The following is a 71,129-nucleotide window of genomic DNA, read 5'->3' as shown; positions in this document are numbered from 1 at the left end:
CAACCAGATCAGTCAAAACCTCAAGGGAAACCGATTGAGGGGGAAACTGATGACGTTGGTATTGGGGTTGAAGATTTTATAGCAGCAAGAAAGAGAAAGAGAAATGTTCAGAAACCAACTAGGTTTGCAGGATGTGTCAATACATGTGACATGAATTCTGTGGCTTATGCACTGGTGGTTGGTGATGATCTTGGCTCTGATGAGCCAAAGACATATAAAGAAGCTGTGGCAAGTAAAGATGCAGAAACCTGGATTATGGCAATGAATGAAGAGATGCAGTCTCTTAAAAAGAACAAGACTTGGGATCTTGTTGCACTACCAAAATGGGTGAAGCTAGTGGGATGCAAGTGGGTCTTTAAAAGAAATTAGGGAATTTCTAGTGTTGAACCTGCTAGGTTCAAGGCGAGACTGGTGACAAAAAGGTTTTCACAGAAGGAAGGAATCGATTACCATCAAGTCTTTTCTCCTGTGGTGAAACACAAAACCATTCAGGTTCGTTTGGCAATTGTGGGTGCTTTTGATCTGGAACTGGAGCAGCTTGATGTAAAAACAGCATTCCTTCATGGTAATCTAGAAGAACATATTTACATGTCTCAACCGGACGGGTTTTACAGTTCTAAAAGGGACCAGGTATGCTTGTTAAAGAAATCTTTGTATGGCTTGAAGTAGTCTCCGAGGCAATGGTACAAGAGACTTGACTCATTCATGGTGTCTAATGGTTATACTCGTAATCAGTTTGATAACTGTGTTTACTCGAAGAAAGTTTCTATTGATTCCTTTGTGTATCTGGTGTTGTATGTGGATGATATGTTAATTGCAGCTAAAAATATGGCTGTAATTAATGACTTGAAGGCTCTGAGTTTGAGATGAAGGATTTGGGTGCGGCAAAGAAAATACTTGGTATGGACATCTGGCGTGATAGAGAAACAAGACGGCTATGGGTTTCTCAAAAAAAGTATATTGAGAATGTTTTGCAGGCATTCTCGGTTGATCAGTCCAAACCGGTAAGTACCCATTTGGCGGCACACTTTAAACTTGATCGAAGCACTATACCGGCTAAAGATGAAGAGGTTAGTTACATGAAGACGGTTCCATATTCAAGTGCAGTTGGAAGTCTTATGTATGTCATAGTATGTACGAGACCAGATCTCGCTTATGCGGTTAGTGTGGTGAGCAGGTTTATGGCTAATCCGGGTAAAGCTCACTGGGGAGCTGTAAAGTGGATCTTGCGATATTTGAAAGAAGCGTTTGATATTTGTCTTGTATATTATGATAAAGGCCATGGTGATGGTCTTGCTGGCTATGCAAACTCTGATTACGGGGTTGACTTGGTGAAACGAAGATCACTGACTTGTTTTATCTTCACTCTGTTTGGATGTGCAGTCAGTCGGAAGTCTACTTTACAACCTACGGTTGCACTGTCGACGATTGAGGCGGAATACATGTCAATGACTGAAGGTATTAAGGAGGGTATTTGGTTACATGGTCTGGTGCAGAGTTTGGGTCTGAAGGTGGAGAAACCGGTGTTATTCTGTGATAGTCAAAGTGCTTTGAGTTTGGCTAAAAACCCAGTGTATCATGAGAGAACCAAACATATTGATGTAACGTTGAATTTTATCCGTGATGTTCTGGAGGAAGATAAGTTTTCTATTCAGAAAATAGCTAAATAACACAATCCAACTGATATGTTGACAAAGGCGCTACCGACGGAGAAGTTTGAGCATTGCTTGAACTTGGTGAATATTCGCAGGAGGTAAAGCCCTCTCGGGGCATCTGGCAGAAAGGGGACGACTGAGAGATACTGACGAACCTTTGGTAGTTGGAGAAACTCCAAGTCAAGGTGGAGATTGTTGAAACGTGACTTGGATTTAGCCGTCTACCCGACCCTAAACCAAAGCAAAATGGTTGTTTCAATTGACAGGGTTCCTTTTGGGCTTATCCTAATTAATAAAAAATAGGCTTATGGTTTAGGGTGTTTTGGAGTGCTTATAAAATAGACAACTATGGCTCTTAGTCAGATGACATATTGTAAATTGAATTAGTATAATAAAATCTCTCCGATTCCTGCCCGTGGACGTAAGTTGACACACCGTCACCGAACCACGTAAAACCTATGTGTTCTTTATTTGCTCTTTCTCGTTTTCACGTAATATATATATATATATAATTGTTTAAATATATAAATTATAATTGGTTTTATGTTATATACACATTGAATTTTTTATTATACAAAACAGAAGAACCAATTTACATTTTTCCAAACTAATTATCTTCTTTTTTACAATTTTATTTTTTATTATTATATTTTTACAATTCTATTATTTGTATAAAATACATCATAAGAGTTTCGTGAGATTTTTTTTTTTTTTAAGTATATAAACTTTCGATGTCTTCTAGTCTTATTTGTTCTATATAGTTCGTTTAATGTTACTTGTCTATAATCAAATTTACTCCTAGTAAGTGATTTATTTAAGATACAAGTATGATTACTTTTATTTTTACTAATATATCATTCGGATTGTCTCGTATAAATCTCAATGTAAAAAAACAATTTTTACATCTAAATGTTTAAGTTACTAATCAAAATAAGCAATTAAAATTTTCATGGAAATCTACCTTTTTTTATATATATTTTAAAATATGTTTATTTTGTAAGATAATTTTAAAAAGTAATTTTTTATATAAAATATGAAAATTTGTAAAAATATAGAAATAATAAATATATATAATATATTAATATTTTAAAAAAATATATGAAAAAAAATAATTAAAAGAACACACCCTTAATCTTTCGTGTCATATAAAACCACGTAAGACTATTGTTTAAATAATAAATAAATTTGAAAATTAATAATAATAAATAATAAAACATTTTCCAACAAATAGTCAATGGTACCCTTTAATTATTTATCAAGACAAGTATTTAAAATAATCTCCAATACTAACTATAGAAATTAAACTAGAGAGAAAGATTAAGGTCCAACTCTTCATCTCCGCCCTTCTCCCCATCGCTTCCCCTCTTTCCTCCTTCCGCCGCCGCTGGTTTCTCCACAGTTTTTTCCGGCGGATCCGCAAAATCTTCCGGCTTGAACGTCGGATTCCAGACCGCCGCCGCCGGCGGCTTATTTTCGGAGGCCTTCTCCTTAATTCCAAAATTCATTCGTTCTCGCAATTCTCGAGTACTTTTAACTAAGGCGAAGAATCGCTCCATCTTCTCCTCGTCGGAATCTTCTTCGGTGATTTTCCGCTTCCTCCGATCTCCGTCGTCCATGGCGCCGCCGCCGGCAAACTGCGACGAATTGAAGGCTTTATAGAAGGAAGAGTAAAGGCGAAGTTACGTAGGATTGTTTGCTTGGCTACGCGTTGTTTTGCGTAATCGAAAACGTTTGTTGCATAAATAATTCTAATTAATTATTTGCTGTTATAAGTATTCAATTTCGGCTTTTTTTTTTTTTTTTTTTTGTTTATTTAATTGACTCAACTAACTGTTGTCAGAGTCGCTGAACATTATCGGAACATGTGCCAATTTATTATTATTATTTTTTTTTTATTTTTTATTTTTATTTTTTTGTTGATAACGGTGGCCTGCAAAGTACAATTGAAGATATTAATTGTGGGTTTAAAAGTACAATTTTAAATCAATTCGACTTGAGATATGTACTCAACTCCATTCATATTGAAGGTTTTTTAATAATTTTATAATTTTTAAAATATAGTAAAAATGATGGGTTTGTTGTTGCTAAAGCCGGCTGACATGACAATTAGGTACAAATTTGATACTCTCTTTTCCATCGTCCATATTTATTATTTTTGTTAGTCTCACATAATTTATTTTTTTTATTGTGAAAAAGTGATTATGCATTTTAATCATGTTTAAAAAGATACTATCTTAAAAAAAATTAATTTTAATTAAACTATTTAGTTATTTTAATCTTAATCTATAATTATTTTTAATACTCCTATATAATAATTATTTTTCTTAATACACTTCTTAATTTCTTACTAATTATATTTTACCTAACTTCTTGTATTTACGGTAATAGGCTTATATTATCTATGATGGAGGGAGTACAAAATAATTGTGTTTGAATGAAAATTTTAATCTAATTGTTTATACGAATATGATACGATGAGGCAAGGTAAATCCAAAGGGTTTGAAGTCATAACATCATGGTCAAAAGTTCACTCCCATCACCAACATATTATATTTTACGGTTGTTTTTTTTTTTATTTTTAAAAATATGATTTTACACTTTAATTACATTCTTAATTTTATAATTTTAACTAAATTATTTAATTATATTAATTTATAATTATTTGTATTATATAATAATTATATTTACTAATACATTTTTTAATTATACGTACTAATTAATTATACTCACTTGAATTTTTATATTTACAGTAATCTAAATCCTTTAGTTAGAACCAAAAAATATATAATTATTGTATTGTAAGTATTTTACTAGAATTTTTATTAGTTATTAATTAAGTATATATTTTTTAAACTTTTGTATCTATATTGTACCTGTTATTTGGGCAAAGAACGTATTCCCTCTATCTCATATCTATATATTTATTTGTTTTTTGCACGGAATTTTAGAAATATTAATATTATATTAAAATAAAATAGAAATAAAAATACAAAGATTAAATTAACCCTATTAGTATTGTATGATATAAAGGTAATGAAATAAAATAGATATTTTGTTATGAAACAGAGCAAAATAGATTAAGGGACAAATAGAATACTATTTTTGTATTATAATTTATATAATATTATTTGTCTTTTTCTGCAATGGTATAAAAATAATATCACATATATTATATTAATATAATATAAATATATATCATCTCTAATAACATACTATATACTTTCATTTAACACATGATATAAAAAGACAAATAAACACAAAACAGAAACCAGATTAATTATGTTAGTATTAAAATAAAAATGTAATACATTAATTGACAACATTTGACGGTAATCGAAGGATATCTTACAATTGCTTTCAAGGCAAAATATATAAATACAATATACATATATGCTTTTATTTAACAAAGTATTTATTTCGTCAATATATTATTTTTATTTTTTAATAAATTAAATAATAATAATATTTTATTAAGTAATAAAAATAATTTTGATATTTTTTATTTGAAATTACAAATAAATAAATTCTTATATAGTAGTATTTTACTATCTAAATATAACTATTTTTGTTATAATTAAAAATAATATTATTAAGTTAGACGAAAAAAATAATAAAAATAGTATCTTAAATTATAACTGATGAAGTATATATATACTATTTGGAATATATGTACATGATAAATGATACTCTTTCCTTCTTTAATAAAATATTCATACTATAGTAAATACAAAAATTTTAAAAAATATAATTAATAAAAATAATATTGTATAATATAAATAATTATAAATATAATTTAAAATATAATTAAAATAAATAATTATTTTAAAAGTAAATAAATAAATTATTGGAGACAGCGGAGAAAAAAATATAAAATTTATTTTATATGAAACAGGACAATTGCAATTTAAACACCGTAACACATCGCGAATTCGTTGTGAATAGTAACAAATTAAATAAGGAATCTGATGTCGTCACGGATGAGGCAATCCGAAACATATAAACAGCGGCCACAGACGTCACGTGATGACATGTGATTTTTGACGTCTTGTCCTCAGGACCTCAGCCCTGTTCTAGAAATATGCCTGGCAATGACTGTTTTTCTTCTTCCAAATTTGACCGACAACAATAAATAGGGTTTTTTTCTTATTTATATATAAAATTGGAAAAAAAAAATTATTTGAATTTAATATTAAATTAATATTATAAAATAGTACTCACTCCGTCTAATTTTTATTTATTTTTTAATATATTTATATGATTTTTTATGTAATTATTTTTTTTGTTATGAATAGACAAATTTATTTAAGTGTATGATAGAGATTAAAAGTAATAAATAAATTAAGGGTAAAAATATAAAAATTGTATTTAAAAAAAAATATATGGTAATAATTGTTAAACGTTTCAAATAGAAAAATAGAATATTATTTTGTGAACAGAGCCAATATTTTATAAGAAAAAGAATATACTTTTTAAAAAGTAAAAAATTCAAGTAGTAAAAATTGTAATTTTAGAGGCAAAATAAACAAACTGTAAATACTAAAGATGAACTAAAGAATATTAATAATTAATTGTATATTTAAATTATTACATTAATATTTTAATTGTAATGAATAATTAAGAATAATGTAAAAAATAATTGTAATGATAAAATAAAGATATTTATAAAAATAAAATAAAATAATTTTAAAATAATTATTATGTATGTAATTAAACAAAGTAAAATAAAAATATACAGTATATTTTATTAGTAGACAGAAAAGTGTATCAAATATATATTCAATTTAAAATTTAAATCTAAAAAACAAACACACTTTATAAATAACAATCTTAACTATTACTCTCTCTTTCGCTTAAAAATATAATAAAATGTTTTAGCAGGAGGTTTTAATATGAGATGTACTTTTTATTATTTTATGTATAACTTTTTATTGAAAGTAATAAAAATATTTTTAAATGACAGACAAAAAATAAAATAAATACAAATTTAAGTTAGAGAAAATATATTTTAAAGAAAAATAAAAGATTGAATATTTTAAAATTGTATCTGAAAGTACATTGGAACAAATACATAATTTTGTATTTGGTTAACGATTGTGTTTTAAGTTGAAAGTTGGTTAAAAGTAATTTATATAATTAATATTTCCATCGTTCCGGGTTAGATGACTTTTTACTTAGGGATACGGTATTAGTATAGATTAATAAGTTATGATATTATTTTTTTATACGAATAGTATTGTTGATATTTTAAATATTTTTAGCATTAAATTTTAATAAAATATATATATTATTTTATAGAAAATAAATTATATAATACAAATAAAAAATTATTTATTTATAAGAAAATTAATATTTTTTATTAAGAATTCGAATACTCTTTCGTCCCAAAATCAAAGGGCTTTTAGGATTTTGTAAAAAATTAAAAAATAATACTAGTATTTTATTAATTAGTGATAGTGTGTAAGAATTTTTGATATTTTCGTTATTTGACTTTATATATATGAAGTAATTATATGTGTAATAATATATTTATAATTTAAGTAAAAATTAAAGATATAGTTATATTAATATATGTATATTTTTTTAAAATAAATAATGAATATTTTGAACATAAATAGACGAAAATAGTAAAAAATAAAAATTCCTTGGAACAGCAAAAATACTAAATTAAAAATTACATTTTAATTTTAATACATATCTATAATATTTTTAAATTTAAAATTCATTCGATTAATAGTGTCAGCCCATGCTCCACCTGATTTGCACATCCTAGGGCATGACCCGAATATTCAAATTAGCTGAAAAAAAATAAAATCACAATGCATAATATAAATCACTGGTATATTATTGATTTTATTTAACTACATAATTATTTTTCAAGTAACGCTCATATATTCTTTTAACTTTTAAATTTATAAATTATGAATTAAATTTATTTTTAACATTTTACTGAGAATATTAAAATTATATTAAAAATATATATAATAAATATACTTAGAAATATACTCCCTCCGTCCACAAAATAATGTTCTATTTTTCTATTTGGGACGCCGAACAACTATTGTCCTTTTTTTTTTAAACACAAATTTTACATTTAAAAAAAAAAAAATCACATAGAGAGTATATTTTTATTTTTATTCAAATTAATTTTTAAAATACCAAAATTTGATCATTTTTATATATTTTTTATTAATTACAAAATTTTAGCTTTAAAATATTAAATCAAAACAATATTTAAATTGAAACTCCAATTTTAACACTAAACCAAACAAATCCATTATGCTTATCGATTATAAAATATAATTATTACTTAACGTGCAGACATGAATTATGAATATCATTATTTATAATTATTTTTATTTGATTGACGAGAAATTGACTATTGGGCCGAAGTATGCTCCGCCCAAAAAGGACAGGAAAATAATTAAAAGGCCCACCTCTAAATGGGCCCCACCAAAACTTACATAGCCGGAAACCGAATGGACTTATATAACAATAATATTTTCTTAAAGAAATAAAATATATACATTTACAATAATAAAAGTTTGTATATATAACTATTATAATTTCTTATTATTGTTATTGTTATTATTTTTTTTTTTTATTTTTTTTTTTAGCTATAACAGAATTTTACTAAATATCACATTTTTTAATTTTTTTTTTGGGTGTTTTAATTACTGTTGTTTCTGCATTCGAGTTACTGTAAAAAGTACATTTTCATTAAGGGTGTGTTTGTTTGGGAATTAGATTAGATTTCCACTATTCATCCCATTTTTTTCATTCCAAAAATATCAAATCAAATACCTATTTTTCATTTTTTATATTATAATAAAAGTCAATTTTACATTCAAAACATCACATCAACATCTATTTATATCACATCATACAACTATTCAAATTCAAAATTTTTACTATTCAAAATCCAAACTCCCAGACAAACACACCCTAAATTTACGCTAGCAGACCTAAATCAATTATTCAAGCAATATCTCCAAATAACTTAAGCAATTTGTTAAGACTAAAGGGGCTTGTATTTATTTAAGATTTTATATGATTTTATTGAATTTTAAAAAGTTTATGAATTTATGTAAATTTTTTAAATCCATCGAATTTAGTGAATTTTAATAATTAATTTAAATGAATTTTTATTGATTATTTATGCATTTATATGAATTTGATAGGATTGTAAATTTTTTTTATTAATTTATATAATTATATAAATTTATATAAAACATACTTGTAGATATTTTTTTTCAAATTATTAAAATAAAAATAAAAATAAATATTAATTTTAAAAAATACATTATTATTATTATTATTATTATTATTATTTTTATCATTTTCATTTCTATTATATTACGATGTCATTTTTCACGTAACATTAAGAATATTTATTTTTCATGGATTAGCTTTCTTTATTTTGTGAATTTTCATCTTCCTTGTTGAAATGTGAAAAATCTTAAACTTCATATTTGATTAAAAATTCATTTGATATTATTTAATAAATATTTTTTTATAATTATTAATGACGTAAAAATATTTTAACATGATACTATTCTTTTATATTAATATTTTTTATTTTATAATTAGTATATCAAATTATTTTTATTTATATTTGTTATTATGATTTATATAATTTTTACATAAAATAAACACATATATATAATCAAGATCCAAATTTATGATTTTTGCAAAAAAATATTTGTAATTAAAAAATTAAAATTAAAAAAAAGTAAATAAATTTAACGATTCAACAAAGAAAATATAAATATTTAGTTTATTTTCACCAGAATGACACAATAATAATGTATTTAATAATTGAAAATAGATGATAATTGTAATACATATTTATTATGATAAAATATTAGTAATTTAAATATTATATTTATAATATAAAAACACATATTTTAAAAAAAATTGATAATAATTTGCTAGTATATTTTAATTTTAATTATTTGTTTTTTATTAAAATATTTCAACAATATTAATATTATTATTATATTTATTACTCATACACTACTACTACTACTACTACTAATAATAATAATAATAATAATAATAATAATAATAATAATATATTTTCAAAAATCCATCAAAATCTCTACTTATAAGCAGAGATTTTGTACAATACAAATTCTTTAAAACATCTCATTAAAATCAAATAAAATCCATAAATTTTAAAAATCTATGCATCGTTGAATATCTTAATATTTTAAAAGATTTTTAAAAATTTAGATTGAATATCTCCGCATTTTAAAATACTAGATTAAATACCTCAAGATTTTGAAACACTTTAAAAATTTGGATTAAATACACCCAAATTTTAAAAGTTCGTCAAAATCCTATAAAATCTATATTGAATACACCCTCTTATAAATGTATATTTTTTAATATATATTAAAAACTAACAAAGGAAAATATATACTCTAATAATCTACCTACGACCAAATTTACGTCATTATCAATTATATAAAATTAAAGCAATTAATAGATATAGGAGGATGTGTTTTCACGTGTTTTATATAAAGATATTTTTAGTTTGATTTTCATAAAATAAATGAATAAATAAATAAAATAAAAAAGAGTATCGAATACTTTAATTCTCTTTGAAAAGAAAAGATAAAGTAATAAAAATTGGGATTAAAACAAAAGAAAAAATATATATATATGAGTTATATTTTATTTAATTAACATCATATTTAAATATTTTAAGACCATTCATTTTTATTCAATTTTTATGTTGTTACTAAAATAACAATATATACATATATTGAAGTATTCTCCAAACATTATTCTGAAAAATAGTACTCCCTCCGTCCCATATAATATTGGGTGTATTACCGTAGACATAGGAATTTAGATAAAGTATAATTACTAAGTAATTAAGAAGTGTATTAGTAACAATAATTATTATTTAGTAAAAATAATTATAGATTAAGATTAAAATAAGTAAATAGTTTAATTAAAATTAAAAAAATTATAAAATTTAAAATTTAAAATGCGATTAAAATGCATAATTATATTTTCAAAAATAGAAAGAACAAGTTATGTGGCACAGACGAAAATAAAAAATAAGGACAAATTATGTGGGACGGAGGAGTAATATTCCTTTTGTTTACGTGAGGTTGCTTGGGTACCATTATGGAAAATTAATTATATTATAATATTTTTGTTTTCAACTGAAAGTATGTTTTTTATTATTTTATTGTTTAATTCAAAAATATTATTTTTTATTATAATAAACCTAATCACACATGAATATGAAAATATAATTTAATTTTTACATAAATTATAAATATAAAATTAGATATATAATTAATTTATACATAAATTAAAAAATATATAAAAATTATCTTATGTACTTCTACTCATCAATATATTGTTATTTTTTAATCAATTATAAAATTCCAAAGTACTTCATTGGGTTGAGACGAATTATGAGTATAAATGTAAATTAGGTAAAAAAATTAAAGTGGACTATTATAAAAATGATATATTAACAAATTGATTGAAGACAATTTGATATTATAAATGATAATTATTTGTTATAAGAAAGACAATAAAATTGTAAGTGAATAAATATTTTATTAAAATAACTAAGTTTAACAGACCCCCTAAAAACAAAATTTATATAATTTTGAGAAGGACGAAAATAATAATAATAATAATAATAATAATAATATAGTTTTTGGTCATCATACATAATATATGCGACAAACACACGAGGTATAAACCGAAAAGTCTTGTTATAGATTTGGAGATATTTAAGTAATCTTAAAATTTATTTTTATTTTTTCTTCCATTCATAAAGTATATAATTAATTATTATATTAAAATATAATATAAATAAAGAGAAAAAGATAATATTTTTGTCAGTATCTTGTAATACAAATATAGTGATAATTATATAATAAATTATACAAATATAAATAATATTTTTAATATTAAGTACAATACACAAAAATAATTCTATATTTCTTTGTTTGACGGATGGAGCATTATTTATATGTGTATTTAAAAATTACATAAAAATATATCTTATAATTAATGCATATATATAATCTTCGTCTAATCTCATTTAAAATATAAATAAAAATTGATCTTATCCATTTAACAATTTATGCTGACATTGTAGATATAGATAGAATATTGACACAATCAATATAAACATAATGACTGTTTTTTTTCTTTGTAAATCAACATATCAATAAACTATACTACAAATATATATATTTAATATAATTATTACTCTTTTTATCGTTCAATTGTATGCTCATTTGATTATAAATAAAATTTTGAAAAAATAAGTAAAAATAAAAATTTTGGTTTGAGTTAAAAGAAAAAAAAATTATATTTTTTCACTAAAGAAAATGAGATTAAACTTATAAAGATGAAATAAAAAAATACATAATACTAAATGTAAATGATAGAGAAAGTATTATACTCCCTCCGTCCTATAACTATGTATCCATTTATTTTTTGCACGAAATTTTAGAAATATTAGTATTATATTAGGATGTAGTAGGAATAAAGTAGAATTGACTAAAATAACCTTATTAGTATTGTGGGATATAAATGTAATGACATTTGTGTAATATATTGTAAGTTGTAAGGGTATTTGTAATGTTAGATATATAGTACAATTACTAGAAAAAGAATTTGATACTTTGTGACGAGACATACTAAAATGAAAAAATGAATACTTTGTTATTGGACGAAGTGAGTATTATAATTAAACATGGCTGTATTTGTTATTGTCAGATGAATCATCCACAGCTAATTTACAAAATATGTCCGTAGTACTTACTAAATATGGGCATTTTTCATCAAATTTAAGCTATGTTTACACACTACATTTTTACTCACCTGACATTATTCATTTTTCAAGGAACATCACATCAAATACATTTGATCTTTCACAAAACATCAAATCAAATACTAACTTTTTTACTTTTTCTAAACTTTCAAATTTCCAAAAATCTTCAAAAAATCCTATCTAAACAAACCCTAAAGTCTTTGTTATTTATTTATTTTATCTTTTTAGATATGTTTTTATTTTATTTTTTTATTTTTTTATCAGAATCTTTTTTGACATGTTTGCACAAGTCTTAGGTGCTTGAATGTTGATATTTAGTGGATATATGATAAAAATGTATGTAATAATTGATCTTAGTACAAGACTTGTATATTAGCATAAAATAAATATTGACAATGCATATTAAAAATTCATATAAAATATGACAGTGTTAATATCATGACATGACTTATGTTAATATAGCATAATAATACATAATATGAAGTGAAATACATTCTCAAAATCCATACAATATATGCTATCTAGCCTTAATGACTCCCTTGACCATCCCCAATTTTAATTTTTATTTTTACCAAATATTATTGAAATTGTAAAATAAGAAATATTTTGGTCTTACAACGAAACCAACAAATACTTTTTACCTAAAACTAAACACCCTATAAAATTGAAACAAAAAGCATTTAATAAACGACTTTTTCTATATATATATAAAAAAAAATAGATGTTGTGTTCACACAAATAATTTTTTTAAATAATACGATTCTTAATATATATTCCCTCCGTCTAAGCTAAAAGTATACAATTACTTTTGACGCGGAGATTAAGAAATAATAGTATTTTAATTATAGTGGGTAGGTAAAAGTAGTAAAATGACATTTTTGCCCTTAATTTTTTTGGTATAAAAGTAAGGATGTGATATAAAGCAGGGGTATTTGTGGAAAAAATAGGGTATTTAATGAAATGGTTACTTTGTAGTTGGACGTCCTAAAATAGAAATATGTATATTTTTTAACTGGACGGAGGGAGTATAATATTTATATTTTATTTTTTACAAAAATGATTAGACCATATAAACTATAAATATTTTTTCTTGAATAAAAGGATATATTACTCGATCTATTTCTGTATCACTCATTATATATATCATAACTTAGGCATCTATTTCAAACTCATATTCCGTTTTTGTGCAGCAAAGTTATGAAAATTCACGAAAAATAACTGAGCGCACTGTATGTACAAATTGTCATTTAGCTAATAAGCCCATAAATATTGAGATTTTATGTAAAAACATATCAAAAATTTTATATAAAAATACCATATCCAACAATCATATCACTCAAAACATAAAATACAAATATCGTAAAAATTGACCTGGTGGTATAAGAGTAAACTTGTAATTGTAAAGTCATGAATTTAAACCACTGACCCCCTTGCTTAGTTTTTAATAAAATATTTTTTCAATGAGTGTATAATGTAAAGATATTATTAAAATATTTTATAAAATAAAATAATATTATATTTTTATTAAAGTTCGTACCAATTAAATAGAATCTCCTTCACTTTGCATCCCGATTCAGATTAACTTTAAATTGAAATATTTCTTTCGTCCTATTTTTTTTTGTATATTATTATTATTATTTTTTGTCTCACTTTATTTGTCATTTTTTAAATATAATTATAAATTTTGATTACATTTTAATTTTTTAATCTTAATTATATTATTTAATTATTTTAATTTTAATTTATAATTAATTTTATTTAAAATAATTATTTTTATTAATATATTTTTTAATTATTTATTAATAATAATTTAACTAAATTTTCGTATCTACATTGAATAATAATCTCAAACTAGGAATGTAGGATCTTCTGATGCCACCCACGTAGGTAACCAAAAATTACAGATTCCGTCCCGATTCATTCCGGCGAGTGGAGTATTAATATTTAGTAATGTACCTGACCAAAATGGACTGTTATATTCATAATAAATTTGGAAATAATATATTTTAAAAATAATTAAAACCATACACCATCCGTTCTTACCTTTAAAATTATATTTATATTTTGCATTATTATATTTTTATATTTATATAATTTTTTTATATAAATATTATTCTATTTATATTATAAAATACTAATTAAATATTTTTATTTCTTTTTTCATTTTTACTACGGATATAATAATTAATATTACGGATAAAAAAAATAAATGTAACATTTAAGCCTGAGTAAAATAGTGTCAGATTTACACATCACAACTTTGAATGTATTCTTTTATAATTTTTTCCAATTATTTTATTTTATTTATTAAATAAATAAATCAAGACAGTTTATATAAAATACTAGTTGGAATGATTTTTTATTAAAAAAAAAATACATAAAAATACTCCCTCAATTTCATCTAAGTCTATGTATACTATTTTTATCCAACTTAAATTGTCTCATTTTATTTAAACAAAGTGTTTAGGTATAATTTAATTAGTAAGTAATTAATAAATATATTAATAAAAATAATTATAAATTAATTATAATAAAAAAACTTAAAATATTTAAAATATATATTTTAATTTTTTTAATAATATATATTAATTTTTATTTAAAATATATCGACACCCCTAAGTCCACTACTCAATACAAAATAAATATATGAATATTAAAATTAACTCGTGCCACAAATTAAAAGACATAATAAATAAGACTAATTTTATTTTTGTCTGTCACATAACAAATACAACATTTATAATTTGGTATATTTTACTAATTTAATATATGTTTAACAAATATAGATAAATTTAATTAACATTATAACGTATAACGTCATACTAAAAATAATGTACGACTACTCAAAATTCATTTATTTTTATATTTATCTCAATAAACAAATATTTTTATATATTTTTTAAAACATCTAACTTTTATAAAATAGATTTATATTAATTATATATTTATTTACATTATATAAAATTTTCTTTTTTACAAAATAATATTTATATTACATATATTTTATTAAGATATAATTTTAAAAAAATTAATTTTAAATTTATTTATTTATATATATTATTTATTATTTGAAAATTATTAAATTAGTTTTTACATAAATAAAACATAAAAAATAATATTATAATATATTATTAATTAATTAATTAAATATTATTATTTTGAAAATCATGTCCACAATCGCAAGTATCAATTCAAAATGAAAGAGAGTAGACTAGGAAAAATAACTCTTTGTATGAAATATCACGTGGTTACCATAAAAATCTTACCATTCTTTAAATAAAAAACAAGAAAAGAATAATCAATAAGGTGACGTGTACACACGTCTTTTCGTAAGTAATAATTTTCATTTTTTTTTTTAAATTTTCAAATATTTTATTTCTTTTATTTGATTAAAATTTTTTGGGTACATTCAATACCATAAAAAATTGCACAAAATACCTTATATTTTATTTATTATGTGAAATTTTTCTATGTTAATATAAATTTGCACGAAATACCCTCATTGTTCAAAATTGATATTTAATTCTAAACAAAAATTTAAATTAAACAATTTTTATACAAATAAAAAAAACAAAATATTTTAAATAATTTTTTTAATAAATAAATAAATAGTTGATTAATCCTTCCTTTTATAATTTTTGAAAACAAATTATTATATAATTTTTATAAAAATTACAAAAATAAATGATTAATCAATTATTTATTTATTTATTTTATTCAAAACAGTTATTTAAAATATTTTACTTTTTTATTTGTAACACACTTGCTTATTAATTTAAATTTTTATTTAGAATTCAACATAAAAAATGATATTTCAAGCAAATTTTATATTAATATAGAGAGTTTATATTTTATATATTTTTATTAAAATACAAAGGAGTGTGTTATATAATTTACACTCATTTTTTTTACTGTTGTAATAATTAACTGTCAAAAATTGGTGATACTCCTAAGTCTCACCGACTACGATCAATCTAGACCGTCCATTTAACTCGGTGACCACTCATCAACGGTTCAAGAGTCGCCATAGTAACCCACCCGAAGGTCCCAACTACCTACCTACTCAACCTTTCGCCCCCACCGACGGGAAAATACTCCACTCTATCCGTGTGTGATTCCGCAGTTTCACGACAACCCATCTATAAATACGGCCCCTCAATCGGTGGCCAACACTTGCGAGCTTTTGGCATACCCTAAGGACCTAAACTATCGGCGGAAAAGGGGAGAGGGAAATCTTTCTTGTCGGCAGTTGGGTTCTTCTCTGAAGGTGCGTATTCTCTTCAGCACATCTCTGCACTTTATATATATACATATATATATTTTGTGTTGTTGGTGGTTCTGCTTCTATCTGAAAAGATTTGGAGTTTTCTGTAGTTAGATTTCCTTTTGCGGTATGTCGGCAGAGAGCTGATCTATTGTTTTTGGTTTAATTTGTTGTACGCCGTAGTGTAATTAGTTGATGATTGTTCGATTTGTTTGGGTTGAATCGTCACTTACGTAATGGGGAATCCGTGGTGGTGATGTTAAATCGTTGGTATTACGTCGGTTCTGACGGTATTCTGGTAGCAAAAATGGCGAGCGGATGTTTTCTAGACGTTGGTAGTGAGAAATTGTTTCAGATCTGAAGTTGTGTTGCTTCTAGGTTTCAGTAGTTCGTCCCCAATAGTTCAGATCTATTCCTATTTGTGCTTAAGCTAGGGTTTAAGAGTAGTTTTACTCGATGTAAAGTGTGGTTTGATGCAATTGTTTCTCAACGCTTCTTCGAATTCGTATTCCTTAATCAGAAACTGTGATTTGCGATCAGCTGTTGATGTATTCAGGACGATCTGTGAATTCGATTTCTGATCTGCAGGTTTAGGAAATGGATACCTTCTTGTTTACCTCTGAATCTGTGAACGAAGGGCACCCTGACAAGCTCTGCGACCAGATTTCCGATGCCGTCCTCGACGCCTGCCTCGAGCAAGATCCAGACAGCAAAGTCGCCTGCGAGACTTGCACCAAGACCAACATGGTTATGGTGTTCGGAGAGATCACGACCAAGGCGAATGTGGACTATGAGAAGATCGTCCGGGACACCTGCCGTAACATCGGATTTACATCTGACGATGTTGGTCTCGACGCCGACAAGTGCAAGGTTCTCGTTAACATCGAGCAGCAGAGTCCGGACATCGCGCAGGGCGTGCACGGGCATCTCACAAAGCGTCCGGAGGAGATCGGTGCCGGCGATCAAGGGCACATGTTTGGTTATGCGACCGACGAGACTCCTGAGTACATGCCGCTCAGCCATGTGCTCGCTACCAAATTGGGTGCTCGTTTGACCGAGGTTCGCAAGAACGGGACGTGCCCGTGGTTGAGGCCCGACGGAAAGACCCAAGTCACCGTCGAGTACTGCAACGACAATGGCGCGATGGTTCCAATCAGAGTCCACACTGTTCTCATCTCGACCCAGCATGACGAGACGGTTACAAACGATGAGATCGCCAAGGATCTTAAGGAGCACGTCATCAAGCCTGTCATCCCGGAGAAGTACCTAGACGAGAAAACCATCTTCCACCTCAATCCTTCTGGCCGATTCGTTATTGGTGGTCCGCACGGCGACGCGGGTCTCACCGGCCGCAAGATCATCATCGACACCTATGGCGGTTGGGGCGCGCACGGTGGCGGAGCTTTCTCTGGGAAGGACCCGACTAAGGTCGACAGGAGCGGTGCCTACATTGTCCGACAGGCTGCCAAGAGCATCGTCGCCAATGGCCTCGCTCGCAGGTGCATAGTCCAAGTGTCGTACGCAATCGGTGTTCCTGAACCGCTTTCGGTCTTTGTTGACACCTACGGAACTGGGAAGATCTCTGACAAGGAGATCTTGCAGCTGGTGAAGGAGAACTTCGATTTCAGGCCGGGAATGATCTCGATCAACTTGGACTTGAAGAGGGGCAACAATGGGAGGTTCTTGAAGACGGCTGCGTACGGGCACTTTGGAAGAGACGACGCCGATTTCACTTGGGAAGTTGTGAAGCCGCTGAAATGGGAGAAGCCACAGAGCTAAGCATCATCTTCGGTATGGATTGGTTCGTTGGTAATGGTACCTATGCTTTTCTTGGTTTTGTTTTTTATGTTTAATTTGGGGTTTGTTGGTTTTCTTTATTTGTCTTAAAAACTTTTGTGTCGACTTGTTGGTAAGAAGACAGTCTTTGGAGGATAGGTGAAAAAACATGGATGGAAATTCCGTGATGGTGTCTGTCTATTGTCTCTGTCTTGTTTTGTTTTGACTTGTGTTATCAATATGACAAACTACTGCTTTCTTTTACTACATTGAGGTTTGTCATGTCTTTGAATAGGTATATATTTTAAATTTGATGATGATTGCTAAGTTGTTGATCTGATAAGAAATCAAGGGGTGCTTTGCAGCCAGCAGTTGTAACAAAATGCATTCTTACAAAAACATTAGCCAATTAAATATATATATATATCTAACAATACATCCTTCCTTTTACTAAAGGCATAATTTCTTGCATATTCTCTGAATTATTCTTAAAGATTTTATTACACCCTCTTTGCTTACGCTCCAATCTCTACCTTCCCTTCCCTTCATGGATAGTTGCAATCACCATATGCTGCATCAACACAAAATATATATTGTCAGTTATACAAATTAAATCGTTCGTTTGCGCGCATGTATATATATATAGAGAGAGAATACATGGATCGTTTGGGGTTCGAATGCCGACGGTCTTATCACACTCCGCAAACTTTTTGTAGTATAAATTGAGAGCATAGTTCGCGTGGCTAAATACAGTATCGGGAGTGAAGCATGCGCCGCCGGCCTGAATGGGCGCGCAATCAATTTTACCGCAAGCAAAGTCTAGAAAAGCTTGCAGTTTATTAGTCGAAGCGGCCCGTTGTGCTACGCACCAAAACAAACCCTGTATGTATCGAAAAAAATTTATTAAACGGTAAAAAATCGATATAAATAATTTTTAACTTTAAGGGAGTAAGTGACCTGTTTTTGATGATCTTGGTGAAGGGAGTTTGCAACCCCTAGAAGACAGCAAAGAAGCAACAAACAAACACTGTATTTCTTCATTGTATTTCAATAATTTGACAAATATATTGCTTATTGAGTAAATTTGTGTGTATACAGATATATACATACATACATATATATATATATATTGGAGTATTTGCTGATCAACAAAAATGGCCTACAAAATTAATGCTGAATTACTTCCCCAATCACTGGGTAATGAATGATGGAAAAAATAACTTAGTGATAAAATTTTCTATTTTTTTTAATTGTCTAATCGATTTGCAAGGATTGTTGTAAATATTGAATTCCATTTTCACTATAATTTTGAAGCACTTTTCCAATAAATAATTGGAGGCCTGGTTTCTTATTTATTTTTTTATTTTCTAGTCAATGAATTAAATTTTTGGACTAGAGTTGTCATTTGTCAACCATACAATTTTAAATTTTATATAGTGAATATAAATATAATAATATTATTTATACAAAAATTCAACCATAATATATATTTAATCAATGTAGTGATTAACCTTAATGGGCATTTTATTTCATAAAATTACTATTATTCATTTAATAAGTTAATTATATTAAATGATCGGTCACACGTTCATTGAAAACGGGTAACGATGAGGCAGAGGCTGGCAATCAATACGGCGTCGTATTTGCATCCTCCCCCGACGACCGACGCGTTTGCCCAATTCCATTTCTCAACTGTCCGTCGGAGAAGAAAGTTAAAATGGAAACCAATACGGGGAACGAGGATGGTTGGGTTTGGAATTCTGGGTCATGTTTCCACCAAGATTGAATCACAATAATTCATATTAACAGGATCGATTATTTCTGTGATCCTTTCAGGTTTGTTTCTCTTTGTTTGATTGAATTATTGTATAGGTTTTATGCTCAAAATACCAATGTTTCTGTTTATGTTTTTGCCATATGCTTCTCGTTAATTCAACGATAAAATGCGACCTCAATTTTTATGTTGGTTGCATCTTCTGGTTTATGTATTTCAGGATTTAATTGTATTCTCGGAACATTTGTAATGTACGTTGTTGTTTTCATGTAATTGATTAATGTTGAATGCTTTCGATTGATTCTGTTTCCGTGGAGCAGCATGCTGTTGATACATTTTCGATTAATTCGTTTTGGCTGTGTATTTGACCTGTTGTGTTTCTTGTGGATTTTGGCTGTGTATTTGACCTGTTGTGTTTCTTGTGGACTAAAAAACCTTGTTGAAGAAATTGGAAGTCTTTTTTTATATATTCTGGTGCTGAGGGGTTTCATTCTTTTGTGATGTTGTAGGATGGAAACCAAAACAACGGAAGAGAATGAGGAAAGGCCTGCAGCATTGCCGAAAGTTGATCGATTTGGATTTGTGAAGATGGACAATAACTATCTTGATCGATTTGCAAGCAGCATGTCTGCCTCAGAATTTGAGAGGTGTGGTACTCTACGAAAAGTATAGTTTTTTCTAATTAAACTTACAATTGCATCCTCCTCAGTTTAACTGTAGTTTCTTTGTCAATATTTTGTGTTCATTAAAGACCTATTTACTTTATTTGATTGAAATGGAAATTTGAATGCTTATTATTCTGTAGCTTCTGAGTCGGAGTACTTCATGGTTCTAAATTAATGGTTAGTTGGATTTACCCTAATCAGCTGAGTGCACAGCTAAGTCTGGAAAGTTATGCAAAATTGTAGTTCATTTAGAAGCTTGAGAATGACTCATGTTCATACCAAATTTTATTGTAAATTATCTTGGCATCTGATCGAGGATAGATTTAATGGTGGTATGCTTAGGAAGAAGTTTTTTACACTTCAAAAAGAGTATTTGGCAACACATTTTGAATTCGGAGAACCTTCTCCTTTGTGCTCTTGCCAGAATAAATGGTTGGTTTCCATATAACATGCTTTTTGAAATTCACATCACTTTTTTGGCCATCCAATTTTTAGGGACGAAAGAAGAATTAGAAAATGGAGAAGGATGATAGGGGTTGGGGGAAGTAATTGGATGCATTATGTTAGGAGAAAACCTCATGTTGTGAAAAGGAGAATAAGGAAAGGAATTCCAGATTGTCTACGAGGATTGGTTTGGCAACTACTTTCTGGCAGTAGGGACCTCCTTCTCTTGAATCCAGGTGTTTATGAGGTAAATAAGGGTTACCACTTTCTATGACAGACTCACCACCATGGCACCATTTACATATTTGACCCACAATTCATCTTGCCAGAAGTAAATGTCTATTGCACACGAAAACATACTTGGCCTTTCTCTGGAGTCAGTTATTTCTTGACTGATTATACTTTATGAAGAATAATATATGATTACTTGTTTTCAGTTGGTTCTTCCCCTCCAAGTCTTACAGAACTTGATGATGTAGATTTTGATTGAGCAAATACGCCCAGTACTGGTGGTTTTTCCATGACTCCATTGAAAGACATAAAAAATTATAAGAGATGTTGCTTCTTCGAATTGAGAATGTGTCCCGGGAATAGTTATAGAACTACAATTTGTTTTTATTTCATTTTTCTAGTGAGTGGTGTAGCTCTGCTTATAAGAATAAGAAAGAAATTTTGTTTGTTGATAGTTCAACTAAAATGATACATTGCCAATCTGACACTCTCAAGTGCAATACATGTTAGCTTTTGTGCATCTGAACTTTAATTATATCATATTTTAACATCTTTTAGTCTTGACATACCACTTCCCGTGGTATCATCCTCTAGTTGGAGTGTATCCTCTGCGTTTTAGTATCCACACAGCTACAAATTTCTATTTTCTATCTAAATGTGGTAAAGATGCTATCATGCTGTGAAGTGAAACTTGTACATTTCACCTAGAACTCTAATCCGAGCACTGAACAATTTGTGTACTATAGTTTTTATTCTATATTGTGTGCCTATGGTTATTTTTTATTGTGTGGAAGAGAAGCATAATTGTGACCTAACTGCCAAATCAAGTGTGAGTTTTGATGTGACTGCTAGCATACTGTACATCTTTTGACGAGATACAAAGCCCCGTGATAGAAGCCTTATATAACAATTTAAAACTATATATAATATGTATCTGGTTTAATTTATAGAGAAATATAATTTAAGTCCTTGTATATGATGAGCTTGAATTACTTATAGTTTAATGTTTTTGCCTTTTCCTTAATCCTCATATGCTCCATGAAATGCAAAATCCATGGGATTAATTCAAAGGAATTCAATTTAACCGTCACATTCTACTCTTATGTATGGTTTTTGCATCTGTCGAATATTAATCAAAGTCATTATCTTGTTTGGCAGCAATTAGTCATGTATGAGACGTCTGCTTCTGAGCTGGACATTATTCGAGATATTTCTCGTACATTTCCTTCACATATTTTCTTCCAGCAGAGACATGGCCAAGGTCAAACGTCCCTCTACAATGTTCTGAAAGCCTACTCAGTTTTTGACAGAAATGTCGGATATGTGCAGGTTTATATGCTATCAGAGTTGTCAATCATCTACTCAGCTCTAGTTTTCTCAACCGTTTGTTCACATCGAGATAATTTTGGTTGCAGGGTATGGGATTTGTTGCTGGTCTATTGCTTCTTTATATGAGTGAGGAGGATGCATTTTGGTTATTGGTAGCACTGATGAAAGGAGCTGTCCATACCCCTATGGAAGGGCTTTACCTGGTACAAGTTTATCTATGGCTTCTCCCATAAGGATGAATGTGGGGCGACGTGTTAAAATCAAATAACCATCTCTAGCTTTTTAAAGGTTTCTCTAATATTTAGTTTAGAGCACAATGATGTTTAGACAATCGTTTATAGCGTCTAAAAGGCTACTACCTGTATAATAATTCTGTAGATTTTGCAATTTGACATGCTCCTGTTAATAATAACAATTTGTTATCTTTAGATCATAATATGAGCATGCCCCATTTGCTAGCACTGTTTTGTTCAAAGTTTATTTTATCTTGAGATGAACATGGTCATTCAGTACAATAGCATGTATGCAATTCAGGCAATGCAATAAATGTTACTATGTTCGAATGCCATTGCCCCTTACCTTAGCTCTTATGTTCTTTCCGTATTAATCTTAAGGCAATAGAAAATTCGTGCTTTTGGTGCAGGCAGAGTTGCCCCTTGTTCAACAATATCTTTTCCAGTTAGACCATTTGGTTAAAGATTACATGCCGAAGTTGGGAGAGCAATTTACTCAAGAAATGATAAACCCGAGCATGTACGCTAGCCAGTGGTTCATAACAGTTTTTTCTTACTCAGTCCCGTTCAATTTAGCCCTCAGGATCTGGGACGTCTTTCTTTTTCAGGTTGAAATTCATTGTTCTTTAAGAATTTACGAGTAAACTAATTTTTAGATCATTCCACGTTTCTGAACCATTGTAGGTTCTTTCTTACAGGGCGTTAAAATCATATTTAAAGTTGGTTTAGCTCTACTGAAGTATTGCCATGATGATCTGGTAAAATTATAAGAACACTCATAGTGATCGATCAATCTCTTATTTCCTTCCATCGCATTCTAATCTCATACTTTTTACATTTATAGGTAAAGCTACCTTTCGAGAAACTTATTTATGCATTGTGTAACTTTCCTAAGGATGCCATGAATCCCGATGTGCTACTACCAATAGCTCACTCAATTAAGGTTTGATCTTCTTGCGTGCACAGCTTGCGATCTGAATGTTATATATGTACCTGCTTTCTGAATTTTCCCATCGATGGACATCTTTCAGGTGTCGAAACGGCTGAAGGAGTTGAAGGAGATTTACGAGAAACAGAATGGAAAGTTGTCCGAGAGAATTCATGCTCAGAGGCGACAACAACTAACTCAAACGACGCCTTGCCTGTGAAAAACTATCGGATTCGGATTCTTTTATTTGTTGCTGCCCTTCATCAGACAACACCTCGATTTTCTTGAGGAGATATTTTTTAGATGCATTGTCCAGATCCGGCGAAAGATGATGGTCGCTCCGGAGAAAGAACTTCCACGTCGACGCGATGCGCGAAAAAAACACAGGGAGTGTGAACATATATACTTGTAATAGAAATGCAACAGTATATATATCTATACAAATGCACCCTATTTGTCTTACGTTGTTCACAGCAGACCACATTTTTCATTACACAACGATCCATCTATATAAAACCATCATACAAGAATCACGAAAACAAGAAAGGTGAAGAGTCGCGAGAAATCGTTTTAGTAAAAAAAATCATTTCAAAAATAGTGACACATCGATACCATGCGCAGTCGTTACTCCTACATAGCGCGACGAATTTGAGATCACACGGCGTATTCGATTATTCTCGGTTTTTCCTGATGCTTTCCGACCTTGGATCTTGGTTGTCGCTTTTATCAGTGTCGTAGTTGTCTGGATGGGACTGTGCTTCGACGCCACTCGCTCGGGTCTTTCTGTTCCTTCGATCCTAGTACAAGAAAACCAAATTCATCGATCAGATCGGATATCGGTTAATAGTAGAGTTTGCATAGTCGGATGGATATGGAAAACCGAAAGCAACCTCTCTTGGTATGGGGTACTCCTCTGATTCCAGCATTCGAACAACCTGGCTCATCCTCGGCCTCTTGTCAGAATCCGGATCGACACATCTCAAGGCAGTCAAGAGAGCCCTTTTGAGCGCTCTTGTCGATGGCTTTGTGTCGATGTTTGGATCCACAACCTCCTCCGATCGCCTACTTCCGACCATCATTTTCAGCCAATCTACGAGATTAACCTGAAACACAACAAAGTTGTCGTCAATGTTGTTGTTACAATATTGAATATAAACATTCAGCATAGAAAAATCGATAATATTACTTACCTCTGCCGGAGGGCGTCCATAGTCCACCGGATCCCTTCCGGTGATCGCTTCTAGTAGTAAAACCCCGAAGCTGTAAACGTCGCTTTTTTCGTTTAAAAGACCGGTGTTGGCGTATTCAGGAGCTACGTACCTACAAAAAACATACGGCAAGTGAACAAATTGTAAAAAAAATAAAAAATGCCGCGGCGCGCCATTAATCAGAGCATCCGAAAGAAGCCCCCAAAAGTTGCTAGACATAAACTAACCCGAACGTTCCCATGACCCGGGTCGCTATGCAACTTTTCCCCGCGCCGAGCATCTTCGCGAGACCAAAATCAGAGACCTTAGCGTTGAAGTCATTGTCGATGAGAATGTTACTCGACTTTATGTCCCGATGCACCACTTTCGGTTCAATTGCTTCGTGCAGGTAGGCAAGACTACAAAACCGGGAATTCGATTAACGCTACAATCAAGAATTAACGAACAAGAGAAAAAAAAAAAAAAAAAAAAAAAAAACTTACGCTTTAGCCGTGCTGAGAAGAACTTTCATCCTGGCCTCCCATGTAAGAAAACCGTGGTGTCGCATCGCCCCGTGAAGCCACTGTTCTAAATTACCGTTGTTAACATACTCGTAGACCAACATCCTGAAACATTATCGAACGATCGCAATAACTCAAAAAACTCGAGCATTTTATTACCAAATCACAAGGCGTTAAAGTACCTATGAGTTCCTTCGACGCAATACCCCAAAAGCCGAACCAAATTTTTATGACGAACGTGTCCAATGGCGTCAACCTCCACTCTAAACTCCTTCTCCGCTTGACCTCTACGACGCAAAAAAACAAAACAACACAACAAATTAAACTAAACTAAAGCTACAAAATGCAATTCCATCGACATTAAAAAGAACCAAAGTCGCGGCCGTAAATTTCAAACTCACAAGTTATTGAGGAGCTTTTTAACAGCCACGGGAGTGCCGTTAATAAGCTGTCCTCGATACACAACTCCATATCCACCCTCTCCAAGAACATTATCCTTCGAGAATCTTTTTGTTGCAAGCTCGAGGTCTCTTAAGGTAAACCAATGTCCCCAACCCAACTGTGAAAACTCCGGCAGCCCACACAATGGCGAAGGGTGAGTAATCGGATGCGACGAAGATGGAACAAACGTCCCGGAGCTTCCCTCATCTCCCGACTGCGATCCACAATAGTCTTTTTCGATAATTCGATTGAATGAATCCGATTGGCTGCCGGCATTGTCGCCATTTTTCACATTGTCTGATTCTTTCTCATCATGAATGCCGCCAGTAAGATTCTTATCGTCAAACCGGCCGCCGGCGGCGGCGGAGACATGATCTATGCTTACTTCCTTAATTTCTTTGGAAATTGCTGGGATTTGTGTTAGGGGAAGCTTTCTTTCTTGAGCCCTTTTCCTCAATTTCTTTTGTGAAATGAGATAAAATGTCAAGACAAAGAGGATAACCACAATCAATAATCCCACAAAAATTCCGACAAGTTCCCACACTTTGAGCCCCAATCCTACGTTCTTACTGAGCTGGGCGTTAAGATCAGAAGCCATGGAATTAACTAACACTATGTCGAGAAATCTGCAGAAATCGTTTCAATATAAGACCTCAATTTTGGGCAACAATGGAAAACAACTCGACAGTCCAACTCCAAACTCAATTGGCCTAATCGAAGCAGAAATGTATAATTAGAGCATCAAGACAAGGGAAAGTGGAAGTCAATAACAACAGAATGTAAGATCCAGACAAACAACAAAAGCATATTTAGAAATGCCTTAGATAAAGGTCATACCTTTTCTTTTTTTTTTTTTGTTCTAACAGAAGGAGCCTTTCAAAACCCAGATCATGAATGCCCACTTTCCATACACCATTTTCATCAGCAGATCTCTCTCTCTCTCTCTCCCTCAAAATCAAAACCAAAACCCTAAATCTGATAAGATTTTTTTCGAAACAGTTCCCCAGAAAACAACAAGAAAAGGAGTGTGGTTGCAGAGACAATACAGGTACATAAGAATGCTGGGAATTGGCGGTGCCGGCGACGATGAATCAGGACAAATTTTGCAATTCTGGTGATGAATAATAATAATATTAATCACAATAATAGGATTGACAATTGGAAATAATTATAGAGAGAGAAAGGGAGAGAGAAGGAAAAGTGGAGGCATCCGTGTTAGGTAATGAGAAGAGGGAATGGGTTAATAAGAAGAGCTGCTTTCTGCGAAGAAGACATTCTAACAACAAATTAAGAAAACACCTTTTTCTTTAATTAATTAAACTCCATTAACTATTAATCATTAAAATCAACTCAACTCCACTGTCAAATCTAAACCCAGGATTTTCCTGATCGAAAAATAGCCGTTGCGTGCCGCTGCTAATAACTTGTGGGATTTTTGTTGTTGTTTTCTTTGGATACGTACGTTGAGATTTTAAGTGGGAAAGTTTTATTTTTTCATTTTTGGCATAAATACAAATTTGCAGTAAAGAATTGAAATAATAAATAAATGGGTAATAATATTGCAAAACGATAAGAGTGAAGAGTCTGCTGTCGATTACCTAAACAATTAATTACTTCATCTTTAGCAAACAAACGCGTCTCCGCGGCAGAAAACAACTTATGTAATAAAATATTGGTCTAGGATATCTATTTTAGTAAAATAATAATAATAATAAAAAAATAAAATTATTATTAATTTTCAAATAAACCGACTCAAAGTATTGCTGCTCACTATGCTATAAAATTAATTTATTTGAATAGTAAAATCGATATAATTATCGGAACACAAATAAAATAATTATATTTTTTTAAAAAATATATCATATCAAAATACTATTTAAATTAAATTTTTAAATCAAAATTTCAAATTCAAACCCATCATCCCGAATAAACTAGCCCAGTCTAGAAATTTTCTCGCAAAAAATAAAATAAAACAGTGGTTGTAAATATAGGAGGCAGTTGTAATTCATTATTTAATTAATCTATTTAGTACCCATTATAAATCGATTTTCTACAAATGATTATTTTTGTTTCTACTACTTAATTTTTAAAAATTAAATATTTCACCAAAATGAGAATTGCCGTAATCAACTACATAAGTGAACATCCCATGCAAATGAATACAACCAGGACAGAACTACACTAGGGTTTGAGGTAAATTGACTCCCCAAGCCAAATTTTTTATGATTTTTTTTATATTAAAAATATTAATTTTTATGTATTTATATACAATTTGCACACTCCAAAACTATCTAAATTTATATACTCGTCCGTCCCAAAAAGAAGTATCCATTTGTTTTTTCACGTAATTTTAGAAATATTAGTATTATATTGAGATATAGTAGAAATAAAATAGAAATGACTAAAATAACCTTGTTAGTATGTGTGATATAAAGGTAATGACATTTGTGTAATATATTGTAAGTTGTAAGGGTATTTGTAATGTTAGGTAGATAATACAATTACTAATAAAGGAAATGGATACTTGGGACGGACTAAAATAGAAAAATGGATATTTTGTTACGAGACAGAGGGAGTATAATTCTATCATTATTATTTATTTAAATTTATTAGTTAAATATTGAATAAATTATAATATTTTACCCCCCGAAATTTAGATGCTAGTTTCGTCACTCAATACAACCACATGTTTTTTTTTTTAAATAAAGAGTAATTTAGGGTTAAACCTTTCATCTAGAACATATATATTGAAATAATGTTGAAAATACGGAGTTTAAGTGTTGAGTTGTCTTTACAACATAATAGAAGTATTTCTTTTCTTTTTTTATTAATTTGTGTTACGTTTTAATACAATAATTAATATTAAAAAATCAGCGCACAAAAAATAAATCGGACCCTTATAGCCGAATAAAGATAGTAATTTTTTATAAATATTATTAAAAGTATATTATTGTTGATGTAATTTTTCAACAAAAATAAAGTAAAATTCAAAGATATGAAAAATATCCTTAAACTTGATTAATTAGTGCCTGAGATTAGGAATCTCTAAACACTGTAACGTACAGAAAATAAACTGGAAAATAAAAGACTGAAATTTAAAGTGGTGATCCCCAAATCTGACTTTGCTTTGTTGAAGTTGATTGAAGATATCTTGCCAAATGATGATCCAAACCTTTAAATATTCTCTGGGGAACCGTACTTAAAACCGTCACCCGAACGGTTACAACGTCTCCTTTCCAACCGTCTTCCAACCCTTTTCATGCTGACACGTGTCCTCAGCAGACCAACATTATCCTTATATTTCACTCTTTGAGCCGACCTCAGACCTTCCGCTCTTTTGGCCCGACTTCGTCCTTCACCCGACCTGCTTCTTCGCCCGACCTCACTTGGGCCGAACTCCGCATCAGCCGCCCTCCGTCTTTGATCGAAGACCTCTGCATCTGGCCGTACCTCTTCCTTGCCCGACCTTCCTCTTAACAGACCTCTGCGTCTGCCCGACTTCGGTCTGGATTTGGATCAATTCTTGAGATCTTACCTTTCTTCCTTTTCCCGACCTGAAAGCCTCCCGACCTGCGGACTTCCCGTCCTGATGACTTTCCGTCTTGAGGCCCTACCGACCTGAAGACCTTCCGTCCTGATGACTTTCCGTCTTGAGGACCTCCCGACCTGAAGACCTTCCGACCTGAGGTCTTTCCATCTTGAGGACCTCCCGACCTGAAAACCTTCCGACTTGAGGTCTTTCCGTCTTGAGGACCTACCGACCTGAGATCCTTCCGACCTGATGACTTTCCGTCTTGAGGACCCCCCGACCTGAAAACCTTCCGACCTGAGGTCTTTCCATCTTGAGGACCTCCCGACCTGAAGACCTTCCGACCTGAGGTCTTTCCATCTTGAGGACCTCCCGACCTGAAGACCTTCCGACTTGAGGTCTTTCCGTCTTGAGGACCTACCGACCTGAGATCCTTCCGACCTGAGGACCTTCCGTCTTGAGGACCTTCCGTCTTGAGGACCTTCCGCCTTGTATTTTCCTTAGAAATAAATCTATTTTCCTTGATTTCCTCACGGTGTCCTTCAGCCAGTTCAATCAACCCCATTGTTAGGCCCATTCTTCTTTTTACCTTGGGCTTTTAACCTAATTCTAAATTTCGTACGTAACAACTTGCCCGCCGCCAAGGGACTTTCAAACGCCATTTAGCAATCAATGTTTGGAAGTTCATAAATCACCACCCTCGTGAAAAACTCCTTTAGCAACTGCACCAGTTACTGCAACACTCCTGATTAACTTCCTTCTCCGCACTACAAGCTTTTGCGAATCACAATCCCAAAACACTCTAACCATGGCGAATCAATACATTCCTGCCCTTCCCTTCGACGGAACCCTCCCGGAGGGCCCATTTTCAGCCTCGAAAGTACTGACTCCGACGATCCGTCCATATTGCACTACTCCTGAAGATTCAAATCGGATGAGGGAAATCTTGGAATCCCGAAATTCCTTGGCTATCAACAGCCCTAACTACCAAGCAGTTCGCATCCGAGACAGCATCAAAACCCATCTCACAGACCCAAAAGATCCTTACCGCGCTTGGTATCGACGGGTAGCAGAACACTTCCAGACCCAATGGCGTTCCCAAAAGATCGACCAAGCAATATTACTGTCCACCATGCCTATCAACCTGCATGAGAAGGTGTTGTTGGCCATGTCTGCCTTCTGGAATGCGGAAAATGGGACTTTCCTCTTCCCATCAGGCCCCTTTGGCCCAACTCTTATGGACGTTGCAATGATTGCGCATCTCCCAGTCGTGGGTGAAGACCCTGTAATGGGAACCCTAGATGGGCAGGAGCCATCAGAAGACCATCCAGGGTGGTCTTTACAAGGTGTGAAGGAATGGGGTTGGACAAAGTTCGCAACCGACCAGCAAGGGGCTCCAGGGACCCCTGTAACCGACCGGGAGCATACTGCATTTATCCTTTTTTGGCTTTGTAGGTACGTCATTGTTTCCCCTTCCAAATGTGTTCTTCCTTCTCATCTTGACCTAGCCATTCATATCGCGTCAGGTCGGTTTTTCTCTCTTGGCACCCTGTTTTTAGCCAATCTGTTTGAAGGACTCACTAGAGTTAGCCTTCGCTTAACAGATAATGATAATAGGAAATTAGACACTGCCGCGTCGGGTCCTTTTTGGTTTTTAGAACTCTGGTTCCGACTCTACTTCCCCAACGCGTTTAACTTAGGATCTCCACCCACTATGCCAACAGCTGAAAAACATTTGGGACTAGCCCTTAACCGACTCTGCTCAGGACGCAATAACCTCCAATCTTCCGATCCAATAATAATTGCAGTTTTAACAGATACCCGCAGTAACTCTCGCTTTTCTATGTATAAAAAATATGCGGGCTATGCTCCCAACCATTTTTGGCCTTTTCCAGTACCAAATCCGCTTCCAACTCCTGAGCCTTGTCCTCATTCCACTTATCCTTTTGCCTGGGACGTTGCCCTCAAACCCAGGTCTCTTTTCAGTAGCAAAAAACTTGATAAAAAAGGGCAGAAAACTTTTTACACCTTTAATTATGAACCTCAATTCCTGGCGCGCCAGTTCGGCTGTTGCCAAGGTATCCCTGGACCCGTCGCGTGTCCGCAAATAATTTTTCAAAGCCCTGACCGACGAGTCCTACCTAATTCAATCCCTTCTTATATATCCCAGCTCACCACGTACATAATTTCCAATTCTTATATTCCTTTCCGCTCCAACCCTGAGACTGTAGATACCTTCAATGAATGGTGGTCGGTTGTATGGCCCCTGATTTCCCCTGATGAAGGTCGGTTGCTGAACATACTCCTTCCACCCCAAGGATTGGTTCTAGGGGCGGCTAGACATACTAGCACTCAACAACAAGCAGCCGACCCGGGGACCGGGTCTATTGTTCCAACGCGAAAAAGGAAGGCGTCTCGGCTGCCAACACCCCCGACCTCTGGGGCCGACCAGCAAGCACCAGCGAACCTTGGAACTACAAAAACATCAGCAAGGATCCGACCCCGAATAGGTAATTTTTCTTAAAACCGTGAACCAATTCACTGTATCTTAACTTTGATTTCACTTATCATTCACCAGAACCGACCTTGACAGCACCGACCACACAACCGACGCCAGCCCCAGCCGACCAACCTTTGGTCCCGACTGAGGCAGTTCCTCTTCAAACCCCTACTCCACTTCTCACTTTGCCAATGAGCAGTCGGGCAGAGGACCCGACGAGAAGGCAAATTCTTCCTCCCACACCGAGGAGCGGTCGGGCCAGGCACCCGACCAGGAGGCAATCTCTACCAGCAGTGCCTACAGAACCAGTAAGTTCTCTCATCAGCACTCCTTAGTATTCTAATGATCAATCTTGATATAGTTAACAACAAACATTTTCATGATTTTCCACAGACACCTTCACCCATCGAATCAGCAGCAGAGGTCTCTTCTGACAGCGAGGGGACTACTTCCCAGATGGGTCGACCACCATACATGGCATCAAACTCATCCATGTCAAAGGAAGAACCAGCCGCCCTCGCCGAAGCTGACCCTCAAAACGACATCCCTGATGCTGCTGATCCCGAAATTGAAGGTACCCCAGAGATCCCGGCTGCAGTGGCTCTAGATGCAGCCGCCCAACCTGCAGCCGCCCAGCCAGCAGCAGCACTTCCTCTAGCAATTGAGTGGCAGGCAGAAGAACCACCTGTGGCAGCCCAACCTCCAGAAATGGAAGAAGTTTCTTCATCCGACTCGGAGACTTCTGTAAATTTGGTAAGATTACACCAATTCATGCCACAATGTTTCCCTCAGAAAACACTAACTGTTTTATATACCACGTTCCATAGGGACCCAGGTCGGCACCTCAGCGACCATTCGCAGCAGCCGACGAGTCGGCTGCTATTATACCAGCTGTCTGCCCTACTCGACCGACCTCATTGCTGCACCCCTCACTGACAGCAGTCCGTCCAGAGGTAACACATATCCTATCTGAATAAATTTGCACTTCCTCTGGCATACTTATTGACATTGTAGGACTTGCAGGGGCCTTCGGACTTAGCTGTCCTGTCGACTGTTCCGGTTCCGGCGGAGGCCCGAACTATCTTCACCGAGGCCATGAACCATCCCTTGCCAGAATTGAGATCCGACTTGTTGGACAAACTCATCCAGACGGTTGGTGGCCTTCTCTTTTACACTCCGACGGAATCTCCAGCTGTCCCCATTCTGCATCGGCTGATGGAGAGACTTACAGAGCTCAAGACTGAAGTGGTAGTCATTGGCCTTCTGTCAGCCGAAACCCCCCAGCCCGACTTCGATCAAACAACGCTGGAGAATTCTTTGGCTAAGACTCGAGAATCCCTTCAGCAGACTACTGGAAGACTGGGTGGTCTCCTTAGCACGAAAGCTCTGGTTGATGATGCCATTCAGAAAAAGGAGGCAGAATTGCGGGAGCTGAGGAAAGAACAGTCTACCCTGGATAAGCGAATTACCAATGAACAGCATCTGCTTGAGAAGTATACCAAAAATGAGGCTGAATTGGATCAAGAGCTGAAAACCCAAGCCCGATCCCAATTCATCAGAAGATATCAGACGGCTGCCAATACCAGAAGGCTATCCAGGGATGAAAACAAATGGACACAGATAAAAACTGCCCTAGGGGCACTGTTGTAATATTTCCCCCTTTGTAACAATACTTGACTTAGTAATCCATTTTTTTTTTTTTCTCTCTTCTCAAAACAAGGATCACCTTTCAATTCCCAACTTTGTAGGAATCAAAACAAACTCCTTTTTTTAAAAGAATATTGTTTCTCACATTTTAAGAAGCACATTCCCAGGCATATTTTAAAAATCAAAACACTGAAAGTGTTAACAAACATGGCGAATGACCGACCTCATGTTCCATCAAGCAACTGGGAGGGTGTTCTTCAACCCTTCTTTGTAGGTAATCACCCTATTGGAGGCCATGCAGAAGACTTGTTACATATACTCAAGCAACTAGACTTCAAATTCCGATTCTCCCAACGAGGAAGAAGAACCATTCATCGCGTCATCCGCCTGATGGAAAAAGTCATTGAGGGGTATGAACCTCTTCGTGACATCCTTAGCCGCATTCCTGATCTTCATCATCACATGGAAATGATCGAAAATCACGCAGCAACCATACTTCCAGATCTTGGTTGGGATAACATATTTTCCAATCAACGAAAAGTCTTTTCAAGATTGCGGACCATCGTTGATCGTGAACATCAAGCCCTAACAGACATGCAAGCACGTACCCATCAAGATTTAGATGAAATGCAAAGCCAATGGGAAAGGTACCGACCAGATTTGGAAGATCTTATTGAAGAAGAACCAGAGCTAATATCCACTCACTGGGATGAAAAGTCTGATTCAGAGGCAGAAAACTTCCCACAAATACACGATGACTAACAGAAATGAACCTTTAAATAGGTTCGAACCCCAAAAATGGGTTCTGAATAATATTTTGTTTCAGGCAGTTTTGTTATCTGAAAAGGCAGGATAATACCTCTTCAGATATTTAGCATTAATACAATCATGTACTCTTCTCCCTTCATGATTTACAATAATGAAAGCGCCATTCCCAATATCTTTTTGAACAATGTAAGGTCCTTCCCAATTCGGTGACCACTTTCCCAATTGGTCAGTTTTCTTATATGTAGGAAGGATGGTCTTCCAGACTAAATCTCCTTTTTGGAATGTCCTGTGAAGAACTTTCTTTCCGTAACTCCTTGCTCTGATTTCACTCTGTTTCACACTTCGACCTATTGCATGGAGACGGTTAACATCCAAATCCTCCAACTGTTGCATCATAAGTTGTTGGTATTCTCTTGTAAGATCACCATCAGTAAACTCTGTTCGGCCAGATGATACTCGGATTTCGGCTGGTAAAACAGCATCTTGGCCAAACGTGAGTTGGTAAGGTGAGAACCCTGTGGCCGTATTTCTGGTATTCCTATGTGCCCATAAAGCCTGAGACAATAACAAATGCCACTTTCTTGGGTTCCCTTCAACCATCTTCTTTATAATCCCAATAATAATCTTATTTGCTGCTTCCGCTTGTCCATTGGCTTGGGGATAATAAGGTGAAGAATGATGTAATCGAACACCGAATTCTGCCAAGAAACTAGAGAACTTTTCCCCTGTGAAAACCAGGCCTTGGTCGGTTGTTATAGACTGAGGAATACCATACCTGTAAATAATTTGATTCAAAACGAAGTCTATCACTTCTTTCTGATCCACATTTTTCAAAGCAATTGCCTCTACCCATTTGGTAAAGTAGTCAGTCGCAACCAATATGAAACAATGATGTTTCGATGAAGCAGGATGTAATTTCCCAATAATATCCATAGCCCATGATTTAAAAGGCCATGGTTTTGCCAAGAATTGCAATTCGGTTACTGGCAAATGGTTTAAGTTTCCATGTCTCTGACATTCCTGGCAGCCTTTGGCAAATTGTATGCAGTCTTCAAAAATCTTTGGCCAGAAAAAACCCAAGCGATGAATGGCCCATCTCATATTGAGACCTGCCCGATGAGCTCCACATATCCCACCATGTACTTCTGTCATTACCTCTAGAGCTTCTTTAGACCCCAAACATTTCAAAAGCAGACCTTCAAATGACCTCTTATACAAAATTCCATTTATTAATTGAAAACGTAAAGCTTTCAATCGTGTCGCAACCGAAACACTCGCACCTGGATTCTGTAAATACATGATAAGCTCTGTTCTCCAATCGGGCACTGTTTCGCAGTCGGGCTCCTGTCCGACAGTCTCCTGCTCGACCAGAACTTCGCAGTCGGGGTCCTGTCCGATAGTCTCATGCCCGACCATAACTTCGCAGTCGGGGTCCTGTCCGATAGTTTCCTGCCCGACCGTAACTTCGCAGTCGGGGTCATGTCCGATAGTCTCCTGCCCGACCATAACTTCGCAGATCGGGTCTGTCTTTCCTTCTATGCCCGACTTGACCTCCGACCACATATCCTCCAGAATTCCTTTACATGCCCTTTGAGCCAATTCATCAGCACGTTGGTTTTCTTTCCTCGGAATGAACTCAATTATTACTTCTGAGATTTTTGTCAGTAACCGACCCACAATGTCCCTGTATCTGCGAAGATGAGGGTAATTGCAAACATATTGATTGTTTACCTGGTTGACTACTAATTGAGAATCCCCCCTTATGATTACAGACTGGACCTTCCTGGCAATTAAAGCCTCCAAACCCAAAATTAAAGCTTCATATTCTGCCGAATTATGGGTCATGGATTCCAATCGTAGTTGTAAGTTGATCTTTTGACCATCAGGTCCTTGCAAAAAGACCCCTGCCCCTGATTTGTTTCCAGAGGTAGAACCATCAAAGAACATCAACCATGTTCTGGTACTTATATAAGGCACACATCCGACCTGTAGATTATCCAGATATGATGAACAACTAAATGGTCGGACACTATCACAAAGAGAATACCCGACTTGTGAGAATTCTGCCAAGAAGTCGGCTACTGCTTGTCCCTTAATTGCCCTCAGCGGGGAATGTTGAAGATCGAAAGGAGCCAATTTGATGGCCCATTTCATGAGTCTGCCCTTCATAGTAGGTCTCTGTAAAATCAATTTGATGAGATCCACCTTTGATATGACCTCAACTCTTCTGGGCAGCAAATAATGCTCGAGTTTAGTGCAAGCGAAGACCAATGAATAACACATTTTTTCTGGCATAGTGTAATTCAGTTCTGGTCCTGTAAGGGTTTTACTGAGATAGTAAATTGCCCTTTCCTTCCCGTCATCACCATCCTGCGCCAATAAACAACTAACCACTTCATATGTATTTGCCAAATAAAGTTTGAGTGGCCGACCTTGTTTAGGAGGCATCAAGACTGGAGGGTGAACCAATGCCTGCTTGATAGCATCTAAAGCCGTCTGTTGGTCGGGACCCCATTCAAAGGCAATTTTTCCAGCTTTCAACAATTTAGTAATGGGTCTGACCTTGCCAGCAGCATTAGAAATGAAACGCCTCAAATAATTCACCTTACCCAACAGACTTTGGATTTCTTTAACCGTCTTGGGTGGCCGACTATCAAGAATGGCTTTAGCCTTATTGGCATCAATTTCAATTCCTCTCTCATGAACTAAGAATCCTAGAAAGCTCCCGGCTGATATTCCAAAAGCACATTTGGTTGGATTCATCTTCAACTTGTACTTCTTCATTCTTTCAAATGCCTCTTCAAGATCTCTCAAATGTTCGTCAAAACTGGCAGATTTAACTATAACATCATCAATATACACTTCCATAGATCTGCCAATTAAATCATGAAAGATTGAATTCATGGCTCTTTGGTAAGTTGCCCCTGCATTCTTTAACCCGAATGGCATGACTGTCCATTCATAAATACCCAAAGCCCCTGGGCATGCTGTCTTAGGAATGTCTTCTTCTGCCAAGAATATTTGGTTATAACCTGCATAACCATCCATCAGACTAAGGATTTTATGCCCTGCTGCTGCATCTATCAGCATGTCGGCCATAGGCATCACATATTCGTCCTTAGGGGTAGCTAGATTCAAATCCCTGAAGTCGATGCATATCCTTATCTTACCATTTTTCTTGACCACTGGCACAATATTAGCCAGCCACTCCGCATAACGGCAAGGTTGAATGAAACCCACTTTGAGAAGTTTTTGGATTTCTTCCTTGATTTGAGGCATCAGATCTGGACTCATTCGCCTTGGAGGTTGTTTGTAAGGTTTACAACCTTCTTTGATGGGCAATCGATGCTCTATTAGACTTCTTGTCAAACCAGGCATCTCTGAATAATCCCATGCTAAACAATCAATGTTGTTTCTAATAACTTCGAGCATCATTGTTTGTTGCTCTTTAGACAAATAACCACTTAACCTGATCACTTTTGGAACCAATTCGGTTCCTAAATTAAACTCCAATAATGGGTCTTGTGATGAAGCTGTTGGTTCTGTTTTTTCTAATAAGTCGGGCCAACGAAATTGTTCATCTTCTTGGAGGTGAACATCCAGAATCTCTTTACTATTTTCTGCTTTATGTAATAACTGCTTTAAATAGAACTTATTAATAAGAGAACTACATACTTCTAAGCTTGTATCTTCCATCACAAACAAATTATACGGGAATGGGTGTGGCTTTATCATGAGCCATACAATAAAGGTGTTCTTTTAATAGAACATCGAGTTCTGGCCAGTGACTTTATAACCCTTGTTTGGGTATTCCCTGGCCATATACAATTGAGACATCGGAGCCAAAGGACTGGCATAAAACACTGACTCTTCAACTTGTTCTGATACATCGAATGGGTTGTCATTCGCTTCCATTTTGAAGACCTGATCTCCTTCCCAGAACATTAATTGTTGGTGCAAGGTTGATGGCACACATCGAGAGGCATGAATCCAGTCTCTTCCCAGCAAGAGAGAATATGTAGTATCTGCGTCCACAATAAAAAAAACAGTGGAGATCTTCTTTGGTCCGACTTCAATTGTGGCAACCATCATGCCTTCAGGCTTGGTCGGCTGCCCTGTAAAACTTGTCATTTCGAATTCCACAGGAGATAGATCATGTATTCCTTTTCCTAACTTCTTGAGAGTCTTCAATGGCATAACATTAAAAACTGCTCCATTATCCACGAAAACCTTTGTGATTGGTTTCCCACAAATATGAGCATTAACATACAGAGGCTTCAAATGGGAGATCGCACCCTCTGGAATAGGAGGAAACACAATCGAAGGTGGCTTCGGTTGAGGCTCAGAGTCTGAGGTCTTTGCCCCCTCTGTCTCCTCTAATTCACCATCTGCCAAGAAAGCCCATAAAGGTTCGTCCATAGTTTCATCTACCAGACTCGCCCACGTCGGTTCATCACTCATCTGATTAATCTCTGTCATTCGACAAGGGATTCGTGGTCCCAGACGAGATTTAACAGATCTTGAACTTTCCCCTGTAGTTACTACTTCTTCCTTTGTCTTATCCCGAGATCGAGATTGAACCGTCAAAGATTCGATACGGAATTCTTCAAGAGATGGATTGATGTTGATTCGTTCACAATGTTGGCATCTAAAACCTTTAATTATTTCATCTGCCACACCTTTACCTTTCCCCAGTCCCGACGAACTTCTTTTGGTATGGTCGGAAGCGCCTAATCCGTCATTCGGTTGCTTTCCTGACCAGACCCGACTGGACCGACCAACTGGAGACTGAATGGTTACTCCCTGCTCGTTGGTCGTTTGTTCTGTAAAGATCCGAATGGACTGATCTCCTGCCAAGTGGTCGGCTGCTTTTTGTTCGTCGGTTAGTTGTTTTGCTGAAGGACCTCTTTTCCCATACTTTGTAGCATACCTGCGTTTGGCATTGCGAATCTGTGTACGATTCATACCCGGGAAACGAGGGTCTATATCAACTGGTAAAGGCTTTTTATTTCGAGCCCAATTGCTCCCGACCGACCCTGTTTTTCTGGTCGGGTGATCACGTATCAAAACCTTTTCTTTCACCTCCACATTAAAAGAACCATCTGGATGGTCCCACTTTTCAGCAACTGGCTTCTCACAAATTTTGAGTCGTTCTTCCGGTCGGCTGCTGTTTGGCCGACTTCCTTTTTTTGTTTCGGGGCTTGGCTGGTTTCGTTCCCCTTTTTGTCCATCGTTGGCCGAACTTTTCCTTGTTTCCGAACTTGGTTGGATGTCAACCATTGCCGTTGTTACATTCGGAAACGGTTGCTGGTCTACACCTAGAGTGATGTATTTGAGCCGACCTGTCTTGATGGCCTTTTGAATTTCCTTCCTAAAATGAGTACACTGACTTGTAGTGTGTGTGAAAGAATTATGCCACTTACAATATGGTCTCCCTTTGATTTCTTCTTTAGTGGCAAGTCTTTGGCCCTTTGGAATACGGATCTGCCCATCAGTCAGTAGGATATCAAAGATTTCATCAGCTTTCGAACTATCAAAGGTCGGTTGCTCCTTTCCTTCAGATCCTGGTACTGGCTTCAATTTAGGACATACATACGGTTTTCCAGAAAGGATTTCGGCTGCCATCTCTTCTGACTGATTAAAATCAAAGTCGCATGTTTCTGTTCCCATACTCGCCATATGTTGGCCTCTATTACGCCTGTTATGCTGATCTTCCTCTCTGAACAAAGACTCTAGACGTCCTGCCTTGGATGCAAGACTTGCCAAATCCTCAACATCCAGGGCAGTGAGTGCCTTTCTTAAACGATTATGCATATTCCGGACCACTAAATTGGTCATCTCTTTCTCACTGATTACCGTAGGACATCGTCCCTTCATCAATCGCACCCTTTCTATAAACTGTGAAGCAGTTTCTTCTGGATACTGTCTCAATTCAAGTAAATCAGTTAAAGAAACAACTGGTAAAGGATTAAAGAATCTAGCGTGAAATGCCATCTCCAGTCCTTCCCATGTCTGAATTTGTCCTGGAGGCAAACTTACAAACCACGAAAACGCCGTTCTAGTAAGAGATAAACCAAACAGCTGTAACTTATAAAAAGGGTTATTGCCAACTTCTCCTAATTGTGCTGTGAACCGACCAACATGTTCTATGGTGGAAGATCCGTCCTCCCCTGAGAATGCATGAAAGTCGGGTGGTCGAAAATTCCTTGGGAGAGGGTGTTCATTAATGATCCTTTCTGGGAAAGGTCTCTGATATGCAGGGCGGTTAGCCATCTGAGGAGTTAATCCATACTGATCCCTTAATATATGTGCAATCTCGTCAGGATCTACATGAAAGCGTTGATGATCAGGAACATGGAACGGATCCTGCACAGGAATATGAATAGGATCATGTATATATCCTTCAGGCCTGTCCTCCCTTGTATTGCTCGGCTGCGGATTGGTAACCCTTGGTCCCAGTGGAACATTGTTGGGAAAAGTCAAAGGAGATTTTCCCCTATCCATTCGGTTGGGATTTGTGGCACTTGGGAATGTACTATCCACGAATGATGGCCCTGCGAAATTTGCCTGTGGTCTGGACGGTGACACTCCTGGTGGCGTTTGAGTGGGTTGAAGACTAACCCTTGACAGTGCTTGATCTATCATGTTCTGCAACTGACTCTGTTGCTCACGCAACATGTTCGTTTGTTGCTCACGCAACATATTCTGCATAACCAAGGTATGCTGGTTGTTCATTTGTTGAACATAAGACCACCAATCAGTTGGTGGTTGTGGGATTTCCCCGGCATTTGGCACAATGGGTGGTGGAACGGATTCTCCCACCGGTGTGGAAGATGCTTGCGGTTGTGAACCTGCCATAACCCTTCCGATGATTCGGCCGGATCTAAGACGTATGAAATTATCGCCGGAATTGGAATGAGCAATTTTGTCTTTCTCCCACTGTGGTCGCCAATTTGTTGATGTAATTTTTCAACAAAAATAAAGTAAAATTCAAAGATATGAAAAATATCCTTAAACTTGATTAATTAGTGCCTGAGATTAGGAATCTCTAAACACTGTAACGTACAGAAAATAAACTGGAAAATAAAAGACTGAAATTTAAAGTGGTGATCCCCAAATCTGACTTTGCTTTGTTGAAGTTGATTGAAGATATCTTGCCAAATGATGATCCAAACCTTTAAATATTCTCTGGGGAACCGTACTTAAAACCGTCACCCGAACGGTTACAACGTCTCCTTTCCAACCGTCTTCCAACCCTTTTCATGCTGACACGTGTCCTCAGCAGACCAACATTATCCTTATATTTCACTCTTTGAGCCGACCTCAGACCTTCCGCTCTTTTGGCCCGACTTCGTCCTTCACCCGACCTGCTTCTTCGCCCGACCTCACTTGGGCCGAACTCCGCATCAGCCGCCCTCCGTCTTTGATCGAAGACCTCTGCATCTGGCCGTACCTCTTCCTTGCCCGACCTTCCTCTTAACAGACCTCTGCGTCTGCCCGACTTCGGTCTGGATTTGGATCAATTCTTGAGATCTTACCTTTCTTCCTTTTCCCGACCTGAAAGCCTCCCGACCTGCGGACTTCCCGTCCTGATGACTTTCCGTCTTGAGGCCCTACCGACCTGAAGACCTTCCGTCCTGATGACTTTCCGTCTTGAGGACCTCCCGACCTGAAGACCTTCCGACCTGAGGTCTTTCCATCTTGAGGACCTCCCGACCTGAAAACCTTCCGACTTGAGGTCTTTCCGTCTTGAGGACCTACCGACCTGAGATCCTTCCGACCTGATGACTTTCCGTCTTGAGGACCCCCCGACCTGAAAACCTTCCGACCTGAGGTCTTTCCATCTTGAGGACCTCCCGACCTGAAGACCTTCCGACCTGAGGTCTTTCCATCTTGAGGACCTCCCGACCTGAAGACCTTCCGACTTGAGGTCTTTCCGTCTTGAGGACCTACCGACCTGAGATCCTTCCGACCTGAGGACCTTCCGTCTTGAGGACCTTCCGTCTTGAGGACCTTCCGCCTTGTATTTTCCTTAGAAATAAATCTATTTTCCTTGATTTCCTCACGGTGTCCTTCAGCCAGTTCAATCAACCCCATTGTTAGGCCCATTCTTCTTTTTACCTTGGGCTTTTAACCTAATTCTAAATTTCGTACGTAACAATTATACAACACAAAATATTATACTCCCTCCCTCCGTCCCACTGCAAGGTTGCCATTTAATTTTTGGGTTATTGTACTTGACATTAAAAATATATTTATATTTAAATAATTTACTCTACAAATATCATTGTATTGGTATTACAAGGGACTAACAAACATATTTTGTCATTTTTTTTTTCTTGATTTGAACTATGTTTTATATAATAATTAATATCAAAGATCGACATGCAAAAAATTAATGACAACCTTGCAACGGGACGTGAAAGTATATTATATTTATAATTACGGTTCCTTATACATACACCAAAAATACAAAATGAACAAACTCATAATATATTTGAATTAAATTATACAGAGTAATTGAATAAATATGCTTAGCTAATTCATCTATTATGGGTGTGTTTGTTTGGGAGTTTGGATTTTGGATTGGGATTTGAATAGTAAAAATTTTGAATTTGAATAGTTGTATGATGTGATATAAATAGGTGTTGATGTGATGTTTTGAATGTAAAATTGTTTTTTAGTATAATATAAAAAATGAAAAATAGGTGTTTGATTTGATGTTTTTTGGGGAAAAAAATTGGATGAACAGTGGAAATCCTCCAAAATCCTTCAAACAAACACAACCATATATGTCTTTGTTTATATGCATATTTTTCAGAAGTTTATATTTTGTCATTCAAATATATTTTATTTTTTAATTGTCATATTTTAAAATTTTCATAAAAATATGGTTTTATTTTTATAGTAAAACAACATATAAAATTTTGTAATTTTTTTTTTTAAAAATATATATTTATATTAAAATATATCACAAAGAATATAATTTATTAAGTGTATAAAAAATATTATATTGAATATTTAACTTTTATTTATATTTAACATTTTAAAAACTTTTGTGAAAATGGAGTATTGTCTTTAATTCTCTTTGTAATTATATGACAGCCGACAATCTTTGACTGAATCGAGATTGTTATGAGACTTCATTAATAAACAATTATGATTAATAATTATGTTAAGAATATAAAAATTTAATATTTTATATTAAATTATTAATTTTTTTGATAGAATATAAATTATAGATCATGTATAATTATTGTATATATTATATAATTTTTTAATAATATTAATAAAAAATAATTAAGTGAAAAAATCCCGCAATATTTAAAAAAAAATTGCTTACTAAATAAACAGTAAACAACACACTTTAAAATTTATAAATTTATATAACAGTAAACCACAATTTATATACACTAAAATAAATATAGTCCAGTAAGAATGGTCTGGTAATGTGGGAGTTTGGAGTTATGACCCCAAGATCATGGTTCAAACCCTCTATGCTTTAAGTTATCTGCTACACATGATTTGTCTAGGATTTAGTCTGTGCGCAATATAACTATTTTCAGTCTAATTTTTTTATTTATTTAATTTTAAATCAAACTGAGATAGTCATTTTTTAATAACACACGAGATCCGCAGTCGACTCCTTAAAATTACGCATGCCGACAAGTGTATTTGCTACAAATATCTAATCTAATCTAATTTACATATAGCACGTGTCTTTCCCAAACTCGTGTGCCTCATTTCATATGTCATAATTTTTAAAAAATATATCAGAAATTTTATTTGTAAAATAATACTCGTATAACGGTAACTGAAGCTGATAGGGATTGTTTCTTTGTCTGCCTCGCCTTTGGGGTTGGCTTTTGTCAATACCAAATTTTTAAAGGCAATATTGAATTAGCCTAACAAACTACCAACAAAATATGAATACAAACCTTGACATCCATAGGTTACTTCACGACCATGAGACCTAGTAATGAGTTCCAACTGATCTAATTTTTTTCAAACCCACCAATAAGGTTTTGATGTGTGCTCGTAATTCTTAATTTTGCTGTTCGACTGAGATAACCTCAAATTCAAACTTATGACATAATTTTAGGGTGTGTTTTGGAGGATTTTTTTTTCCAAAAAAATCTACTATTCATCAAATTTTTTTATTTTCAGAAAAACATCAAAATTTATTTTTTATTTTTTTATATTATACTAAAAAATAATTTTATATTAAAAACATACTTATCAATCATATATAACTATTTTAATTTAAAATTTTAGCCGTCAGCACATTGGCAGCAAATAAGAAAGAAAGAATGAATAGTTAAGCCTCAGTCACCACTTTGCACTAATTTTGGGTGTGTTTGTTTGGGGGTTTGAATTTTGAGTTGGGATTTGAATAGTAAAAATTTTGAATTTAAATAGTTATATGATGTGATATAAATAGGTGATGATGTGATGTTTTGAATGTAAAATTGATTTTTAGTATAATATAAAAAATAAAAAATAGATGTTTGATTTGATGTTTTTGGGGGAAAAATTTTGGATGAATAGTGGAATTTAATCCAAATCCATCAAACGAACACACCCTTTATGTACGCTTCATTATTAGCCAGCAATTACGTTTATTTCTAATCCCCAAAAGAAACCTCTTTTCTTTCTTTTATCTATCCTTCTTTCTTGATACCCATAATAGCCCATACGAAAGAAGACACTTGTTCCTGCACTGCAACACCAACACCCTCCCTTTTTTACTTTATCCCCCCCCCCCCCCCCCCCCCCCTTTTAATTTGTTTTTTTTTTCCTCTCTCTCTCTCGAAATGCTCTCCTTTACTCCATTATATGAGAGAGATCTAGCTTGATCAAGTGAAGTGAAATGAAGCAAATGGTGTCACTCCAATCAAGCTGAAGTGAAGAACCCCACAACAGATCTCTCCAAATGGATCCCAACTGTCTACTGTTGTTCCTCTTCTCCCTTCCCATTCTCTGCTCCTCTGGTAAATGCATCATTCTCTATACTCATTCAATTTGCCCATTTCTTCCATTCCTACAATACCAACAATTCTCTGTTTTCCCACAGGCCAAGTCACCGTCAACCCAAATCCGCCCACCACTCCGGTCACCGTCCCCGGCGGCGGCGGCGGCCAGCCGGTGAGCAATCCCGTCACTTCACCGACTCCTCCGGCGGCGGTGGCTCCTCCCGGCGCTAATTCCGGCGGCGGCGGTTCCCGGAAGTGGTGCGTGGCCAAGAATGGAGCCCCGCCGGCGAAAGTCCAGGCGGCGCTGGACTTCGCCTGCGGGAAGGCGGACTGCGCCGCCATCCAGAACGGCGGCAGCTGCTACAACCCCAACAGCCTGCAGAACCACGCCTCCTACGCCTTCAACGCCTACTTCCAGAAGAACCCTGTCCAGACCAGCTGCGACTTCGGCGGCGTCGCCGGAATCACCAACGCCAATCCCAGTGAGACCTTCCGCCGCCAATTCATCCAAATTTCAAAACCCCTCTTCTCCTGCAATTCGCACTAACTAAACTCTTGTTTCTTTATTTCAACAGGCACTGGTTCCTGCGTTTTCCCGACCTCCTCGTCGCCGGCGACTTCGACTCCGACGCCGACTACAACCCCAACCCCGACGACGGCGCCGCCGTCGACTGGATCAGCCATCACGCCCTCTGGGTAACGAAAATTCTCCACAAACACCATTGATAATAAAATAACCATCAATTTCTTCAAATTTCTAACCAGCATTGACTCAAATCAGCTCAGGGATGACGACGGGCAATTCTCCGGGTAGTGGCGGCGCCACCGGATTAGGAGGAGTATTCCCCTCCGGCGGGATCGGTGAAAGCCCTGCAAACACCACTACAGACACTTCCGCGGCGGCGGCAGTATCCGGCAGCCGCCTGCAGCCATTGATCTGCTGCATCATCGCGGCCGCCATTGTTGCTCTTTAGAGCTAGAGAAAGCTTTCAAAGTCAGCACTAATTAGTAATTACTAGCCGATTGCATTAATTAATATTACACTAGAGGCATTTTAACGTTGCAGCAATATTTTTACACATTAATTAGGTAAATTCAATTACTATCTACGACCATAATAGAGCAGTAAAAGGAGTTGTTGTTTGTGTGTGTTTGTCTGAATTCTTTTTGGCATATTCTGGCCTGAAAAAGGAATATTCCCACTACCAAATATGCTTTTCTTCTTTCACTTTTTAAAGTTCATGTTTAGTGGTGGGGACATAGGCTGTCTAAAACCCGAAATTTCCTGCGAGATTCACTCTCCCAAAATCGACACAATCATCTGATGTATTCAAAAATACAAAAAAGAAAAAGGGCATGACAAGATTGGATCAAATTTGAAAACCCAAATCAAGAAAGCAATGACAAACATAAAAATGCTCAAGCTTTAACTGGATATATGATTTTCATTCTTATAATTGAAGGGGACAAAAATGAAAAAGACCCCAACAATAACAGCTAAACTTATATGTACATAAGACAACATATAGAGTCATATATTGTCCGCTAATCTTCTCAATCTCACATACAAATGGTAATAAACTTCATGTACAAAAATTGATGTTATTACCTCTTTGAGAACATTACCATGATCAACATTGATAGCGAAGCTGCAATCCGGAACCCCGGTGTGTCCCAGAAATTTTTCTTCTCGCTGCTCGGAGACTCTGACATATTTGGTTGTTGGGCTGCCAGCTGATCTCTCAGCTCCTTCAGAGCTTTGTCCCTTCGCTCTCCCATCTGAGACAGATGACAAGAGTGGCCTTAGAGCCATAATTATTTATAAACCATGAAGTTGTGTAGTTTACGATTTTTGAATGAGGGATGGAGTGTTACTCTTTGGAGCTTGCGAGTTTGGGACCGTGCTTCGTGGAGGCAAAACTCCAACTTCAAAACTTTCTTTTTCATGTCTTGATCAATCCTTCGATGCTTGTCCAACTGTCGAAAATGTATATTGATTATAGAGCATGCAATAGACAAAATGAATTACCAGCCACGGGATAAAGCAAGAAAAATGAAGCAAACCTGAGATTCCAACTCTTCAGCTTTAACCTTCCAATGTGCTGACATAACTCGGATGTCATCTCTCAGCTTAGTAATTTCTTCGTCTTTTACCACCAAGAGCTTATTAATCTTATCAAAGTTTTTTGGGGAGACCTCATCTAGGATTCTTCGAAGTTCACAATCATTATCTGCTCCTGCTTTGGTTAATGCTTGCACGATCTCATGTTCAATTCTCGTGACTTCGTCTTTGAGTTGCATTTGAGAAGATTCTCTGGCTTGGAGATCCTTCTGCAGTAGATCTAGCTGTTGTCCAAGCTTATTAACACGATCCTCGTGTTCTTTTAGAGTGTAATTCTTCTCGTGTAACTCTTTCACCAGAGCTGAACACTGTGATTGCGCTGATTGCGCAGATCGTGCACTCCCATCTGCAGTTGCTCTAGTTGCTAAAAGCTGCTGTCTTAGATCCTCCAATTCCTTGGCATACTGCAGCAAATGACCAAGGAGAATATATATGTAACTAGGAAAGTTTACAGAAAAAATATATATACACATTTATCCCCCATGCAAAGGGTACTGAATTTAATTTCAATGAAAGAGAAAAACATGATACATAAAGATGTAAGTTTTCATTAAAGACATTTACATGTCAAGATTTCTTCTACATACATCAATGCTCCCCGTCAAAAATGCCAAAATGGCATATGCTTACATTTTTAAATAGGACAAGAGTATGAAATAACACAGAGAAGTAACTCAATAAAAGCCATTCATGCAAAGAAGAAAATTATTCAAATTATTAAATGTTACAGATTCCTTTCACTTGTGTTTTCAATACCCTTTTTTGCACTATGCTATATATATATATATATAAATCCTGTCCAAAAACACCATTTCCATCACACAAACACTATAGAAAACACATAACATTTGATCAGTTGCTTACAATAAAAAAACATTTGATCAGTATTTTTCACTCAAAAAAATCAATTCAAAGCAATCTAAAACTCAACAACATTCCAAAACACAAGTGTGCAAGAGGGCAAAGTAGTGGAACCATTCAAACAGCAACACCCTTGCGGCCATATAAAATTATAGAATTAAGCACTAAATTTGAGTATCAATCCAAATTCCTAAATAGAACAAATCACAAACGCCGAAAAAAGCAGGCCAAGTCAATTTGTGCAAAAATATAAAAATAAAAATTCAAGCACTAAACATCGAAAAGCAAGATTCCACTTCCATACTTTACAAAGTGTTGAACCAATTTTATTTATTTATTTTTAAGAAATATATGAACCTGTGTACCATTTCAGAAGCGGATGTTGAAGCCTGCAGCTGCAAATTTTTCTCCTCTAAGCTCTTTTCCAGCATACGTATCTCCTCCTCCATCTCCTTGGCTTTGATTTCTGCTTCCTATACAGAATTCAAACTCCATTAAGAAAGCTAAAGAAAAAGCTGCCAGGTAATTTTCAAGCTTCAAAGATCCCTCAAAATGAAGTCAGTGGGCCACAATCTTTATTTGTGCAGAACAGAACAAAAAGACCACAATCATTTCAAATTCAATCGAATTCAGGAACATTTTTGAAACTAAATGCAATCAAACAAGTTAGAATCTGTTGCATGCCTGTCTAATTAGGGCTTCTTTGGCAAACGACTGCTGTTGAGAAGCCAGGCGGCTGCGCACCTCCTTGAGCTCCGCCGCCAACGACACCACGTTCCGCCGGAAACTTTGTTTTTTCTCGCTCAGGTCTTTCAGCAACGGATCCACCTCCCGAACTGCCGCCGCCGCCGCCGACTCTCTCTCCGACGCTGACATCGCCGCTTGAATGATTCAAGGAGTTACACTGAATCGAGACCTAAACAAATTAAATACGAATATAATATGTTTTGTGTTCCCTCTCATACGATTGAAAGCTATACCCTAGCCCCACCCCCACCCCCACCCCGCCCCCTCGACCCCCATCGCATACGGAACACAAAATCTGCATGTGAACACGTTGCGTGCAGCATTTAACAATTGGGAGATGCCGAATATAAAATCAACAATCAATTATTGCAGATCATAACTCGATAGTTGACTAATCTGAATTATATGTATATACTCATAGTTCAATTATTCAAAACAAAAGGTACCAATCTATCCATCTATATTCTATCTATCTATGTCGAAAATTGACGAACCTCGGAGAGTGCTTTGCTTCAAACATCCATGGCGCAGAAAACACTACAGCTGCATCATACCATTTCAGACGAGATCAACAACCAAACACACTACAAATCAGCTAGATTTCGAGATTGAGTAAATTACGGAACCTGAACTTGGCAAGTGTCAGCAACCTATAATAAATCAGCAGAGGTGAACTCGACAGAGACGGGACAGGAACTCAACAGCCGTCGATTCGCTTCGCCGTAGTGCGATGGACGGCTGGAAATTGGTTAAGGAGAAATCCAAGGGTGGAGATTCGTCCGTGGTGGTTCGGGCGATAAGCACGAGAATCATGCGTGGCTGACGAAGATTGGGAGAGTAGAGGAGGAGTTGGTTCGGAGTATCCGAGCCTGGGAGTAGTGTGATTAGGACAGAATTCGAACCTGGCTCGGATGATCTCAGCGCGGTAAAACTTTATGTAGGCTGGGCCAGAACTATAATAAGATGGGCTATATTTTTGTTTAGATTTTTTCTGCACTCAGCTCATTTTGGGCCCACATACGAATGGTCCAATATTTTCAGATATATACACGCTTTGTTTTTTTTTTTTAATAATGCCACTATTTTTGACAATATATACCTCCGTTAACAGTTCATTTATTCGAATATTAATTACATAAATATTTTTATTAATGTCTTATTATACTAATAATATATTACATTTGTAAAAAATATATATATATATATACAAATATAATAATATTTTTAAGGTAAAAAAAATTATCAAAAAATACAAATAGATAAATTAGCGGTTGACGGAGATAATATTATTTTTTATGCGAAATTTAAGATATAATAATAAGTTGTATTAAATAAAATAAATTAAGAATGTAAGAATTATTTTTTATTTGAGTAATGTAATATAATAAAATTTAGTTAATTGGATGAAGTATTAATTTTTTATTATTTTAAGAATTTTCAAAATTAAAGGAAGCCATAATTTTTTATTTTTTTTTTATGATTTCTTTATTAAAAAAAATCTATAATCTATATTTCACTATTATATATTGAATTAATTTATGTATATATTGGGTTTGTTTCTTTTCACATAATTTATTTTATACACTTATTATTTTTATATTATTTACATAATTTTTAAAATACAAAACTAACACATCCATTGTATTTTTTATACTAATACCTAAAGATATAAACTAACAAACTCTATTGATTAATTTAACTGCCAAACTATTTTAATTTCTTTGAATTTTAAGTGTATTTGATTTGTATTTTGTAAATTTGTAAATAAAATAATAGTTTAATGTATTAGAAAAACTAAACATATTTGTACTGAAAGATAATAAACTGTATATTAAAAATTTTAAAAGATGAAAAAAGGGAAAAAAAAAAAAAAAACCATTAAAATTATTAAAATTAAACAATGGTTTTTGGAGGTATAACAACTATTTATTTTTTATATTAAAATTATTTATTTTTAAAATTAAATATAAATAAAATTATATCAATATTTATATGATTGTGTAAAAAATAAGATTTTATAAAATAAAAAATATAAAAACAAAAAAATAGAAATAATTATAATAAATATATAGAGGAAAGAGGTGATTGGGGGTGGCCTAATAATGCTTGTTCACTTTATATTACAGTATTATAGTAAGGTACTAAAGAATCTGATATCAATTACGTGCCAATGCCAAGAACAAGCATTCTTAGTACCTTATCTAGATATATACTTAAATAATTTTGAATTCTAATTTAACTGTCACATACACTATTATGAAATCAATACATGGTGTGTTTGTGCGGGCTTAATTTTTAATTGAAATTTAAATAATAAAAAAATTAAATTAAAATAATAGTACAAATTAATATGATTTTTAAATATAAAGTTAATTTTTAATATAATATAATTGTTACGCACAAAAAATAATAATAATAATAATAAAAATAAGGATAGCAGGATCTTAAAGAAGTTAGACACGAAGTCCGGTGGAAAGGAAAAAAAATTTGTCGTTCAGGTCGGTTGGTTAAGTCGGTTGGTCATCGGTCGGTTGGTCTGGTCGGTTGGTCCTCGGTCGGATCGGCAGGTCGGAAGGTCTGCGGTCGGATAGGCAGGTCGGTTGGTCCTCGGTCGGTTGGTCTGATTGGTTGGTCCGCAGTCGGATAAGCAGGTCGGTTGGTCCTCGGTCGAATAGGCAGGTCGGTTGGTCCTCAGTCGGATAGGTAGGTTGGAAGATCCGCGGTCGGTTGGTTAGCGATCGGATAGGCAGGTCGGAAGGTCCGGGGTCAGTTGGGCAAGTCGGTTGATTAGCAGGTTGGATAGTCCATGGGTCGGAAAGTCTGGAGGTCGAATGGTCTGCAGATCGGAAGGTTTGCTGCTGGAACAACAAGTCGCTGACCATTGAATCGTCTGGAGATATCAGATGTTGGTCGCTTGATGGACGACCAATAAGTCGTTTGGTCTAGCGACCAGCGACCAGTTAGTCTCTGGAATGGTTGGTCGGGCCAGTTGAGTTATGGAATTGTTAGAAGCGTTTGGCTAAAACACGCGTCGATAAAGGAAGACCTTGTGGACGGTTTCCGTAACCGCATGTTTCAAAACGGTTCTTTGTGGGCGGTTGGCGGCGATTGCTAGCTACGGTTCTGAAACGTTTTCTTGAAGGAATATTTAAGGATGCGGAGTTTTTATCTTCAATCATCTTCAATCGACATCAAATTCAAGAGAATTGCTTTTGGGATCACTACTTTATTTTTTATATACCGTACAATGTTTAGAAATTTCTAATATCAGACACTAAATATATCAAATTCGAAAATAATTTCTTATTTTTAAATTTTATTTTTTATTTTTGAAAAAATAAAAAATACATCAACAATAACAGTAAATTTGAAAGTTCAAATAAGAAATAGCATTAATCAATAAAGAAGGCGAGTGACAGTGACTCTGTCATTTATGAGTCGTCGTCCCCACCCACTGACGTCTGCACTTCCTCTGCAGCAGCAGTTACATCCGCCGTTGATTCGCACTGGAAAATCGAATTCCGAAGCTAAACCACGACTCCAAGTCCAACAAAGCCAACTAAAGTCCTGCCCCACTCCACACTCATTCCCAATTCTACTCCACTCTCTCCACTTCTTTTTTAACTGCAACTTTATTTTCATCTCATTGAATCAATGCGCAACTGCTCCACCAAGCTGCTTCCCAAACGAAAACCCTCGGAATCGGATCGATTTAATTTGTGATCTAGTTGGACGTGATTGATGGGTGGCGGAGGAGTGCAGCAGCAGCGGGATGCGGCGGAGGAGCAGTATGTGAAGGCTAAGACCTCCGTCTGGTGGGATATCGAGAACTGTCACGTGCCGAAAACGTGCGATCCACATGCTATTGCGCAGAATATAAGCTCCGCTTTGGTGAAGATGAACTACTGTGGCCCTGTATCGATATCCGCGTATGGGGACACCACTAGGATCTCTTCCGGAGTTCAGCAGGCGCTTAACAGCACTGGCATCGCGCTCAACCACGTTCCGGCTGGTATATTTCTAGCCTTTTGTTGCTGGATTTGTGTACAATAGATTTTTATTTCTAATTTTTTTTGGTTCGTGTTGATGCTTGCCGATTGGTTGTGATTTATGTTTCTGTGTGTATACAATTTACTGTCTCTCTCTCTCGTGTTTTGGTGGTGCTGAAACTATGGCGAGTGCTGTTGCTGAATACCCTTAACTAGTTTTTCAATCTGATGTGTTTACCTTTTCATTATATGCCGTGAAATACATATTTTATGAAGGGGATGGAGACCTTGGTATGGAAATTAGTATTTTTTGTAAACCTTATTTGGATAAGGTACTAAGAATGCTTGTTCTTGGCATTGGCACGTAATTGATGAATTAAGTACTAGCTTTGACTAAAACGAGGTCTTCTGAGGAGGTTTTAACCAAATTCCAAGTTGCTTGACTTTTGGATTACATCCATTTTTCTCCCTTCTTTAACGTAGACTTCAGGGTGTCTGTACCCCTTGATTGATATCAAGATAAATCTTGGAAATTTTGATATTGATCATTTCAAAGCTTTCGTCGTTTCAGCACTAATTTGTTGTGGGGCCTAAATTCTATTTAGTCTAATACAGGCTTTTCTAATTTAGATAGAATATTGCCCAAGTATTTGGTTATACTTCCACGAGTTAATTTGCAGTTGTAACTATGTGATCTTGCTTGTAATGGCTTTTTAAGAATGCTTGTAGTCATGTTTTTAAAAATTGCAACTCATTGTAGATAAATGCCTTAATTGTTGTAAGTATTTACTTCAAGTGATCCTTATCAATTGGTTTATATGGTGATGTATAATTAAATTGCTTAATAATTGAATTTTATATATGTTTAGGCGTGAAGGATGCTAGTGATAAGAAGATTCTGGTGGATATGTTGTTTTGGGCTGTGGACAATCCTGCACCCGGTACCTATTTGTTAATATCTGGAGATCGAGATTTCTCAAATGCTCTTCACCAGTTGCGTATGCGCCGATATAATATTCTTCTAGCTCAGCCACAGAAAGCTTCTGCACCGCTTCTTGCAGCTGCAAAGAGTGTATGGCTCTGGACTAGTCTTGTTGCAGGGGGACCGCCACTTGCAAATGTTGAGCCTTCCCAATTTGTTAGAAATGGAACCGGATATATATCAAGCTCTGAATCTTTGAACACTGAAACTGTTCAGGCAACCCAACCTATGAGTTCTTTTCACGAAAGCGCCTATATGGGAAATCCAAAAGTTACAAATTTGGGAAGAGGAACTGACCCAAAATATAAAGGGAAACAAATTCGCAGAAACTTCACTCAGCCTAATATGCCAAGAGCTTCAAATACTATGGTTGGAGTCGAAGAAGACTACAATAATAACAGCCTCCAACAACTGGTGTATGGGCACCCTATGCCATTCAGCGATGGTACTTACTATCCCAATATTGCAACTAATGGTCCTGGATCAGCTTATGTTCATGGTATTCCTGATTCTTCATGGACTAACAACAGTAACTCTCATGGGTCTCACCAAAATCAGTATTCTCAGCCAGCAAAGGGAAATTGTTTCCCAGTTGAACCTGCATCGTTGCCAGTTGGCTCAACACTAGCTAATCAGCAGTGGCATCCTCCGATTACAATGCCAAGATCTGATTCACCAAACTTGAACTCTGGTAATTCAACATATATACCTGATATTGGCGGCTTAAGCATGTCCGAGTACCCCATGTACAACCACAACTCTCCTGGACCCCAACCACGAAATGGTGGAGGGAAAAGACATACTTCTAGTAATTCTCCGAATCGCACTGGCTTTAACAGTCCCCAAAAAGTATATAATCCGCAGAAGAAATCTTTCTATCAGGATGCATCAGCTAACCAATTATCCCTTGGTAATCAAGGGACTCCACCTCCGCCTTCTGCAGTGGAAACTGACGCCATCTCTGATTACAATGTTTGGGGGACGTCTGAGTGCCCCATGCCTTCTGAAAATACGCAAGGTCTTATTGGGGTGATTCTTCTTGCTCTAAACACCCTAAAAAACGAGAAAATTGTGCCAACAGAAGAAAACATTACTAACTGTGTTAGATATGGAGATCTCGGACATCGGAATACTGATGTTAAGAAAGCTTTAACATATGCCGTAGAACAGCAGTTGGTGATAAAGCAGCAGTTAGGTACCCTGCAGTTGTATGTTGGGAAAAATGAGAAACTTTGGCAATGTGTAAATCCTATAGGCGGTAATATCAATCACTTCTCAAAAGTGACATGGGATGAAATTCAAAAATTTCTTTCATCCTCTGCTGGGCGAACTGCCATACTCGAGACTCAATGCAGGTATGTACCTGCTCTAATTTTCTTAATTATATCTTTTCTAGTTCTTCCTTTTACTTATTAATTTCAAAGTTAAATATCATTATTCTCAATCTTGTCAATTTGGTGCCTAGGTATGAGGCAGCTACAATTATGAAAAAGATGTGCTTGAAAGAGATTCCGTTAGGGGAGATACTCCAAATTTTGCACATGGTAGTTAACATGAAAAAGTGGATTATCTGTAATTATCAGTCAGGATGGAAGCCAATTAAGATTACAGTAGCAGAGATCAACCCTGAATCAGGGTTGATAGCTGCTACGTAGTCTCATACATAAGGTTGAAATGGGAGGGAAGACAGGCCAAGATTATTTACAAGCTTGCAAGTGATGTTGGTTGATTTGCCTTAAGAATCGGTAATACCCGGCCTGCTGTTCCCTTCCTACACTTGGCTGCTAATAAGCAGCCTGGGATAGTGAAAAATTGTAGTTATTATCTCTTTCTAAGATGACTTTAAATTGTTGTCTGCTAAAGGTTCACTTATGCCGGAACCATCAAGACTGTGGTAAAGCTTGCTGTGAATCATAAGATCTGCCTGGAATATCCTGGAATACTGATCTCAAGTTAACCTACATGCATATGAAGCTTAAGGATGCTATTCTCGAACCTGGCGATAAAATTTACCCACTGTTACTAGTATAAGATTCTGGTCTTGTGCCATCTCTTGAATAGTCAGGAATGTTACTTGTCTGGAAGCTGCCCTCCTATTGTGAATGAATCGAGTTGTTGATTTTCCGCTCAAATTAAGGATTTCGGTGACTTGGCAGAAAGGGAGAACTATGATACCTAGATTTGAGACAAAAGAAATAGTTCTACAATAACACTTGGGAGGAGCTTTTTTGGATATTCGTTATATTAGAGCTGCTTTTGGCCTCAACAGGGTTTTCTTATCCAGCGCGGATTCGGTTCTTCAGAATGAAATACAAAGGGGTTTCAAGATTATATAGCACTGTGCATTAGACTGTCATGATTGTTGGCTATACAATCCTGGATCCAAAGAAAACAATGGATGTAGAAAACGTCAAGATCTACATATGTAATGTTCCTACCTCTGTCAACTATGTAAATAAGTATCGCCGTCATCTCTGCAATGCCCATGGCTTGGCCTAGCAGAGCCCCGAGTTGTGAATTCGCATGTTGCTCTCTAGTTTCAATGGTAACAACTAACATTTTACATGATATCTCTAGTTTCTCATGTTGTGGTTCTCGGAAATCGAATTTGAAGTGAGTTTTTGAATTGTTGGGGTATGAAACATTGAAATGGTTTGCTGAGTTTGTTGAATAGAGTTTCTTTGGGCAATTTCAATGCAGCTGGAAATTTATATCGTTTAGATCCGGCACTAAATTAGAACAAATATTGATTTATTGATTTTAACAAAAATAAGCTTTTGAATGAAGTAAAACTTATCAACACTATTGCTACAGATCACCTAAACCATAGATGCCTAAACTAAACAACCAAAGTTTAGAAAGCAAGGATGTGTATGTTTGAGCAATTGAATTTTAAATATATTATTCAATTTAAATTTTTTTTTTTATATTAATTAATATATTATATTAAAAATTAATTTTATATTAGGTATACAACTAAAAATTCAAATAAACACAATGTAAATGAACATCGCCATAAAAAGAAAAGGAATAAAACATATATAAATATAATGCATAAATAAAACCCCTTTCTTGTGTGAATAAAATTCTTTCTTCACTTGTTATTTAAGGTTAGACCATCGGCATTTGTTGTTAGTCATCTATGTTCAATACCCAAAAATAAACATATAATAAATTTGACCTAAAAGAAAAAGAAAAAATCGAAAAATAAAAGAACCCTAAAACACCTTAGCCTAGCAATCCACCAGAAACTCTTTACAATTCGACTTGTTGTGCCCTGTTCCCTTGCATCTACTGCACAGTATTCGTCGTTTCCGACCGTCTTGCGGCCCGGCTTTCTTCGTCGTTGGCCGGCCGCGCGGCCGACGAGTCGGCGGAGGAGTCACAGTCACCGCCAACTCCGAACCGCTCTTCTCCCCCGCCGCCGCAACACCCATGTTCGACGTAGGAAGAATTGACTGCGAGTACGTAGTTTTGTAGCTTTCGACCGTGAAGTATTTCGAACAATAATCGTACATGCTGCGGTCGAGACAACTAATGACAGCAATCGCATGGCGACACGGCAGCCCGGTGAGCTGCCATCCCTTGCAAGTACAGTCCCAATTATCGACATCGGTCATATCAGCAGTCTCGCCGATAACTTCAAATTTTTTACCTGCCGAGATCAACACTTGAAGGGTCCTCGCTTTAGCGCTCTCCTTCTCGAGCTTTTCTTCCATCACTGGAGTCAGCTGGCTCAGCCAGTCAACAGATTCTGCACGCCGCGAGCAGAGTAGCTCCGTAATTTTACCTCGGATTGCGTCGACCATCTGGGTTATCGGCAGCTCGTGCGCCTCGCGTACCCATCTGTAAAATGGCTCCCCAAAATTCGACGCCAAATGGTTATATCTTGCGCCCCGAAAAAACGCGTTCGCCCAATGCACAGGTTCGCTTTGCATAATCCAATCGTGCGCGTGCGCCGATATATTTTTTATGCTCTCCATACACCTGTGAAAGCCTTCGGGTGTAGGGGCGAGAGCCGCAGTCCAAAGATCGTCGACCAAAATTCGCCTCACTTCTGGCGAGAAATTACCCTTCAAATCCTGAAGAAGTTGCTCGGAGAGATTCGCCAAGCAGAAGCCGTGATAAACATCCTCGTCTGGAAAAACTTCAGAAATCGATTCCCTCAGCCCCTTTGCTCTATCGGCGACAAAAGTCAATCCTCGACAATTCGACAGCGCCATTTTCAGCTCTAGCAAAAACCAGCGCCAATTTTCCTCCGATTCCACGTCTACAACTGCAAAAGCCACGGGAAAAAATCCGTCGTTCCCATCAGCAGCAGTGGCAGCCAACAGCGAGCCTTGATATTTTGCCTTTAAAAAAAGGCTATCAAGGAAAAGCAGGGGACGGCAGCCATGCTCGAAGCCGTACAGAGAAGCATGGAAAGAGACAAACAGGCGCTGAAAGCTCGAGTCTTCTTTAGTGGTGAAACTGGCTCGGCTTCCGGGATTTGTATCCATTATCTTGTTACAGAAAAACGGTAACTGACTATACGCCTCCCTGTACGAACCTTGAAGCTGCTCTCTGGCAATCTCTTTGCCTCGCCAAGCCTGAAAGTAGTTTAGCTGAATTCCGTATTCCCGTTTGATGTCATCAACAATGTCCTTCGGCTTATAGTTTGGGTAAATGGCAAGTTTTTCCTTTACGACACTAGCAATCCAGCTTCTTGTTGCCTTACAACCATTTGTTCCCACAGAACCTTCACATGTATGCGTCGGATTCATTTTCTTAATGCAGAAAAGTGCCGTGGTCGACAACCTTGATGCATGAATTCTCCACGGACATCCCTCTGCTTTGCATTTTACAGTAACGCGGTCGCTGTCGTTCTTTTTGTACTTAAACGCAAACTGATGAGCGATAGCATATTTGCGCAAAGCCTCACGAAATTCATGTACGCTGTTGAACCTCTGGCCGACGCTGGTAATACTGTTCTGCCACTGCTGCGCAGCTTTAGTGTGTTTTTCGTCGTAGGAGCTGACAAAAGAAACCGGAATAGGCATTTCATTAGGTATAGACATCTCAGCCGGTACATCAGTTCCCACTTTGTCATGGTTGGTATCACTGACCAAATCGAATGATGCATCTATAAGAAGACCAGGTTCGCTTATGTCGACCACAATATTGTTCATGATATTCGCAGAAGCATCAACAGGAGCCTCAGCTTCAGAAAATGTTGTCCGACTCGACCTGCAAGAGACAATATTCCCAATACACAGTTCATGCAACGCGTACGAAAATACCAATGTATTCGATTAAAAAAAAAAACTACCTACTGCCGGGCATGTAGGACGCATCAATGGCAATGATTTCTTCAGTTGTAGCATATATCATTGCTGTGTCACAGTCGTGATGGAATTTGATCATCCGCTTGAGGTCTTTGTCATTTGAAATGCTGATCAGGTTCTTCCTGTTTCCAGGGAGGAAATACTTCATCGACATGGTTGCAAGGTTGTAATTAAACATCTCTGCTACCTCCGACTTGAAATCTTTGAACTTCATTTTATCGTCAACTTCCATGGCATGTGCATCACCACCTTCATAAGATAGTTCGCCTGCTGCATTGGTCTCGAATTTACCTCCTGACTGACAAATCACTATAACTTTCTTCTCGGCCATAGCTATTTAGCTGGAATAACTGGATGGTGACAAGATTGTTAGTAATGGTAGCTCAATTAACAACGATAGGACAAAACTTCAATGATAAGGTCTGGAACAGCTTCAAAATATAGTTTAATAGCACTGTTTGCTTTTAATTTTCACAATTACCAATAAGAATACACGATTTTCTTTCACAAACCACTATTACACAAACTCAAATTACTAATACAAACCCAAACCAAACAAAACAGCATTTATTGGGATTGTGAGTAGAGGTTTTAATTGGGAACAATAGAAACTCAAAACAAACACAAGTTTGTCTATTCAAAACATCGTATCCTAAATGTATTTTCTATGCAATCCAACCAAACACAAGTTTTTCTTTATTATTATTACTATTTTGTTTCCATTACTATGCACTCCCCACAATAACTTATAAAAATATATTATTTTCTTCACAAAACATCACATTCAACCACTATTTATAAACAAACACACACAAACCAAACACCCCCTATACCCAACACTTAATTTCCATTTCATTTATTACACAAAAAATCTATCCATTACAACTAACATCTGAATCACTCGAAAACATCCAAACACACCCTAAGAATTCCTTAAAAAAATTAATCACCTAAAACAAACATATCCAAGGGCTAATGCAGTTGTAAAAGCTTACGAAAGAAACAAGAAGTCAAGCATACATAATTTTAGGATGAATATAAAAAGTTTCTTGCATAATTCACATTTTAATCAAAGGGTGCATAAATCCCTATATTTGTTAACAAAATTAAGCCGAAACAGGGTTCTATGTAATCGTTTTTCCTAACAAGAGAGTGAATTATAATTTAAGTATACATCACTTCACCCAAAATTTAAGAATAAGGTTGGAAAGTAGCAACCTAACATGTGTGGGAAAAACAAGCTTATGACACAAAATTGGCATAAACATCAGTCACAAAAACATGATTCAAACGAGAGAGACAGAAAAGGGAATATGAAAGATTAAGAGCATAATCGGTGAAGGGTACAAGTCGAAATTCTAAATGCGCAATGGTAGTTCTGCCTAATTCCAACTAGTAAAAACCTTACAATCATCCAAGAAACAACCACAAACAGAAAAATTCGACAGAAACAATGCAACCCCCAAACATCAGTGGAAAAAAAAAATCAAAATAAAAACTCCATGCCGCTAATCAACTTGCAACTATTCGAAGCCAGTGTCCTATCATTCTTACACAGAAATGAAATTAGCGATTTGCATTACCGAGAGGCATTAACAAACAAACAAAATTAAATAGAAACATCAAGCGGTGAACTAAAAAATACACGACGTTCGATTAAAACTGGAAAAAAAAAAAAATCACCTGAAACCAAAATTGGGCCACCAGCTCGAAATTTTCGCCTTCCGATAGAAAGACACGAGCAGTTGTATCGTCAAAACCTGTTAATTCGTTGCAGAATCGATGAAAGGGGAGAAGGAGATGGCGGAGGGTATTTTCAATTAGGGCAAGGGGAAGCTTTTATTTGATTTATTTAAATAAGTAATTAAACATTCCTTTTATTTGATGTTTATTGACTTAATCGGATTATGTGTTTAAAAATAAAAATTGCATACCGAGTAAGATTTTTAGTACTATTTATTATAATTTTTATATAGAAATAATAATGATGTTCTCCCCCCCTTTTTTTTTCATGTAAATCTATAGTTAAAGGCAATAATTTTGGATTAGCTTATTTATTTATTTTTTGTTTTGGGTTGATCCGGCCCAATTTTAAATTTGTTCTAAATAATTGGCCCAATTTAATTTTGAATTAGCTTATTTATTTAATTTTTGTTTTGAGTTGATCCGGCCCAATTTTAAATTTGTTCTAAATAATTGAAGAATCTAGATTCAAGAACAGCACTGCTTGAAATCCTGTGGGTTGGGCTAATTTTTTTTTTTTAATTATTATTATTATTATTATTTTTTAATTTAAAAAATTTGGGACTTTTGAATTAACTTTATTCTTTATTAAAAATTTTATAATATTTTAAACAACATACAGATACTGGAGTTACTAAAATTATAAAATTTATCTTTGCAATAGAACACTTCCATGTATGGACATTTCATCTTATGAAAGTAGGTTTGTTTAGTTTTAATTTGAAATTAAGATGATAATTTAAGTTTTAATTTAAATAATATTTTAATCTAATATATTATAAAAGAGGAATAATGGTTTTTTTATTTTTTATTTTTTATTAAATACTGTGTGGTATGAATAATAGAAGTTTTGATTTAAAATGAAAAATAAACATATATATAATAGGTTTTAAATATTATTGTTAAAAGTAATACTGCAATTATATTATTTATGTATTTTATATAGGATTTTTTCATCCAACAATTATTTTTACATCCCATAAAAAATATAATATACATAGATACATCCATATAAGATAAATAATATATATTATGTTCTTTCAAAAAAAATTTCAACATAAAATATTACTAATAATAAACAAATTTAGAAAAATAAAAATGTGGACAAATTAATATGGGCTGTAATAATTAAAAATTATGTGGATAAATTAATATTTCGATTTAATACGTGGCCCGAACAGATATATTTATTTCGGGCTCAAAATATATTTTTTCCATTTTTCATATGACGCTAACCGTGAAAATACGAGAATTAAAGAAAGACATTGTTATTATTATTGTTATTATTATTAGTAGTATATTTTAGAATTTCTTGAAATAGACTAGGTTGTTATTTGATTGGTAGTAAGTTTGAATCCGAAATTTTGATTTTTTATTTTTTAAAGCAAATAAAAGATTCATATTTGTTGGTCTCTCAAAACATACTGAAACTGTGACACAACCTAATTTCTACTGTCTTTCTCTTTGGGACGTGAGAGACACAATTAAATTGTTGTTTTAAGGGATGAAAAATAAAATATTCGGAACTACAAGAACAATAAATTTGTGTAAAATTTGGATAGGATCTTAGGCATAAATAATGAATTACTAAAAACTTAAATTCAAACAAGTTGAAAAAAAAAAAGGAAAAAAATGACTGAGTGTTGAATAAAATTGCAAAATTTCTTAGTAAGTTTAACATTCTACATTGAATTAAATCAATTCATTTTTAAACATTGGGTTTTTGATAAAATCTTGTGTAAGTAGTCTAAAAATTAAAATAGCTGATTAAGCAGGGTCTTGGTGCACGTACGACGTGGTTCATAATTGTCCCTTTTAAAATAAATGATAATTGATTTTGGATTAGAAGGAATTAGGAATTATTCCAATCCCCTTTTAGATGATTGGGCAGTCAATTTTGAAATATGCTTAATTAATCATAACAATCCATTATTTAAGATAACACAGTGCCTTAATAGAATATTTAATTAGAGAATCTAATAATAATAATAATAATAATATTATTATTATTATTATTTAAGATAACACAGTGCCTTACTAGAATATTTAATTTTTTCTATTATTTAGTTATTATAATCTTAATTTATAGTTATTTTTATTAATACACTTTGAAATTATATACTAATTATACTTTACCTAAATTTTCATGTATTAATATATATAATATGGTTGACAACTCTTGTCCAAACATTTAATTCAATAACAATAAAAAATAAATAAAATCATGGACTAGAACAAATTTTATTTTCAAAAATTAAAGAAACCATCCCTAAAATTATTTCTCGGAATAAAGTGCTTAAAATTTATAGTGAAAATGGAATTCAATATTTACAACAGTTTTTGCAAATAGATTAGACAATTAAAAAAAGTAGAAAATTCTTTCTATCATTAACTTTTATTTTTCCATCATTCATAAGACAGTGTTCAGCATTAATTTTGTAGGCCATTTTTGTTGATCAGCAAATACTCCAATATATATATATATATATATATGTATGTATATATCTGTATACACACAAATTTACTCAATAAGCAATATATTTGTCAAATTATTGAAATACAATGAAGAAATACAGTGTTTGTTTGTTGCTTCTTTGCTGTCTTCTAGGGGTTGCAAACTCCCTTCACCAAGATCATCAAAAACAGGTCACTTACTCCCTTAAAGTTAAAAATTATTTATATCGATTTTTCACCGTTTAATTTTTTTTTTTTTCGATACGCACAGGGTTTGTTTTGGTGCGTAGCACAACGGGCCGCTTCGACTAATAAACTGCAAGCTTTTCTAGACTTTGCTTGCGGTAAAATTGATTGCGCGCCCATTCAGGCCGGCGGCGCATGCTTCACTCCCGATACCGTATTTAGCCACGCGAACTATGCTCTCAATTTATACTACAAAAAGTTTGCTGAGTGCGATAAGACCGTCGGCATTCGAACCCCAAACGATCCATGTATTCTCTCTTTATATATATATATATATATATATATGCGCGCGCAAACGAACGATTTAATTTGTACAACTGACAATATATATTTTGTGTTGATGCAGCATATGGTGATTGCAACTATCCATGAAGGGAAGGGAAGGTAGAGATTGGAGAAGGGTGAAATAAAATTTTTAGGAATAATTCATAGAATTTGCAAGAAAAAATGCCTTTGGGTAATGCTTTTGTAAGAATGCATTTTGTTAAAAGGCTTGATTCCTATTACATTACATTGTCATATTTCTTCAATGAGATCAACAACTCAGCAATCATCAAATTAAAATTACCCGTAATTAAACAGTGATTTATAAGATGGTCAGGGTGTTGATTAAAGTATAAATTAATTTATAAGCATACATTTTAAAAATCTTACCAATTGAATAATGTAAATTTGAATTTAAAATTAAAGGCAAATAAATCCATTGTTAATTGTCCATATCACAAGGTTCTATCTTAATTTCTAATGATAATGGATACTATCAATTAATATTATTATATGATATGTGATTCCCATTAGCACTTTAATTTGTTTTTTATTTTCATGTTTCTACATGTATATATTTATTTTGTTATTTTTATTATGAAATAATATTTAAATGTAATATTTTTGAATAAAAAATAAATATTAAATATAATATTATATATATTTTAAAAAATAATAGTAAAATAAAGTAAAAAATATGAGTAAATACACCTATTATATATATATATATATATTTCTTTAAATTAAGTTTAATTAGAATAGAATATTTTGCTCCGTATTTGTTAAAATTGACAAAAATAGATACCGTCTAAAAGCTTGATTTGAATTCGGCACTAAAAAACTATGTTTGAGTCTCTAAAAATATGATTGAAATTTTTTAAACCGTACCTGACCTGACCCAATTTATTAAAATTAATACTACGTTTGAGATTTAATATCTTTATATGTATATTAATTAATGAAATAATATTAAAAATTATGATATAGCTTAATAGTAAAATACTTGTCTTGTCTACATATGGTTGTGGGTTGATTCCCACCTACATCAACAGAGCCGGATCGAATTGTCACCCCTAATATTTGTGTTATTACACTCAATATATTCTTCTGAAGAATATGTTAATTTTACAATATTAATAACATAATTTTATTAGATGTGAGCTTTAAATCATTTTAATCTATACACTTACACTCATCAATCTAACAAATTTACAAAATGCTATTAATCAATTACAAATAACAAATGCATCTATAAACAATAAATATGATGTTCATAAAAGATGATATCATTTTTATAGGGTATTGTTATAATTATATGGTAAAAGATTATTATTATTATTATTATTATTTATTTTTAAAAAACAAGAACATCTTGAATAATAGTTATAAACAATATTTTTATATTATTATATTTATTACAAAACATCACCTCATTTCAAATCAATTTTAAATTACACTCAAATAAATATTTCTCAAAAATAAAAATTTATTTTTCATAAATTATAGCATTGAACCAAGACACAAACACAAAACAGCACATCCAAAGCAACCCTTAAAAGGTTTAAAGTACTCATCACTTCATATGGATTCTACCTAGCAAAATACATACACACACACATATATATATATATATATATATATATAAAACTAAAGAAAATCTTGTACAGGCTGTGCTATCTATTAATGTATATATAGTTGGAATATTTGAAGTATTTATTTAATTAAATAAATACATGAAGCTAATCCAAAACAGAAGAAATGCACAATACGATTAACTTAAACTACATTATTTATCATTTCTAAAAGCGTATAATTATTTATTACAAAGAAAGAATATAATTTAATATATAGAACAAATTGTAGCTTGTGTGTACATACATATACATACATACATTATTGGAGTATATATGTTATGTTGTTATGCAATATAATTTAATTATTTTATTATTGTTGTTCAGACACAATTATAAACTAATAAAAATTCTCTTTCCACTTTTCTTTTAATTTCATATTAGGGTTTATTTTAAGAATCCCAAAAGTTAGACACAGCTTGAAGGCAATGTTGGAAGCTTAAACTTAAAGTTCTTGGTCTTTACCTTTTCCATCTTTTTTTAATTATAAAAGGTAAAACTTTATATTCTACAGCTTCCTCTTCTTCTCTTCTGCTATAAAAATAATAATAATAATAATAAAGGGTTGGTCTGAAACATCTTCAATTGATCAGTCATTCGTTCTTTTGACCCCTTTTAGCTCCACTGAATTTTGGTTTGTGAGAATGATACTTATTTAATGTTATAAAAATTTTACTATTATATATTGTTTTCGTCTAAGACTCTAAAGATTTTATTTATTTTTTGCGTATTGATATTTGAATATTAATTATTATATCAAAATATAGTATAAATTAAAAAAAATTGCAAAAATACTTCCATTATAACTTTATACAATCATATTTTAAAAATGTCTGTTACCATTTACTAATATATACTCCTATAATTATATTTTTAAATTAAATTAAATCATATTACTATATGTTTTAATAACGAGACAATTTTTCTGCGTGTTTGTTACAATGGTACTATAGATGGTAACAAATTTTAAAAAAAAAATTCAAAAACTAACGTCGCCTGAGAGATTCGAACTCTCGCGGGGAAACCCCATGTACTTAGCAGGCACACGCCTTAACCACTCGGCCAAAGCGACATTTGATGTTATAGAAAAATACAAAATTTATTTAACCTAATATTTAATTTTTTAAATATTATTTTAAAACAAATTTCCCTAGTCTCACATGTTGCAATCACAGCCGTCGATCAGATCCAACGGCTGACTCGCCGCTATAAATAAGCGGGGCAGTGACCGCAGCACAAAAAAAATTACTCAACACAACACATACACATACGCATACATACACACTAAAATCCCCAATTCTCAGAGACAGACACAGTTTATTAAAATGGGAGAAAGCAACAGGCAGAGGCAAAAGAAGTCTTCTTCTTCCGCCGCCTTCTCCCTCTTCAGAGTCTTCAGCGGCGGCGGAGGCGGCGGCCGGAACTTATCGCGGGGGAGGCGCGTGGCGGAGGACAGCCGGGAACACGAGTACGTGAAGGCGTACAAAGTTTATCCGAGCGACGAGGACAGAGGGCGGTGGGTGGCGGAGCCCGGCATCGACAAGAAAGCGTCGGCGTACATTTCTCTGACCACCGACAGGTGGGAGAAGCTCGCCGTGTCGTCCAATTGATCGAGATCCTTTGATTAAGAATCTGTAACTGTATATGCTTTAATTTGACGACGACGACGACGACGACGATGGAGAAGACGAAGAAACTGTGTTTTTAATTTTAATTTTAATTTTCTTAATTTAACCGTACGTACATTCCTTAATTGTAATTTGTTCTGTTACTCTGCTGAAGTTTGTAGGTAGGTTTTGTTTTGTTTCGTGTTGCAATAACGCATGCATGGCTCAATAAACACGTCCAATAACATTTATGTTCATTTTAATTAGCTTGGGTTTAATTAATTAATTAATTAATTCTACGTATACATGGAATTCTTGTTATCAATTTATGATCTTTTTAAGTTTTGGGTTAAAGTTTTTTACCATGAAATAATCATGAGTACTAAATTACTATTCATTTTATATGATGAAAAATAAAATAAAATTTAAAACCCCAGATTCTAAAAGAACACTCACATTGATATTATCTTTAATTCGATCCGGTATGATTAATTTAATGTTTATTCATTCTTTTGCTATATTTGCCATCTTATTTTGTTCCCAAGTGGTTCTTACATTCCTGATTGAGAAAATTATCAATATTATTTTGTGATTTTTTCTTTATAATAAAAATTATATTTCTAAATATCTTTAAAACAGTGCATGTAAAGCAATTAATATAGATTTAGAGATTGTACGTACGGCATACAATATAATCATCAGTAGATCAAAGTACTGGATGCATCTACTTGTACTTAATTAGCACACATGTAATTTTATATATACGATAGTGGGGAGAGGATACACTTTGTCTGATATATTGGAGAGCGAATATAACGATCATTCGGTCACTTTCGAATCTGTCTACATTTCTTATAATAAAAATACCTTAATGCATGGAATTAAGCCTCTCCACTCACTGTAGAATCAGATATTTTTCTCGTTTCACCATCATAGCTCATAGCTAGCTAGCTAGCTATTTAATTTTTCTATTATATACAATAATATATATATATATATATATAGATTATTAATATGAGTGAGTGTCTATGTGCCAAATATTCTCACAGTAACTTCATCTTCACGGTACATATCTAATTAATATAATCCTGAATTTTGAACCATCATTTAGGCTGCAAAAAACACAAGATGCCAATGCATACTATACACTGTAGTATTACTTCATCTAGCAAAAAAATAAAAATAAAAATAAAAATATATGCATAGCAATTAAATAAAATCAATTAAACCTGTGAATGAAATTAAATGAATTGAGTGTAATGATTCCTTCTTCTTTTTTTAGCATTCCCTCTCTCTTTTGGGAAATTAAAAAACCACAGAATCCATATTTGATTGATTAATTAATTAATTAATTATAATATTTTTGTTGCTTTCCGTCGTCTGCACAGCTGTAGTCCTTGTTGAGCGATCAGGATGCCCGTTTCATCTTCATGCACTTTTATTAATATTGTTGTAAAATTTACAGCATAGATCATACAATCGTTTTTTTAATCCCAAAATAATATAAAAAAAAAATAAAAAAGAAGAAATAGAAATTATACTAATATCAAAGGGAGATTCCAAAATACAAGATGTAGCCAACGATTTTCCCAATTGTTTTCAATGTGAGATATTAGTACGAATAAATCATTAACACAACACTCATCAAATAAATAAGAACAAATAAATCTGATAGTAACCAAATAGATTTTAACATGTATGTATGTATCTAGCTGGCAACAATTCATCAAACAAAGTTAGATAACAATCCCCCAAATTTTCTTGTCTAGGTGTTACCCTAATTAATAATTTGATAGATCTGCTGGATAATTAATACTTTGGGACAAATAAACTAATTTGAACAATATAACCAAGGCTGTTCTTGAAGTTCGAGGAGCCTCGGGTGAAAAAATAAATTTATGTAAGTAATTAAAAAAGATTAATATTTATTTAAATTATTTAAATTTTTATTTAATATATTAATTTATTTTTTAATATTATATTTGTATTTTATAATATTTATATAATCTTTAAAATCACAACATAGACTGTGTGCTTTGGAGACACTCTCAAATTTAATTGGGGTAAAAGATCTTGTCCCTTGCTGTCATAAGGTTGCTGTATTAAGTCGACAAAACCCTCAAGATCTAAGCATAATTAGGGGCTCTTCTGGGATTTAACTTAGGCATTGATAGAGCATGTGTGGTTGTTGGAACAAGCAAAAAGTCGAAACCCTATTTTTGCTATTTTTGGCAATGTGTAGACATCAGTCAAGTTGTATGACATAGTTTTGATAAATACTTTACAGAAAAAAGCTGTAGCCGAGTTGTCACATTTGTGCAGGTCAAACATGCTGGGTAATTAATACTTTGGGACGAATCGATCTGTCCCATGTAGAAGACGTATAGGATTTGACACTTGCGTGCTGCACTCGTTCTGGAAGGCATTTAATACCTCGTTTTTGCTGTCCCAAAGACAACATACAGTCAAACTTGTCTTCTAGTGTGCAGGGTTTATTTTTGTGGGTTATGTATATGTTTTCACGGATGAGCGACAAGAACAAAGAGTGTTATTTTCTTCACCAGATAGAATGTTGAAAGAACTCATCCATGTAGGTTTGAAAACGAGAAAATGGATTTTTTGGAGCTAAAGCCGAAGGAGTCATTCATTCAATAAACAATTTTATTCTAAGTTTGGCCGCAGGTCTGCTGGTGTCGTCACGGCGCAGTAACAACCAGTCTATGAGAGTTTGTATAAATTAAATAGAGTTTGGGTAGAAGATAGGATGTGTAGTACGGTTTGGTATCTTATATGGTGTAAACCAAGTGTTTGGTTTAGTTAAGTCTCCTTGATTGAAATACCGCAGACGTAGGTGGAAAACAGAACTGGGTAAACAAATCTCGTGTGTGTTGTTCTTCTTTGCACTCACTCGCCTATCGATCTGTGCACGAACACACTGTTGTTACAACCACAAGAAAACCACGTGTTCAAAGCCATATTGATTACTGACGGTTTTATATTTTCACTGCGCATTAAATTTGGAGGCGTTCGACTTCTTTGGGACCGATCGCGATTTCCAACATCAGTGGTCTGAATAGATTCATCATGTATATTATGACATTAGGATTCAAAAATCACATCTTAGAACCAGGAATCTTTAATTTTACATCGATGATAATGATATATGTAAGGTAGTGATCAATCAACAACACAAAAAATGTAAAAAATAAAAATGGAACCCTTATTGATTTGAAGGGCATGTGGGCAGATTCCACAGATTTCTAATCGATCGTTCCCAAATGACTGAAATCAAGTTCAAGAATGCATATGTACATGGGAAAGACAGTCGATTTGATTTGGTCCGGTCTTAGTCCAAGAGGGAATCATGAAGTATTTATATATTTAAATTTCATATATAGAGAGATTTTAATTGGAGGTGATATTCCATTATTGAGGCTGTTATAAATGGGCTAAGATTAGATGGCTAGTAAAGTCGATGCCC

The 71,129-nt window shown here is 34.3% G+C and overlaps 8 protein-coding genes and 1 non-coding gene across 11 annotated transcripts; 4 read left to right on the top strand and 5 right to left on the bottom strand.

The window, feature by feature from the left end:
• Positions 1–2,881: 2,881 nt before the first annotated feature.
• Positions 2,882–3,422, bottom strand: LOC127254654 (protein NIM1-INTERACTING 3). The gene has a single exon (XM_051279883.1). The coding sequence runs from the start codon at positions 3,269–3,271 to the stop codon at positions 2,960–2,962; it is 312 nt and encodes a 103-aa protein (XP_051135840.1). The 5' UTR covers positions 3,272–3,422; the 3' UTR covers positions 2,882–2,959.
• Positions 3,423–16,566: 13,144 nt separating this feature from the next.
• LOC127252592 (S-adenosylmethionine synthase 1) lies at positions 16,567–18,775 on the top strand. The gene is made up of 2 exons (XM_051276834.1): positions 16,567–16,735; positions 17,321–18,775. The coding sequence occupies exon 2, from the start codon at positions 17,330–17,332 to the stop codon at positions 18,509–18,511; it is 1,182 nt and encodes a 393-aa protein (XP_051132791.1). The 5' UTR covers positions 16,567–16,735; positions 17,321–17,329; the 3' UTR covers positions 18,512–18,775.
• Positions 18,776–20,105: 1,330 nt separating this feature from the next.
• LOC127254041 (uncharacterized) lies at positions 20,106–24,726 on the top strand. The gene is made up of 9 exons (XM_051278902.1): positions 20,106–20,344; positions 20,792–20,929; positions 21,443–21,638; positions 22,781–22,951; positions 23,038–23,154; positions 23,595–23,792; positions 23,883–23,942; positions 24,029–24,127; positions 24,216–24,726. Exons 2-9 carry the CDS (start codon positions 20,793–20,795, stop codon positions 24,330–24,332), a joined length of 1,095 nt encoding a protein of 364 aa, XP_051134859.1. The 5' UTR covers positions 20,106–20,344; position 20,792; the 3' UTR covers positions 24,333–24,726.
• LOC127254033 (probable receptor-like protein kinase At5g18500) lies at positions 24,516–27,496 on the bottom strand. The gene is made up of 8 exons (XM_051278892.1): positions 27,099–27,496; positions 26,222–26,887; positions 26,003–26,107; positions 25,803–25,925; positions 25,548–25,718; positions 25,303–25,432; positions 25,003–25,215; positions 24,516–24,909 (listed from the first exon to the last, which is right to left on the bottom strand). The coding sequence occupies exons 2-8, from the start codon at positions 26,857–26,859 to the stop codon at positions 24,784–24,786; spliced, it is 1,506 nt and encodes a 501-aa protein (XP_051134849.1). The 5' UTR covers positions 26,860–26,887; positions 27,099–27,496; the 3' UTR covers positions 24,516–24,783.
• Positions 27,497–45,547: 18,051 nt separating this feature from the next.
• LOC127252542 (PLASMODESMATA CALLOSE-BINDING PROTEIN 1) lies at positions 45,548–46,652 on the top strand. The gene is made up of 4 exons (XM_051276761.1): positions 45,548–45,696; positions 45,780–46,160; positions 46,254–46,374; positions 46,460–46,652. Exons 1-4 carry the CDS (start codon positions 45,639–45,641, stop codon positions 46,650–46,652), a joined length of 753 nt encoding a protein of 250 aa, XP_051132718.1. The 5' UTR covers positions 45,548–45,638.
• LOC127252527 (nuclear envelope-associated protein 2-like) lies at positions 46,516–50,264 on the bottom strand. Its single transcript, XM_051276737.1, has 8 exons — positions 50,035–50,264; positions 49,903–49,951; positions 49,346–49,577; positions 49,027–49,134; positions 47,743–48,204; positions 47,554–47,655; positions 47,288–47,457; positions 46,516–46,654 (listed from the first exon to the last, which is right to left on the bottom strand). The coding sequence occupies exons 3-8, from the start codon at positions 49,535–49,537 to the stop codon at positions 46,624–46,626; spliced, it is 1,065 nt and encodes a 354-aa protein (XP_051132694.1). The 5' UTR covers positions 49,538–49,577; positions 49,903–49,951; positions 50,035–50,264; the 3' UTR covers positions 46,516–46,623.
• Positions 50,265–52,945: 2,681 nt separating this feature from the next.
• LOC127252506 (uncharacterized) lies at positions 52,946–57,050 on the top strand. Of its 2 annotated transcripts, XR_007839090.1 has the most exons (4): positions 52,946–53,420; positions 54,267–55,734; positions 55,845–56,124; positions 56,243–57,050. XR_007839090.1 is itself a non-coding variant. In XM_051276698.1 (3 exons), exons 1-3 carry the CDS (start codon positions 53,150–53,152, stop codon positions 56,032–56,034), a joined length of 1,929 nt encoding a protein of 642 aa, XP_051132655.1. In that variant the 5' UTR covers positions 52,946–53,149; the 3' UTR covers positions 56,035–57,050. The 2 variants fall into 2 exon arrangements, 1 of the variants encoding a protein (XP_051132655.1); XM_051276698.1 differs by having other exon boundaries at positions 55,845–57,050.
• Positions 57,051–57,449: 399 nt separating this feature from the next.
• Positions 57,450–61,592, bottom strand: LOC127252469 (uncharacterized). 2 transcript variants are annotated; one of them, XM_051276656.1, is made up of 3 exons: positions 61,387–61,592; positions 59,688–60,053; positions 57,450–59,605 (listed from the first exon to the last, which is right to left on the bottom strand). In XM_051276656.1, the coding sequence occupies exons 2-3, from the start codon at positions 60,032–60,034 to the stop codon at positions 57,613–57,615; spliced, it is 2,340 nt and encodes a 779-aa protein (XP_051132613.1). In that variant the 5' UTR covers positions 60,035–60,053; positions 61,387–61,592; the 3' UTR covers positions 57,450–57,612. The 2 variants fall into 2 exon arrangements, with proteins under 2 accessions (XP_051132613.1, XP_051132623.1); XM_051276666.1 differs by lacking the exon at positions 61,387–61,592 and having other exon boundaries at positions 59,692–59,831.
• A 5,439-nt stretch (positions 61,593–67,031) lies between these two features.
• TRNAS-GCU (transfer RNA serine (anticodon GCU)) lies at positions 67,032–67,113 on the bottom strand. The gene has a single exon. It is a non-coding gene; the product is annotated as a tRNA-Ser (tRNA).
• Between the last annotated feature and the right edge of the window lie 4,016 nt (positions 67,114–71,129).

The sequence above is a fragment of the Andrographis paniculata genome, unplaced genomic scaffold (genome assembly GCF_009805555.1).
Source record: "Andrographis paniculata isolate CXL003 unplaced genomic scaffold, ASM980555v1 Contig12END, whole genome shotgun sequence".
Classification (NCBI taxonomy): Eukaryota; Viridiplantae; Streptophyta; class Magnoliopsida; order Lamiales; family Acanthaceae; genus Andrographis; species Andrographis paniculata.
Note: the sequence above shows the minus strand (reverse complement) of the source record. Positions and strands in the feature narration are given on the sequence as shown.

What these genes read in the sequence shown, in the direction of transcription:
- LOC127254654 (XM_051279883.1), bottom strand. Translation starts at nt 3,271, where the DNA reads ATGGACGACGGAGATCGGAGGAAGCGGAAAATCACCGAAGAAGATTCC.
- LOC127252592 (XM_051276834.1), top strand. Translation starts at nt 17,330, where the DNA reads ATGGATACCTTCTTGTTTACCTCTGAATCTGTGAACGAAGGGCACCCT.
- LOC127254041 (XM_051278902.1), top strand. Translation starts at nt 20,793, where the DNA reads ATGGAAACCAAAACAACGGAAGAGAATGAGGAAAGGCCTGCAGCATTG. An exon ending in TGAATCCAGGTGTTTATGAG is followed by an intron (nt 21,639 to 22,780) that starts GTAAATAAGGGT and finishes CTTGTTTGGCAG; the next exon opens with CAATTAGTCATGTATGAGAC. An exon ending in GAAATGTCGGATATGTGCAG is followed by an intron (nt 22,952 to 23,037) that starts GTTTATATGCTA and finishes TTTTGGTTGCAG; the next exon opens with GGTATGGGATTTGTTGCTGG.
- LOC127254033 (XM_051278892.1), bottom strand. Translation starts at nt 26,859, where the DNA reads ATGGCTTCTGATCTTAACGCCCAGCTCAGTAAGAACGTAGGATTGGGG. An exon ending in AAAAAGCTCCTCAATAACTT is followed by an intron (nt 26,108 to 26,221) that starts GTGAGTTTGAAA and finishes TTTGCGTCGTAG; the next exon opens with AGGTCAAGCGGAGAAGGAGT. An exon ending in TGCGTCGAAGGAACTCATAG is followed by an intron (nt 25,926 to 26,002) that starts GTACTTTAACGC and finishes ATAATGTTTCAG; the next exon opens with GATGTTGGTCTACGAGTATG.
- LOC127252542 (XM_051276761.1), top strand. Translation starts at nt 45,639, where the DNA reads ATGGATCCCAACTGTCTACTGTTGTTCCTCTTCTCCCTTCCCATTCTC. An exon ending in TCCCATTCTCTGCTCCTCTG is followed by an intron (nt 45,697 to 45,779) that starts GTAAATGCATCA and finishes GTTTTCCCACAG; the next exon opens with GCCAAGTCACCGTCAACCCA. An exon ending in TCAGCCATCACGCCCTCTGG is followed by an intron (nt 46,375 to 46,459) that starts GTAACGAAAATT and finishes GACTCAAATCAG; the next exon opens with CTCAGGGATGACGACGGGCA.
- LOC127252527 (XM_051276737.1), bottom strand. Translation starts at nt 49,537, where the DNA reads ATGTCAGCGTCGGAGAGAGAGTCGGCGGCGGCGGCGGCAGTTCGGGAG. An exon ending in CAACATCCGCTTCTGAAATG is followed by an intron (nt 48,205 to 49,026) that starts GTACACAGGTTC and finishes CATTTGCTGCAG; the next exon opens with TATGCCAAGGAATTGGAGGA. An exon ending in CTGAAGAGTTGGAATCTCAG is followed by an intron (nt 47,656 to 47,742) that starts GTTTGCTTCATT and finishes CATTTTCGACAG; the next exon opens with TTGGACAAGCATCGAAGGAT.
- LOC127252506 (XM_051276698.1), top strand. Translation starts at nt 53,150, where the DNA reads ATGGGTGGCGGAGGAGTGCAGCAGCAGCGGGATGCGGCGGAGGAGCAG. An exon ending in GCTCAACCACGTTCCGGCTG is followed by an intron (nt 53,421 to 54,266) that starts GTATATTTCTAG and finishes ATATATGTTTAG; the next exon opens with GCGTGAAGGATGCTAGTGAT. An exon ending in ATACTCGAGACTCAATGCAG is followed by an intron (nt 55,735 to 55,844) that starts GTATGTACCTGC and finishes TTTGGTGCCTAG; the next exon opens with GTATGAGGCAGCTACAATTA.
- LOC127252469 (XM_051276656.1), bottom strand. Translation starts at nt 60,034, where the DNA reads ATGGCCGAGAAGAAAGTTATAGTGATTTGTCAGTCAGGAGGTAAATTC. An exon ending in TCCTACATGCCCGGCAGTAG is followed by an intron (nt 59,606 to 59,687) that starts GTAGTTTTTTTT and finishes TGTCTCTTGCAG; the next exon opens with GTCGAGTCGGACAACATTTT.